At 45.0% G+C, this 72,089-nt stretch overlaps 1 protein-coding gene and 1 long non-coding RNA gene across 6 annotated transcripts; both read left to right on the plus strand.

Moving 5' to 3' along the window:
- Positions 1-4,496: 4,496 nt before the first annotated feature.
- Positions 4,497-10,233, plus strand: LOC148683830 (uncharacterized). Its single transcript, XR_015946580.1, has 3 exons — positions 4,497-5,312; positions 6,840-7,079; positions 10,046-10,233. It is a non-coding gene; the product is annotated as an uncharacterized LOC148683830 (long non-coding RNA).
- A 676-nt stretch (positions 10,234-10,909) lies between these two features.
- LOC118095726 (keratin, type I cytoskeletal 23) lies at positions 10,910-50,332 on the plus strand. 5 transcript variants are annotated; one of them, XM_088655338.1, is made up of 10 exons: positions 10,925-11,030; positions 22,948-23,166; positions 24,562-24,928; positions 33,288-33,370; positions 36,063-36,219; positions 42,732-42,893; positions 45,742-45,867; positions 46,633-46,853; positions 48,216-48,244; positions 49,970-50,332. In XM_088655338.1, exons 2-10 carry the CDS (start codon positions 23,078-23,080, stop codon positions 50,068-50,070), a joined length of 1,335 nt encoding a protein of 444 aa, XP_088511464.1. In that variant the 5' UTR covers positions 10,925-11,030; positions 22,948-23,077; the 3' UTR covers positions 50,071-50,332. The 5 variants fall into 5 exon arrangements, with proteins under 5 accessions (XP_060137464.2, XP_088511464.1, XP_088511463.1 ...); XM_060281481.2 differs by lacking the exon at positions 22,948-23,166 and having other exon boundaries at positions 10,910-11,030; XM_088655337.1 differs by lacking the exon at positions 10,925-11,030 and having other exon boundaries at positions 22,132-23,166.
- The last annotated feature ends 21,757 nt before the right edge of the window (positions 50,333-72,089 follow it).

Genomic DNA, 72,089 nt, shown 5'->3' on the forward strand with positions numbered 1-72,089 from the left:
CCAATGAAGGGTGTACCCTGTGGTGGGTGGGTGGCCTGGGGAGAGTTCTGAGGGCCAGATAAAAGGCCTAACAAGACCACTCTGAGGTAGGATGAGCTGGCTGCCTTGGGCCATTAATTTTAGGAGTCATGAAAGGCAGCACACTGATTGTGGAATAATTATTGCATTTTTTTATTTGCCAGGAGGAAAGGAGGTGCTTGTGGGATTTTCTGTCTCTGGGGAAGCACCATTTCCTGTTCTAGACAGCAAAATGTCTTGGCTGAACAAGGAATGCTTCCATAGTTCATTGTAGCCTCGGTGCTGTTCATGCAGGCACGTTTCACGCAGAATCCACACCAAGTAGTCCTTATCAAAATGCCATCCCATTTAATTTGGATCTTCCCATTTAATTTGGATTTATCATTTCTACAGAATATCCAATAAATAACATCACACACACACACACACACACACACACACACACACATGTGGACTTCTTAATTAAGATTAAATGAGGGGGTATATAATAGCATTTTGATGAGCATTGTGAACAAAGGTGTCTCCAGGACCTGGAACAGATGAATTGTCTCTCACTAGAAATAGCTATTGGAGGGTATTTCCAACCATAATGAAAATCCTAGTGGGTCTCTGGGTAGGTAGGAGATTGATCATGGCTTCTTTGGCTCATTCAAGGCAAAGTAGTTATTACACTCATCCGTTTTAACCTCTTGCATTGAAGAGTATGTAACCTTAGGTGTTGCTGCCACCTGGGGGTGTCAGAAGAGATTTTCCTGAAGCACACTGGGTTCTTCAACCGAAGCAATCAGGTGTGCTGCTCCAGTTACAAACTAGGAGAAAGAAAACCAGCAAGTGCTACAACATGAATGGCTTTTTATCCTTCCAAATTCCCAGCGTGGTAATTCATTTTTTTAATTTAAAAAAATATATCTAGAGTTAGGTTGTCTTTAATTTGGGCCCTTTTATTCCAGGATTTCTGCAGAATTCACATACTGAAGAAGATAACTGATCTCTTTCCCATCCACTCACAGAAACAACCCCTCTTTGAGAAGGAATTGGGAAGAGGAATAGCAGCCCCGGGGGGGGGGGTGACCAGGGCCACCTCAATTATATTATCGTTTGCAAAGTTGGTGGGGTAGCAGGCACTGCAGCTTTATCACATGCGTCATCATTCCTCCCCAGTGTTAAAACTGAAAAGTCAACAACACCTACAGTTTCTACAACAGAGAGCCTTGTTAAAGGCCAGGCAGCACAATCCTAACCTCATTAGTAGCAAGTTCTGCTGAATCCAGTGGGGCTCGCTCCTAGCATGTGCATTTGCGGACTAGAATACACAGAATCAGATCCATGAAACAACCGTTTCCATCACAATGCAGACACAGCAGCACTCATCTGTGTTGTGGTCTTACTAAACTTTAAAGCAGGCATCCCCAAACTTCGGCCCTCCAGATGTTTTGGACTACAATTCCCATCTTCCCCGACCACTGGTCCTGTTAGCTAGGGATCATGGGAGTTGTAGGCCAAAACATCTGGAGGGTCGCAGTTCGGGGGTGCCTGCTTTAAAGAAACATCTGTGGTCCCTGCTACATTAGTAAAAAAAACACCAGTGCTTTGAATGTGTTATAAACATGCAACACCAGATGGCGCTGGAGAGCAAAAAAATATTTGCGATTTTACATAGCATTAGTTCCCCCCCCTCGTTATAACAATTTAATTTCTGACATATTTATAGCAATTATTTCCCCTGTGTGTAGATCCACCCAGTGTCCTGAAGTCTCGTTAAAAGTCATTCTACTTTTGGCTACAGGATAATAGGTACACTTACAACTGCAGGAGGGTCTGATTCAGTGCTTGAACTTGAACCAAGACCTCTGTCTGGAACACGTGAAATAATAATAATAATAATAATAATAATAATAATAATAATAATAATAATATAACTGAGTGCCTTGGAAGAGATGGACCTTTGATGCAACCCAACAAGATCATTCTTAGAAATCTTAAATGTACCTCACCAGATTTCGTATGCCCTATAACCTAAAAACCTCAGTGGTGTTTACTTTAATTCATATCTCATCAGCGCACTGTGGTTTTCACAATGTCATGGCTAATCTATGACTTTAAATATACCGAGTAGGTTGGCATAAAACCAAAATGTTGAAACATACAACTAACCATGCAATCCAATTCCCATCTGCTCTGAAGTAGAATGGAACAATAATTTATTTAATATACAGTACTGTACTTGGAATTTTGTTTCGGCTACAATTGCAATGTAAAAGTACTTTATACAAAGTGTATTTCAAGATCACCAGCGGAGTGACTTCAGAACAGGTTGAGGTGGTTGTTGGTGCCCCTGGCACTAGTTGATAATGCTTGACTTTCGAACCTGCTATAAAACTGATTCAGGCCGTTTGCCTATTTTTGACTCTCTGGAGCAGAAGAAGATGTTCACTTATATTCAGTAATGTTCTGTAAATTCTTCCAAAGAGGTAGCCGATGAATTGATGAACTGATGTTTATAGGCGCTCAGTTTACCTTGGACATGAAGAAACCTAGAGGAATCCTTTGTGAATTCTTAGATGAATTCCCATCTGCTCTGAAGTAAGCCTATGCATGCCTTCAATGCACTTGCTCCAAGGGAAGTATGGAGTGAGCCTCGCTGAATACAGGCAGCTGGTTTCTGAGCAGGCATGCATAGGATTGTGTTGTAAAACATCTCCATCTATACTTGAAAATCAGGGATGTGGAACTTTGGCCTCTGTAGATATTGTAGGATTCTCAATGCCCAGCAGCCCTTGCTTGCATGACCAATGGTCGGGGATGAGGAGTGCTGCAGATCAGCAACATCTGAAGGACCACAGATTCCCCATCCCTGCTATACATCACTTCTCCTTTCTGTCTGTTTTGCTGGGATATAAATTTTATTATGAATAAATACGATATATAATCTTTCTTCCTAACCTGACTTTCCTCCCTCCCTCTCTCTCATTATTTCTCATGCTGTTTCAGAGAGAGAGAGAGTAGAACACAAGACTCAGGGTCATGGGTTCGAGTCCCATGTTGGGCAAAAAGATTCCTGCATTGCATGGGGTTGGTCTAGATGACCCTTGTGGTCCCTTCCAACTCTATAATTCTATGACTCTATGAATGCAGTTCCCATTTACTTTGCCTCCAAAAGGTCCCCAAACCAATGCTTTCCATGGGTGCATCAGTAAAATGACGGGCACGATTGCAGCCAAATCATCTCCCACCCACGTTTGACTTGTAGGTTGCTTTAAAATTCGATGCACGCAGCCACATAAAGAAAATATATCTTAGAATGAAAGGGTAGCAAAGGAAAATAAGGACTTGGCGAATAAATTCCCCGAGTCAGTGTCCAGTACTGACATGTAACCACAAGGGGGAGCAAATGTGCTATTAAGCTTGTGCAAAGTGGTAGGAGAACCATGTGCCGTACTTTGTTCCATCACCTGGAAGACATGGATATCAGGTCCATGAACGGGTAGCTGGGGGTGGGGCAGGATATCCCACTGCTGGTTGTGACAACTGAATGAGAAATTCAACCTAGGGATTCTCTTGCCCAAGGCTGGAATCCAGCTTTAATTTAGCAAGTGGTCATGGGTTCCTTGAGGAAACTGCCACAGGCGTTCCCCCTTTTCCATCTGGTCACTAGGGGGGGGGATTTGATTTGGTTCCTATTTATCGGCAAATCTTTCAAATCTGCTCTTTCCAGAACAATGTGAGAACCAGAAGATAGTCCTTCAAAATTTGCACTTCTCTGAATTTTGCGATGCAGTTTGCTAAGCAAACAGTATTTTTAAAAATGCATTTATTAGGGGGGGGGATGAAATAATAGTGAACACAGCATACAAGCTGTATTATGTTTGGGGAAATTGCATGCAAAAGGGTGTGCATGAGTAAAAACAACCACCTTCTATAAAAACACTACTTGAAAAAATAGGCTAAACAGTACAACCAAAAGAAAAGTCATCTTCTAAGAATTCACAAAGGATTCCTCTAGGTTTTTTTCATGTCCAAAGTAAACTGAGTGCCTCTAAACATGCAGCAGTCGCACTTGCAATGTGTCACATGATGAAAGCCAATCCACACCAAGAGTGCCTCTGGACTGTTATCCTTTTTGTGCAGGATTCTATCTGCTGCAGGCAAATTCAGCTTGCCATTGCTAGAGTCAATTTGGTGTTCTTGCATGACAAGAACCGCCCCAGAATTTACCCTTTTGCTGTTAGGAAAGTGGCAGGGAAATTCCTGGGAATAGACGGAGTAACATTGGATGGGCACAACATCATGCAATGTCTCCCCAACGAATCGGAACGGATGTTCTCAACACCCAGCCAACATCCTCTAACTTCAGTCCCAAGCTTTGTGCAAACGAAACAGAATGAATTATAAATAAACAGGAAGTCTGGACATGATCCAAGGGAGAGTGGCATCAGTTGCTCAGGACTGCTGTGCTCACGGCAGGATGGAGGAAAGTCGGCACAGAATAACTCGGAGATGGGCAGGGCCGGATTTAGGTTTGATTAGGCCCTAAGTTCCTGATAGTAATGGGGCCCTTTCTATGTCCAGCTGTCCTTTGTCAACAACACATCGTCACTATTTTTTTGTGTTTATGCTACACAGTGGTACCTCGGTTTACAAACACAATTGGTTCCGGAAGTCTGTACTTAACCTAAAGCGTACTTAACCTGAGGTGAACTTTCCCATGGAAAGTAATGGAAAGTGGATTAATCCGTTCCAGACAGGTCCGCGGAGTACTCAACCTGAAGCGTACTTAACCCGAGGTGAATTTTAATTATTTTCAGATGTTCCAACGGTTTTTAAATGTGTACTGATCATCTTAAAATTTCTTGTAAATTGTGTGAGGTTTTTTAATGCAATCCAGTGGGATATAAACGTTGTGAAATGTCCATTTGCTCTGAACTTCTCAACACTGCCTAAGGGGCGGAGGGATGGAGCTATTCTCTTGGGAGGAAAGTTGGTGTTGAAGTGTCTGAGGCAAGCTGGACAGAACAGCAGCAATTCTAGCAGATACCAGTGATAACTAGGGCCTAACAGAACAAGTAAAGGAAGCCTGAACAACTTAAATATCTCTCAAAAAGCAGTTCAGAGAACCCCTGGATGTTTCATGCACACAGTGGAAAGCTTTGCTGGACCAGCAACTACGAAGCGTCAGAACAGCTTCCAGCTGGTGTAGATAAACAGGATAGAGTAGGTGTCTGATTTGGACTCTGAGACATTCCAGGAAATTGAGAAACTGGACCACACCAGCAAGGACGACTGGTTCCACAAAGGTAAGTTGACAAGAATCTGGAAAGGAACAGGTCCCTAGCAGGAAGTAGAGCAAACCTGAAAGAGCCCACATCCTGACACAGAAGTCGAGGCCATGCCTAGTGATGAAAGAGACCCAATTGCATAGCTGCCAAGTTTTCCCTTTTCTCGCAAGGAAGCCTATTCAGCATAAGGGAAAATCCCTTTTAAAAAGGGATAACTTGGCAGCTATGCAATTGTTGCATTGCAGACAATGTTCCCTTAAGCATTTCCCCCTTAATTTCATTGCAGTTGGGGGGAAATGTGCCTCTTTTTTGGCAATGTGCAATTGGCAACCCAGGAAACTCACCAGACATTCTAATAAGCACACACAAACACACATGTTTATGTGTATTTTAATGAACTGATTGGAAGACTATGAATGGTTACTTTGCTTTTGGTTGTTAGCTTGTTAATGTTGTTAATATATTTGGGGGGATCAGGAGTGCTGTAATGCTTTGTGAATTTTTAGAATATGACTTTTCTTGTGGTTGTACTGTTTAGCCTGTTTTTCAAGTTGTTTTGTTAACAGTGTTTTATAGAGGTGGTTGTTTTTACGGATGACTTGTTAATTGTTTTATGTGGTTTGTGCTGTAATTGCAATGTTCTGCTACCGGTATGTTGTTATTCATTGGATGTGACTCATGCAAGTGAAAAGCAGCATAGAAATATAATAAATGAAAATGAAATGAAAATATATATCTCTAGCTAGAATTCCTGGATTTGCACCAGTGCAGACATGGTGAGAATTAGCCATGGGCTGCAATCAATCAATCAATCAATCACTTTATTACAGTCAATGACCAGCATAGCTTGCAATCTAATCCAGAGCTTGGCATAAATAGGATGCCCTTTTGCCTTCAATGCCCGGGGATGGGCCACACTTTGTGCAAGGAGGTCTCTCTTGTGTGGAACTGCTGCTGGATGAGAACATAACACAGAGCTCTGCTGGATCAGCCTAGTGGCCCATCTAGTCCAAAATCATTTTCTCATGTTGGCCAACCAGATGCCTGTGGGAAACCAACAAGTAATACCTAACAGCACCCTACCTACTTGTGATTCCAAACAACCAGCATTCAAATCATTCATACTCCTCTTCAGCTGAGAAGTGGGAACATAGCCTTTGTGGCTAATTCTTCTTTGGTGATCACTTGTAGCCAAGTAAGATTGTCTTCCATAAACATGGTTTTAAAAGTGAGTCCGTAAGTGACTGTGGAGGCCAATTCTGGATCCACATGTCCTTCCACAGTGGGGACATTGGTTTCCAGGCAGAAATTGATCATGGTGAGGGTTTGCCAAGTGTGCCTTCCTCTTAGCACATTTCGTCCTAAGTTTGAGTGTCTTCAAAGCCCATGACACCTTTGGTCAAGGCTATTCTCCAATTGGAGCGATCGCAGGCCAGTGTTTCCCAGTTGATGGTGTTTATACTACATTATTTTAGATTTGCCTTGAGAGAGTCTTTGAACCTCTTTTGCTGACCACCAGAATTTCCATTTTTAAATTCGGAACAGAGTAGTTGCTTTGGAAGACGATCATCAGGCATCCGCACAACATGACCAGTCCAACGAAGTTGAAGTTGAAGAATCATTGCTTCGACACTGGTGATCTTTGCTTCTTCCAGTACACTAACATTAGTTTGCCAGTCTTCCCAGGTGATGTGCAAAAATTTTCGGAGACACTGTTGATGGAATCTTTCGAGGAGTTGGAGATGGCGTTTACAAGTGGTCCATGTTTCACAAGCATTCATTAAGGTTGGTAGAAGTGAGAACATAGCCTTTATGACTAATAACCATTCATAGACACTGCCTCTTATGAGGTGCCTCTGCCTTTATCAGTAACATGCCTTTGTCTGATGGCCAAGGTGGACCTGAGATGTTGACAGCCACCCTTCAAACTGTTTGTGTTTAGCTGGCTTCTCCTTTTGCCAAAGGGTGGAGGTGGAGGAGAAGACATTAAGACAAAACAGTTCCACAGTTCGCTGGGCGCTTTTCAAACCCGTGGCAGGTAGGACAATGGAATCACTCATTGGCTCTCCAGTGCTCCTGAACAACTCTGTATACAGTTAAGCCCTTTACATATTTGGACGAGAGCTGGAAATGTTAGGAGCGATGCTTACCTTTAGCCGCATGAATAGAAATTGCACAACAGCACGGCCCACTTGTGTAACACCAGCAGCCAGGAGAAGCAACCAGCCTTCCTACACAATGGTGGTGGTGGTGGTTGGTTGTTTTGTGCAGGCAATTTTCAGGGTGGTTTGTTTTCATTTGGCACACAATGTGCGGTTTCACCTCTTTTCACCGGACGCCTTCAGCGACTGGAATGCAGGGGTGGGCCACATTCACTTAACATAAGAACGTACCGGTAAGTAGGGCCTGCTGGATCTGGCCAATGGCCAGCATCCTGTTCTCACGAAGGCCAATCAGATGCCCATGAGAAGCCCCAAAGCAGGTCTTGAGTGCTCTCCCCTCACTGTAGTTTCCAGCAGGTGGTATTCACAGGGCCGTCTTTACCCGGGGGGGGGGGTTGAAGGAGTGTGGGGCACCGGGGCGCCAAATTCTGGGGGGCACCAGTCACCCGCCATTGAAGCCGCCTAAGCTCTTAACTATCTAGGTAAAGGTAAAGGGACCCCTGACCATTAGGTGCAGTCGTGACCGACTATGGGGTTGCGCGCTCATCTCGCATTATTGGCCGAGGGAGCCGGCGTATAGCTTCCAGGTCATGTGGCCAGCATGACAAAGCCGCTTCTGGCAAACCAGAGCAGCACATGGAAACGCCGTTTACCTTCCCGCTGTAGCGGTTCCTATTTATCTACTTGCATTTTGACGTGCTTTCGAACTGCTAGGTTGGCAGGAGCTGGGACCGAGCAATGGGAGCTCACCCCGTCACAGGGATTCGAACCGCCGACCTTCTGATCAGCAAGCCCTAGGCTCAGTGGTTTAACCACAGCGCCACCTGGGTCCCAAAACTATCTACCTGTTATGAAATAATAAATAATTTTGATCAAGCTAGAAAAACAAAATACATATATACCTAGGCATTACCAAAATGTATAACTTCTGTTTCAACTTTGTGCGCTCATTTACCAAAGACACACCATGCCAGTGGTGGCCCTTGTCGTTCACTTCGGTGGCACTTGTCAGACTTGGGGGCACTGAGCGGATCTTTGCACCCCGGTGGCGCATATGCTAAAGACTCCCCTGGGTATTCAGAAGCTTTGTTGGCTCTGACCATGGGCCAACATGGCTAGCAGCTGTAGAGGAATGGTGGTCAGAGAGTGGAGGAAAGTAGTCATGAGAGAGAGGCGTCAGAGGCTGTGAAAATGTACACAAATGTTACACAAAAGGTCTTGAGCAATAAAATAAAAGTTTCTAAAAGTTCCAAAGAATACATTAAATAAAAAAAAAAGAAGGCAGAGGGTTGTATCTAACAAAGTCATTGTACAAGTAGGATGATTTCCACTCAGACAATAGAATTTCTCCTCCCCTGCATAATCCCAGCCATCCCCCCAAAAAAAACTTCTCTCAACCCTCTGGAGCAAATTTGGGAGGGCAGAGGCATAGGAAGGGGTGTGTGGTGGGGGCGGACCGCCCTGGATGTCATCGCTGAGGAGGGTGACATTTGGCGCGCTGCCCGCCCGTGACTTCCAAGCCTACCCCGAGCCGTCGGGGGAAGGGGGGAGCTGTGTTGCTTTGCCAGTGGCCTCCCCCCTTCCCCCTTTGTTTTGACAGCTCAGGGGAGGCTTGGGAGTTGGGGGTGTACGACGCGCCATTGCCCCACGCTCCTGGGCTGCTGGAGGAGGCAGGCAGGGAAAGGATGGGAAGGAGGCAGGTGAGCAAACAAGCGGAGGGGGGAGGGAAGGAGAGAAGCAAAAGCTCCCTCAGCTCAGGACCCAAACCTTGGAATGCACAGGAGGAGAGGTAGGGTGTGAGAACAAAGTTTGGGAGGGAGTTTAAGTGCTTATGCTCATAATGTTAAGTACAGTGGAACCTCGGTTTATGAACACCTCGGTTTACGAATTTTCGGTTTACGAACGCCGCGAACCCATCAGGAACGGATTAATTCACTTTCCATTACTTTCAATGGGAGAGTTCGTTTCAGTTCATGAACGCTTCAGTTTATGAACAGACTTCCAGAACCAATTACACCCATGCTTCGGGTTAAGTACGCTTCAGGTTGAGTCCTCCGCAGACCTGTCTGGAACAGATTAATCCACTTTCCATTACTTTCAATGGGAAAGTTCACTTCAGTTTATGAACGCTTCAGTTTAAGTACTCTGCGGACCGTCTGGAACAGATTAATCCACTTTCAATTACTTTCAATGGGAAAGTTCGCTTTGGTTTATGAACGCTTCAGTTTATGAACAGACTTCCGGTAGCTTCCTAAACCGAGGTACCACTGTAAATAAACAAGAAAATAACACTTGCAACTGTAAGTATCTAATTTCACCCTCTTTTAATAATTTCAATGTGGGGAGGAGGGTGACAAAAAAAAATCTGCCTCTGCCTCAGGGGACTAGCCTAGCCCCCCAAGTCCACTGACCGCATGCCAGTGGTGTGGGGTGCAGATGGAGCCAAAGTTCTGTTGCATGAGCGGAAGCCACTCTACTTGTGCACTGACTTTCTTGGATTCAATTCATAATGAATAGCAGGGTGCCAGGGTGACAATTTTTTTAGACTGGAGTTATTTACTGCTCTGACCACGGTGTCGTATTTGGTAGGGCGCCGCAGTGCAGAGTCCACTCTATTTTGGCTGAGAAGTGTATCGGGCTGTCAGATCTACAGTCCCAGAGGCAACTGATGGACCCTTTGATGGCAAGAACCAGAGCTTTGGCTCAGCGTTTGCGTGTCGAAATGGAAAGCCCTTGTGACAAAATAAAATGCTGTGGTGACGTGTGCTGAGCTGGAGGTTGGAGTTTACTTACTGGTTTGTTGGTTGGTTTAGTTATACAGCTTTTATATACCAGTGGATAAAATCTCCTAAAGACAAGATAAAAGCAGAACACAGCTGTGTATCACAGTTCAAAATTAGCAGTGTACAAACATGAGGTTCATGGTTCAGGAAGTCTTAGGTAAACACAAAAGTCAACACATTAGGTAAACACATTGGTGCTGCCACCTCATGAATTACCTGAGGGAGAGTATTCCAAATAAGTGGGTACTACTCTATTGCTGAGAGGGCCTGTTTCCACATGGTCACCAAAGGGCAATCTTCTGGTCATGAAACGACTACAAGGATCCCCTCAGAAAACCTCAAAAATTGGCTTAGTCTGTCCCAGGGGAGGAAGTTTTTAAGGCTAGCCTAGCAGTGCTATTTATCTAGAAAAAGAGGTGCCAGAACTCACCACGAACGCCTCCCTTGTTCTCTCATAATGGCAATGGCGCCCACCTGAGAGGTGCCAGAACTTGGTTCCGGTGAGTTCCGGCTGAAAAAAAGCGCCCTGTAACCTAGCATTTGCTGCAGAGTATTGTTTCTACTAATTAATCATTAAACCTGAAAGGAAAAGAAGTCTAAGGCTCCCTGTCATTTAATTGTTTCCAACAGGATTGTGCAAGCTAAATATCATAAACTCTCTCAAATTCCAAGGCAAAGGTACAAGCAAAGCAGTTACAGGAGCTATGCAAGGTGCGGTGTGTGGATAATATTGAGAGAGACCTTGAAATGCATCAAACTGTATTGGAGTCAAAGGCAGAGAATAATTCCTGGTAAGCCTTTTCCTTGATTGCAAATAAGTTTGAAACACCTGGTGTGTTGAAATGGAAGACTATTTGTGTTGATGATTTTCTATTTTTGATACAGAACATCCTTTTGTAGCTATCCTATTTATTATATGGTTGTTATTCTATTTATTGTGAGGATTTCTACAAGGGACAGGGAATCTGTACCCCCACCCCCACCCCAAAATGTTGCTGGACTCTACTTTTCACCATTCCAGGTTATGGGCCCTGCTGGCTGGAGTTTATGGGAGTTGGAGTCCCACAACATCTGGGGGGCCGGACACAGCAGACTTCTCAATCCCTGGTTTTTATACCTTCATCAAAAAATTCCCAGGGCAGGTTACAAAACATAAAACTCACAATAAACCGAAATAAATGTACACTAAAATATATTAAGAGCAGCAAAATCTAAATGAACAGCATAAAAAAAAACCACATTAAAAGGGCAAAACAGATCAAATTGAATTGAAAGACTGAAAGGGTCTTCATCCTATACAGTTCTCAGGATGTTCTGCAATCAAAGGCACCACCACAAAGAAGGCCATTTCCCACCTACTCTCAAGGTAAACAGAACTTTGAGTGCGTGCTGTGCTCAGCTGTTGCTTGTGAGATTCCCATGGGTCTCTGGTTGGTCACTATAAGGACAGGATGCTAGATTGAATGGATCTTTGGCTTGATCCAGTTAGCCTCTTCTCACTCCCTAAATAAGTCCCTGATCTAAGCCATGGATCTGTGTTAGTGCAAACCAGGCCCTTATAAGTCGATCTGTAGGGCTTTCCCTCCTTTGTTTTTTTTCATTTTACTAATTGCTTCACATCCGTGCCTACTGGCAAGCACATAGCAGCCTCTCCCCCCCCCTCCCTTCCTTGGCTGTCACCTGCCCATAAGACGTTCTCATGACTTCATTCTTTTTCTAGGGTAATTATGGAATTATCTCCATTCATATACTGTGCAGGTTGTTTGGACTTGCTGGGAAGGATTCAAAGCCTCCCTTGAGCTTATCTGTGTTTATCTTGTACAGAGACAACACCTCGCCATGAAACACATGCCATGCCCCCTTCAAGAGTTATCAAGCTGTTCTCTTGGGATACGTTAGAATCTGCTCTGAACCTTACAAATTCTTGCCAGATGTTACGAATCAGATATGAATTGTGGCCCCCGCCACCAACCCTAAACTGAAAAAGTTCCTGGGCTAATGATCTAAAAATATATGAACTTTTACAAGTAATATGCATTCCACAAGCACTGTACCTGCCTCTAGCTTTATAAAACTCATGGAAGTCTTCAAGGTCAGTAAATGATTGTGTATGACTGGAGATTTAAACAGCATTTCACACGTGGTCCAGAAATGTGTAGTTGTAGATCATCTTTCCCGAGCGAGCTCAGAGTGACAAATGCTTTATCTTCACAACAATCCTGTGAGGTTGGTTAGGATAAAAGTTAGTGGCATGAGCAAGGTCACCAAGAATTGCCTTGTGGCTAAACAAGGTTTGGAACCTGGGTCTGTCTGTTCTAAGCCCAGTACTCTAACCACTTCACCACACTGACTCACTTTGCTCTCAAGTTCATTAAAAGAAACTGGAAAAGCAACCCATTAAAATTCTTTTGTTTGTTCCTTCCTTTTTGATAACCACCCATGAAAGCAATTGCTACAACTGCCCAAGGGATAGTGTGAGACTATAAACAGGAAGGGAGGCTGCCCAAAGGCAAGTGCCTTATTAAGTGTCATTTGTCACAGTCATTGTGATTGGAAAGCTCGAGAAGGCCACTTAAGAAACATTTCCTACTCGGCTGTTCCAATGATAAGGGGGAGGGTGATGAGTAGGGATGTTGCAGAGCAGAAATTGCCACAATCTGTGTGTTTGCTGGAGGCCAAGAACAGAAACCACACAAGCATGATTGGTAGACTATGAGCAATATGTGCTATTGTTGTTTTAGTCTGCAAATGATATACTGTATAAATAATTACATCATTTTCTGCATTGTTTTTGGCATTTCCCTCCCACTGAAATTAATAACTTACAAGCAACGACCACTTTGTGCAGGGGGTGAGTTCCCAACATGTCAGCAGAGTGCACATGAGCCTTCTCCACCCTCATCCCACCCCAATTATGCCCCTTTCTTCGGCCACTTCTGGGGTTAACGCAGTGCGCATGTGTGCGGACACATGATAATTAGACATGCCTAAAACGGTCGTTGCTTGTAATTAATGACATTGGTTTCCGCTCTGAATGGAAACAGAGCTAATGTCACCATATAAACTCCTTCTGATGCAGTATAATAATTCCTTGGAAAAGGCTCTTAGTGCGCAAGCAAATTTTGCCCCATATAATCCTCCATCAGTTAGGGCAATTTACCTGTCTGATGGGAACATGGCTCCCACCGGTAGTTACGATGGCTTGGTTCTCCCTCCACCATTGGAAGCAGAATGCTTCTGCAGGCCAGTTGCTAGAAGCCACACAGTCGCACAATAAGTGTGGAACTGCATGTTATCACACATGGGCGTAGATAGGGGGCAGGAGGGGGCAGCTGCCCCCCCCCGAAGCAGGGCCGGCGAAGCGGTCGTCAGAGGCGTCACACTCTGGAGAGCGCCAAAGAGGCGGAGGCTGGACGCGGCGCTCTTGTCCACCTCTGCCATGCCATGCCACGGCTGGAGCCTCTTCCCTGCCAGAGCGCCGCCCTCCAGAGCCTCACTGGCAGCGCCGCCTCCACCTTGCCGCCCTGCGCTGCGGCCAGAGTCTCCGTCCTGCTGGAGCTGCCCTCCAGTTGCTCCCCACCCGGAGGGAGACGTCCCTTCTATCCGGCTGGCTGTGGGGCGGGCGGAGGGAAAGCAAGCCAAATGCTTTGCGTGGCTCTGGGGCTTTCCCTCCGCCCACCTCACAGCCAGCCGGCTAGAAGGAACGTCTCCCTTCTCCCTGGCTGGCTGTGGGGCGGGCAGAGGGAAAGCCCCAGAGCCGCGCAGAGCGTTTGGCTGGCTTTCCCTCCACCCGCCCCACAGCCAGCCAAGGGAGAAGGGAGACGTCCCTCCTAGCCGGCGATCGCGGAGGGGGAGGAGGGGATCGGAACAGCCCGATTTCGGGCTGATCCTGGTGCCCCCTCGCCCCTGCCGGTCGCGGAGGGGGAGGAGGCGGTGGGAGCAGCCAGATTTCGGGCTGATCCTGGCGCCCCTCGCCCCTGAACGACCATGGCTTTCCTTGCCCCACTGTGGCCCCTCCCCTCCCATGCCTTGGCCCTGCCCCTTGGCCCTTGCCCCCCCCTAATTTTGATCCTGGCTACGCCCCTGTTATCACAAACAGTCAATGACATGAGAGGTCATGATGTCAGGAAGACCAGGTACATTTTTTTACAAGTAATGAAGATACAGAACTTGACTCAAGGCTGCTTGTTTTTGGCATCTGTCCCGAAATTATCATAATGTGCTGTTCCACCCACAACCTGTTATCTCTCTCTGCATGCCTCAATCACTCCAGATCAGTAATATGTTAAGTGGCCCCAAGGCACCAAGAAAAACCTGTTTGTTTCCTGCAGTTGTTCTATCTGGCCACATTCATAAACACTGTACTAGCAGCCAACCCATTCTCTGAGGAGGGATTCTTATGTAGGCAAAATAGTATCGCCCAGCCACACAAAAGCGGGAGGTAGCAGCAGGCTTGGGGGAGCTCCAGGGTTTGAAGAAGAACAAAACAATATTTAGGGAGAATGAAAGCCCAAAGGGAGAGGGACCCAAAGTGGGAGGAGGGGGAATAGAAAAATAGGAGGAATGAAATTGTGTATCATGGAGATCAGCATGACGAACAGCACTCCACACAGCAATGTGTGTGTGTGTGTGTGTGTGTGTGTGTGTGTGTGTGTGTGTGAGAGAGAGAGAGAGAGAGAGAGAGAGAGAGAGAGAGAGAGAGAGAGAGAGAGAGAGAAACTATTTCTGAATTTTGCTAGTGTGGTTGTAGGTAGCCGTTGTTGTTTTGCCCATAAAACTATGTATAAAACACAAGCATTTTTTTATTCTCTCCCCATAGAAATTAAGTATTTGTAATCTGCCCAGAAAACAATGCATTGAAGACAAGGGTGTTGTTGGGGTTTTTGTCTTCCCATAGATTTTTTTTGTAATCTGTTTGCTTTGGGTAGAAATAGCCTCCCTATTTGCAAATGGAAAAATGGTGGAAGAGGTTGCCAAATATTCTTAGGGAACAAATTTCCCAGTAGTTTTTTTTGGGGGGGGGGGGGAATTAAGTATCACCAATTATTTCAGAAAATTCCCTTTTGAGAAATTTCAGATTTGTTTATACTGAATGAATCTACAGCAGGCATCCCCAAACTGCGGCCCTCCAGATGTTTTGGACTACAATTCCCATCTTCCCCAACCACTGGTCCTGTTAGTTAGGGATCATAGGAGCTGTAGGCCAAAACATGCTGCAGTTTGGGGGTGCCTGATCTACAGTGTTAGTTCATACTGGTGGCGGATGACGGATGCAATGAGCTAAGAGAAGACTGAAAAGCCTGTTGCTTCCTTCTGCAAGAAGAAAATCATACTAAAATAGTATTAAAATGGACCATTTCTGCAAAAATTCTGCCATGCATGGCCTGAAATTCTCAAGTAGTTCAGAGGATGCACGGAAAGAAAATTCTGTGAGCAGTACTGGAAATTCCTTTCCGCAGAAGTTCAGCCAAACTCATGATGGAGACGTCCTTTCCTCTTCCTTCCCCCACACCCCACTGACACCTTTTTGCAGCTAAAAGGAGATCTGCTGTTCCCCTGTCAAAGCACTTATTTTATGCTTGGATGGAGATAAGCCTAGGGCCCCAATCATCAACTCTTCTTTTCTCTTCCACAGTTTAGAAGCAATACTCACTGTTCTGACAAGCCTGGCTTTGCATCTGAATGAGAAGGATTGCATCCCAGGCTGCTGGTTGCCGCTCTATACTCAAAACATTTCACATTATCTGGCAGGGTCAGGTGAATCTGCTCTCTGAAGTCATTGCTCTGCTCAACACTGTTGCCTCTTGAACTTAAACCTGTACTGCTCTGCATGCACAGCTTATTTGTGGCACACAAGTCTTTTCAGTGGTGTCCCTGGCGTCTGCTCTGCTTACCCCACAGTTCTAGAACTAGAGTGATGCTGTGTGGATCACAACACCACTGCTTTGCAGTTCGATGTGCAATGCCTCTGCAGCAACCTCAGTCTATGGATTCCAGCGCCAGATTCCTGGACCAACACAAGAGACCAAAGAGGAGGGGGGGGGGATTCAGAAGAGCTCTCACTCCAGTCAATCGAAAGCTTTTTCCACCCAAGGTTTGCATTCCCTTCTGGACAACATTCCAAGGACAGCATACGGGTGGGAGGCAGAGCCAGATGCAAAAGTGGGTGGAGTTTCTACACGTATTCTCACTTTTCTACCCTCCATCCAGGCAAGGAAGAGACATTACCCAAGCTCAAGAACACTTTCCAACCTGACAAAAACACTCATGGAGGTACAAAGCAGGATAAGTTGAGGGGATGACTAGGGAATAGTCCTGAGGGCCAGATAGGGAGAGTTGATAGGAGGCATTTGGCTTTGTGGCCAAAGGACCCCCACCCCAGATCCATACACACCTATTCCTCTTCATGTTTCAGCTCCAGAAAAACCACTTTCCCAAGGCTGTAGCAGCCACAGCTTCTGTGCACAGAGCTGATTGGCTGTCTCTGTAATGCCACCAAGAAACCCCTCCTTCCCCACAGCGCTGGGACAGTTTCATAGCTGCCAAGTCTCCCATATTCCCCGGGAAACCCCCGTTTTTCCAGCCATTTCCCGCTGGCAGCCCAGATTTTTAAAAACCCCGTAAATCCCCCGGATTCTTATGGGCCCAGGGAGGCTCCTTCTGCGCATGTCTGGAGTCTCTGGACATGTGCAGAAGCAATTTCTGGCGCTACGGCCATTTTGGAAATGGGTAGAGCATGCGCAGAAGCAACTTCCGGTGCTGCTCTGCCCAGTTCCAAAATGGCCGCAGCACGACTTCCAATCCTGGATTTTTCAATCTGGGAGTTGGCACCTATGGACAGTTTTGAACTTTTCTTTTTTCAAAAAAGCCATAAAACACACAAATGTATGCAACTGATACATTTATAAACACATGTAACTTCACGTGGCACTTTTAAAAAATGAAAAGGGCAAACAGGTTGCGTAGAGAAAGAACGAAGAAGAAGGACTGGTGGCTGAGCCTGTGTTCAGACAGCTGGCTTGTATGTTTTATCATTCAGCTGTCAAACTGGACTCAACCTGTGGTAGGAGAAAGTGCAGTGAGCAACCCCTTTCTGCCTTGACCACTAAAACTCAAACCACGGTGCCCTTTGTCTGAACTAACCTCTGGCAAATGCCTGCATAAGCTGGTTTGCCCTGTGTCTGTGACTGGATTCACTACCCCCAGCCCCTCTTCCTATTTTGAGTTGGCATTAAATGCATCGTGCTTGGAAAACAGAAGACGGTTGGGTTCCTTCTGAGCTGCCAGCATTATCAAACAAAGGGTCTGTTCATGGAACCAAGGACACATCAGCATCCCACAATCCTGCTTACCCGGTTTAAATCCTCTGCCTTATCACTAGCTGGTAACAAACAGCTATTATTTTGGTGCTGTGGGAATTGCAGTTCTGCTGGTCTCTGCCATTCTAGCATGTGAGAGGTTTTACTGCAGGCAAACCAGCCCTTGGAGACCTTGGAAGAAACACCTAGAAAACGGTGCCAAAGAATGAAGCTGAGGGTGGCTGAGCCCTTGCTCTGTAATATCCTTACAGGCAACCTCACTCTGACCTTCCTATCTCAGTGGGGTAAAGCAATTCTTCCAGTTGCTAGGCAGATGGAGTTTCTATGCACTTAATACAGTAGCAGGGGAAAAACAGAAAAGCCACCCATAGAGGTGCCTGCAGATGATAGAGAAGGGCAACGATAGAGATAAGTCAACTACCGGTAGCTAACATGTCTCTGTTATCAAATCCTTTATGAAATCCCTGGTAGTGGATGGGGAGGCACTCTCTGAGTTTCAAAAGCAGGGTATATTGTTGACTTATGGAATGTATAGCCTGCCCTTCTTCACAAAAGGTTCCTGGGTGGTTTACTTAACCATTTGAATAAAAAGCAAGAAACACAATAGCAGAACAACAAGCTGAACAAAACGTGAATTAAGACAGCAGACAGAGAACTCCCTAAAAAGGCTTGGAAGGATAAGAAGGAGGATGCCTGATACCTGAAGGCTAATCAGGTAGGTCTGGGGTGGGGAACCTCATAACTCAGGGGTCAAATGCCACGCCACCTGGCACCAGGACCAGCTTCCATAGCACAGTTGCCAAGACTGACGGTTCCTGTTTCCCACTTCCCCATAAGACCTCTCCTCCTCCGGAGACTGGCTACGTAGATGTAAACTATGGTGGGAGGGAACTGTTGCTCATTGTAGCCACATGCATAGCTCTTCGTGTCCTTGGAGCTAAGGCGGTGGCGGTGGCGAGCCTAACATAATAGGACAGGTGAGCTCCTGGGAAGCCTCATGTGCTGAGTCTGAACTGCTTTCTGCCCTTGGCTCTTCCCTCTCACTCATGCCTGTTGCTTTTTCAGTGGCCAACCATTGCTCCTCTGCTTTGTCCTCTGACCTGTCCTCAATGTCCCACCCCCATCCCCTGTGCTCTGAACATTCCTCCTATGAGGCTTCTCACCACTCCTCTTCGTCCAGCCAGTTCCTGACATCTAGGCAACAAAAGGAGGCAACCAGCACTGTGATGCCTTGCATCAGCAGCAGGCGAATGCTTTATGTCAGTCTTCGCACTCTCTCCTGTAGGTCCTGCCCACATCCGCACTGCCAGAACACAGGTGTTAAAGGCAAGTTGCACAGCTCTGCTGAAGCCAACAACAGATTTGTGCTGTAATTCATCCATTGAAAATCACTCAGCGCCTAGGAAATACTACCGCAGTAAGAAGACACTGTGCAGGAGACAGATTTCTTAAACGCAACAGGCCTGCCTGCTTAGAGGGAGCATGAGAAAAACATGGGATCCGCTGACACTGAAAGGAAGGTGTCACTTGGCAGCTTTTGCAATCTTTTAACCATAACAGAATACGGTTGTAGGCAGAGGACAAGTCAGAATTTGTTTGGACAAGGCTTTGCAGAGCTTTGCCATTCTCCCTACCGCTTTATAATTAGAAACCGCACTGGGATTTTCTTCCTAACTGTTCTTAGCAACTCCATCATGTCAATAACACCTTCAGCTGTGTAGGAACTGGGGACGAGGGAAGGTGAAATTACAGGGGTCTTGTGTCTGAAAGAACAGGAGGAAGAGCCACCACAGAACAAACTCTGGAAATGGAGGGTTAGATAATTCGGCATCAAAGAAAAATATCTGCAGGTGCTACAGCTGCCCTTTCCACTCCCACTGGTTGAGCTCATATCAGAGCATTTGCTGTCGTGATTCCTAATACTATCCATGTGAAAATACAGTCCTTGTTTTTAAAAAAGTAATAATGGGCTAATACAGTATGTCGATTTTAGTTTCTCTTGGTTTCCAATTTTTCTAGTTCTCCACATTTCAACATCAGTTTGCGATTCCCTTTCCATTTTCCTCATGGAAATTCTTCAGCATTTTTGTGTGAATTTCTTCTAATATACACATTGGAATGTGCAAGTGGGTCTGCTTTTGCCAAGTGATTTCCTCTAATACAATGCATTGTTGCACATTGTTTTCATGAATATATGCATTTTTTCTGCGCATCATTTGACTGGATAACTCAAAATTCAAGAAAGTGTCAATTTTGAAGGACGGCTGCATTTCATTTGGGGTCTTGTTTCAGAAAATGTGCAGAGGCGCTTTTAGGGTAGCATGACCAGTTCAGCTGCACTGGCCCAAATCTGCCATGGAAGTGTGAATTAGATAGGTTCACAACCGAAGCCCCTGCCCCAATCCCTGTGCTAGACAAACTCCCCCAAACTTGTCTTAGAATGAATTCCGTATATATGAGCTTTCTCCCCAAAGGTGCAGGGGCCAGGGAGCTCATCTGGTTTTATAATTCTATCCCAGCTCATAAGGTAGGTTCCACCTTATGACACTGCCATTTAAGAATCAAATACTCAAAATGTAATCGATATTTCATCCTAGCCATGGTAACTAATCATGACTCAGACAAAGCTCTGCAAAATCAGGGGCTAGTGCAATTCCTGTATGAGAAAAAAAGAGTTACCTTTGGGGGGTTTTTAGTTTAGAAAAAAATGTGTGACATGATATAAAATTGTGTATGGTGTGAGCAAAGTAGGATGAGATAATTTTTCTCAAAATGCTATAGCCAAATTAGGTGAATGTTGGAAAATTCAGGACAGACAGACACTGCGCATAAACTCTGGAATCCAGTATCACATGTAGGGTTGCCACACATCCAGAATTTCATGGACATATCTGAAATACTATATCTGAAAGCAGTCTCCGGCCAGAAATTGGCTAAATCCGGACGTATGGCAACTGATGCTGGCAGTGTTATTTTAGCCGATTATCCTAAACAAAATCTAAAAATGCCCAAATTATTTGTGATTTCGCACAGAAAACAACAACTCAGTAACTTTTCTGTCCAGATTTTCACTTATTGAAATATGGCAACCCTAACCACATGAGACTTATTTATTTATACAATTTACAAAACCACTTAACTACAATAGTCTCTACGTGGCTTCCAAAGATACAATACTCTAGAATCAAACATCAATTAAATCAATGTTGATGGCCAGCAAGCTGGGTGGCTTTACGAAGAGGATTCGACGTATTCGTAAAACTATTAGTGATTACTTATCATGATAGCTATATGTAATGGGCAGTATCTAGCTAAATATTTACATTAGCACGACGAGTTGTAACTGCACAGTGTAGCTGCCCTGCCCTCTTTTTTTTCCTGCTATCTGCCTAAATCTGCTCCAGAGGGTTGGGGGGGGGCGTCGAGCACATTTGCAGGGAGAGAAGAGGATGCACAACTATAAGTCATTGCACTAGTGCAACTATTTAGGGTCTCCCCGTTGCTGGGGAACATGGGTGGAAGAGTGCTGCTCCCCCCCCCCCAATTGTCCTGCTCGTGGAACTTCCCAATAGGCCTCTGATTAGATCCTGCATAACTCTTCTTATGTTGTTTTGTGTTTCAAAGGATGCTTTTTAAAGGTTCCAGGAAAAGGATAAGCCTGAGTTTCAGGAATAAATGAGCTGTCCGGTGAATTGATCTGACAAAGCAGGGATGTCAAAAGAGAATTTCTTTGCTAGTAATTTGACTTTTGATTTTTTTAAATTTTTTAAATCACATATCAAAGTAGTCCTCATGGGGGGGGGGGGCGGAGGGAGGACCAGAACTTTGCTAGACTTCCTGACACTCCACTGAACACTCTTAACTCCAATTTTCTGTTCTTTTCATTACTCATACATTTTGAATTACCAGTACATATGTGGGACACCATAATCTTTTCAACCTTTACAGTAGGTCCTCTAAAGGTCTTAATTTGGCCCTGGGTGCTCTGTTGTGAGTATGCAAAACTACACTGACTTTCAACAACAGGTTGGCTCGCTAGCCATCCATCATTTGTGGTCTTCGCTTCCCTTCCAATAACAAGGGGTGGCAGAGAAACTCAATTAAGTTTACATTTAAAAGTGAATCGATCAAATTTGCACTTTCCAGAACAATGAGAACCAAAACACAACCATCCTTCGGAAGTTGCATTTTTCTGAATGCTATGATGCAGTTCTCCGATTAAATAATGTTTACAAAACGTGTGGAAGGGGAAGCGTGCCATATTAGTGAATATGACATTGCAAATGCCTATGTTAGCAAGAATGGCTTGCAAAAATGTGTACATTACTTGAAATCGCATACAAAGATGCATTTATTCGGAGAAATTCACACCGAAATGCTGATGAATTTTCATGATTATTATTTTTTTGGAAAAAATCAAACAGCAGGAGAAATGTAGGGAACTGAATGGAAGAAGACACAAACAATGAGAAACAGAAAGATCCTGCCACCGCTACCAGTGACCTCAGGCATGCACAGAGGGCATGTGAGAGGGGGGGGAAGTGGGAGACGGGGGCTGCTCTCATTTCTGTAGGATATATATACAGTGGTACCTCGGTTTACAAACACAATTGCTTCTGGAAGTCTGTGCTTAACCTGAAGCGTACTTAACCTGAAGCGAACTTTCCCACTGAAAGTAAAGGGAAGTGGATTAATCCGTTCCAGACGGGTCCGCGGAGTACTCAACCTGAAGCGTACTTAACCCGAGGTATGACTGTACAGTGGTGCCTCGACTTATGAATTTAATCCGTTCCGAAGGCACCTTTGTAGGTCGAAAAATTCGTAAGTCGAAAAGCGCCATTGGAAAGGCGATTTCCCATAGGAATGCATTGGAAGCGGAAAAAATCGTAAGTCGAAGCAACCCCATCTAAAAATTCGTAAGTCGAAAAAACCCTATCTAAAACCACCACGGTTTCCATTCGGATGTCAAGAAATTCGTAAGCGTGCGGCCATTTGCCCCATTCGTAAGTCGAAAAATTCAGTTGTCAAGTTGTTCGTAAGTCGAGGTACCACTGTAATTGCTTCCGGAAGTCCGTACTTAACCTGAAGCGTACTTAACCTGAAGCGAACTTTCCCATTGAAAGTAATGGAAAGTGAATTAATCCGTTCCAGACAGGTCCGCGGAGTACTTAAACTGAAAATACTCAAACTGAGGCGTACTTAAACTGAGGTATGACTGTATAGGCAAAGGGAACTATCTGTGTCCAAAGCAAGATGGCGCAGACTTTTTCCTCTGCTCCTCACATGAGCCAGTTGGTGGAAACTGCAAGGAAACAGATACTGGCTAGCAGCGGCTGATGTGGTGTGGTGGATCTGTGGAACGGCTCTTCTGACACCCATCTCTCTGCAGCTCACCTGGATGCGGCAGGGATGCGGCAGGGGGGCAATGAGGTCAGGACCGCATGGGGGCACCAGCCGAGCCAATCTAGCACTCCTGATGATGTGCCCCCACAGCCACACCATTGAGGTAAGCAGCAGCAATGCTAGTGCTGAGGCCAGCTCCACTGTGCAGTGAATGCTCCAGATTTCGGCAAAACGTTTGGAGAACAGACTCAGCAGCGGAATTGAGGTAATCTATTTTTAAAAATGCATATTAGGGGAAATGCATACAAAAAGCGGGAAATAGCATAAGATTGGGTATATTAAGGAAATGTGCGCCTACAGAGCAACAATTTATTTAAAATGAATAAATTCTGATAGGGAAATGCAGAAGACTGGCCTTAAGATTGGAAAATAAGAAACATCAAGAGATGCCAAAATGGGTGGATCTGTCCATCCCTAGAGAGGCTATGGTTGACCTAGAGTCCCTGAACGGCTCTCAATAACTTTTTCTTAATAATAATAATAATAATAATAATAATAATAATAATAATAATTACTCTGGGCGGCTTCCAACAGAAGAATAAAACACAATAATCTATTAAACAATTAAAGCCTCCCTGAACAGGGCTGCCTTCAGATGTCTTCTAAAAGTCTGGTAGTCGTTTTCCTTTTTGACATCTGATGGGAGGACGTTCCACAGGGCAGGCGCCACCACCAAGAAGGCCCTCTGCCTAGTTCCCTGCAACTTGGCTTTTCGCAACGAGGGAACCGCCAGAAGGCCCTCGGCACTGGACCTCAGTGTCCGGGCAGAATGATGGAGGTGGAGATGCTCCTTCAGGTATACTGGACCGAGGCCATTTAGGGCTTTAAAGGTCAGCACCAACACTTTGAATTGTGCTCGGAAACGTACTGGGAGTACGTTTTTCTTAAGTTCCTAAGAGATTTGTTGAACCTTCTATTTTTTAAGAGGGTTTATAAAACAGTCCATATGCCCAGGGGAGTCACAAGTTGATTTAAAAAAAAGCCCCCCAACCTACACATGATAAAAGACGGTTCAGAAATGGCACGCAAAGAGCCCAGGAGCCTACCTAACCCCTTTTCTGGCCTTCAGTGTTTTTGCATGTGTAATTCAGGCCGTTTTTCTTGCTGCTGCAAACAGCTGAACATAACACACCAAGCCATGTGATTGAAAGAAACCTGAAGCAGAGGCTGGGGCTCTCTCAGTTCGGCTCCACCCCTCCCTTGGGTGGCCACACCTCACTGATATGACATGCAAAAAGCAAAATAAAAGGAAAGAGAGGAGGAGGAGGAGGGAAGGGACGGGGAAAGGAAAGAGAAGCACCTTTGGTATGTCACCGGCGTTCCAGAGAATGACAATCATATTTGCCGGTTAATCAGGGTTTTGGAATTGACCGAGAGGAAAGGCATGTTTTGTGATGATGACACAATCCTTGTTGGCATAGTTGTTTAACATGAGGGAACTCCCACAAGGAAAGGCTTAAAAGCACTTAGCGAGGGTTGAGGCACTTCTCAGACGCTGCCAGGAAAGAGAGGGAGTGTTTGCATGTTGATTTCGGTTCCTAATAGATGTCAGAATGAACACCGGCCAAGGCTTCTACCACTTCTCTTCCGGATCTCTCAGGGGTGCTGCAGGATGCAACTTCTCACACGTCGGAGATCCCTACAGAGCTGGCACTCTGCACGGAGGTAGTTGCTGCCTACCTGTCCCCATGCCCTTTGGAGCACCCACCTGGCTGGCCTCTGATGCCGGGGCAGGCTGGGGGGGCTTCGGCGGGAGCCACGGGGACATCTTCATGGGAAGGAACGAGAAGCAGATGATGCAGGACCTGAACGACCGCTTGGCCTCCTACCTGGAGAAGGTGCGTTCTTTGGAAGAGGCCAACACTCAGCTGGAGGGCTGCATCCGGGAATGGCACAAGAAGAAGTCTCAGGGCACCAAGCACGACTTCAAGGATTACGAACAAAACATCTCAGACATGCACGAGAAGGTAAGGCGCAGATTGGCCGACATTCCTCCATGGGGGAATTCAAGTACTCATTCTGCTCAGCAATATAAATGCCTGAAATGGTTGCTTCTGCTGGGTGCTTGCCTAAGAGCCATAGCTGCCAAGTTATCCCTTTTTTTAAGGGATTTTCCCTTATGCTGAATAGGCTTCCTCGCGAGAAAAGGGAAAACTTGGCAGCTATGCTAAGAGCTGGACTCCTCAAGGAAAGGTGTGGACTCCAAGGGTGGGAAAGGGTGAAGAGGGAGGGGAGGCAACCTTGAATTTTATTTCATTTCTAAGCACACACATTCTCAAGCAAATTCTCCTAACTACCATTTCGCGCAGGGGTGAAATGTTCACATTTCTATATTTTTTATCACATTGCAGTTGTGGGTGATGTGGAATTTATGGGCTTGGCAGCACAATATGTTGAATTTGGCGTGTTAATGCTTAATACTAATCTTTGGATTTTTAATTACGAATTGTATTACCCTATAAGTTTTTTATACAAGGTAAATTTGACGGGGGGGGGGGTTTAAGGTTAGGGTTAACATTCTAGACTTGAACTACTCACCGCGTTTCCAATGTGCACAGAACACGATTTGAATTCTAGACAGAATGTTGCACTTCGCTCTTGCTTCTCAGATGCACCGCGACTGAAATGATGCCAGCTATTTCTATATACATGCATCTCATGTATATATTATAAAGCATAATTTTTAGGTAACCTTCTTCTCCTGCAAGAGCACAGTGTCCCTATCAGAATATGCTGGGATGCTAGTTTTACGAGTGAATCCTAGACACCCTTCTAAATAGTGGGTTCGCCCTTGAACAAGCTGAAAAGGATGACATGCTCCATCCAAGAAGATATGGATGGGAATCCAGGGGACGAGCCACCCAGTGAGTGCAAGGCATCGGATAATATTCCACTGACATCACAAGTAGACCCATTCGGATGAAGGTGCCTGCTCTGAGTATTACTTAGTGCGATATCTTGAGCAGCGAGCAGCTGAGATTGGGAAGCATTTTTTTACGGGTACATAGCAATCTGTGTTATACCAGGTTGGAACATTGGTCCCTAAGGCTCAGTATTGTCTACACTGACTGGCAGCAACCATCCAGTCTTTCAGACAAGGGGTCTTTTCTAGCTGTACCTGAAGATGCCAGAGATCAAACTTGGGATCTTTTGCGTACAAAGCAGATGCTCTGCTGCAGAGCTACAGCCTATTTCTCACTGTTAGCAAGCAACGTTGTTGTTGTGGTGGTGGTTGTTGTTTATTAGTTAATCATTCTTCGCCCTATGGTCCCAGGGCAGGTTACAACATTAAAACACAATATTAAAAAACAGCTTAAAACAACTTAGAATTGCATAAATGAGGTGGGCCCTAGAAATAAACCCCTCAAGTGTCAAATGCCAAAGTGAAGAGCACTCCTGAAGAAAATTAATTCACTAGTTATTCCCGTTTGTAAAGATGTTTGCTGCTTTACACTTCTCTACTCATTCATCCCCTTGCAGTAACCTTGGCCTAACTCTCAGAAACAGTAGCTAGAGATAGCCCTTAGTCTGGACTATACCACTTCAAACCGGAGGCGGGGGGTGGGGGTCTCATAACTGAATTTCATTTATAAAAAGAAAAGTACCAAATGAGGTGGTGTCCAAGTGAGAACTTCCAATTCTCCTTGACATGCAGGCTTTCTATGCATAGGCATCTTGGGCGACCCCATACTGTACATTTAAAGCATCACTTTAAACCAGGCATCCCCAAACTGCGGCCCTCCAGATGTTTTGGCCTACAACTCCCATGATTCCTAGCTAACAGGACCAGTGGTCAGGGATGATGGGAATTGTAGTCCAAAACATCTGGAGGGCCGAAGTCTGGGGGTGCCTGCTTTAAACAGTCTTGGCTTCCCCCAAAGAATTCTGGGAGCTGTTGATTGTTAAGGGCCCTCAGAGTTGTGCGGAGACCCCCTATTCACCTCACAGAGTAACAATTCCCAGACTTCCCTGGGAAAAGGGGTAGATTGTTAAAACCATTCTTGCTGTTGTAGCTCATTGAGGAGAATAGGGGCTTCGTAGCAACCCTCAGCACCATAAATGAACTACAGCTCCCAGAATTCTTTGGGGGGAAGCCATGGCTATTTAAAGTGGTATCAGAGTGTTTTAAATATATGGTGTGGATGTGGCCTGGGGGTGACATTCTCTCAGTAGAGCTCCCATCTGCAGCCTGAAGGTCATTACACAAAGGAAATGCAGCTGGGATATAGTAACTCTGCACCCCCTTTCCCAGCCTTAATTTTAGTGAAAGATGCTGGCCCATCACCTGCACAGAAGCATAGCTGCCAAGTTATCCCTTTTTTTAAGGGATTTTCCCTTATGCTGAATAGGCTTCCTCGCGAGAAAAGGGAAAACTTGGCAGCTATGCACAGAAGCAAGATTCAACAGCCAGTCTGGTCCAGTTCCATACATGGAATAGGCGAGCCCACCATTTTGCCTCTTACCTAAGGCAGCAAATTGTTTTGGATCAATCTTAAGAGGATAGAGCTGCTATAGTGTCTCTGAATACACATGAGGCCAGCTGTGCAGGAAAATACACACTTCCACTCTAATCTTACAAACAGCCCACCCTCTCAGCAAATATGCAATTTCCCGATAATTAAAGAGAATTTCTGGTTCTCACCAAGATTTCCACATTAAGCTTCAACTGAAGCTGCCTTTCGCACTCACATGTCTTCGTGCCTAAGTGGGATGTTAATTGGGGCTCATAATAATGCCCATTTAACTAGGCAATAATCCCTGTGACTAATCCTATTAATGACTTTTAACTCCATGTTGCTATATAAGGCAAGAAGGCAGGCTTTTCACAACGGTGTGCTTTAGCTCTTGAAGAGCGTTCCGGTTCTAAATGAGGGTAATTTGTGCCTCCCATAATCTTTGGGAGAGGCTGCCACAGAGATCTCTGCAAAATGGCATCCAGCAGGGCCCCTCTCCGCAGAATGAGCAGCAGGAAGGCCTATCTTGCCACATTTTGAAGTAAAACACATGAGCACCTGAAAGACAGACCCTCAAAGGATCACAGTCCAGGTGCTTCATGGGGAGTGATTCATAAAACAAAAATAACAATAAAACATAACAATTAAAAATGAAACTGCCTAACTGTACCGCTGTATGCTAAGTAATGCCTTCTGCATGGTGACAGCCTCTGTGCTGGCTCTTGTGGGATTAGAGCTGGCATGATTTATAGCTAGAGGTAGCCAATGTGGTCTCCTTCAGAGGTTGTTGAACTACAATTCCCATCATCCTTGACTGTTATTGGCCATGCTGGCTGAGGCTGATGGGAGTTGTGGTCCAGCATCATCTGGAGGGCTATGATGTTGACTCCCCCATCTAAAGCAAGAAGCCTGAACTTGGCCAATCTGAACTTGCCCAACCACTCTTCGTCCACCAATCTTCTCAGCCCCTGAATGGCTTTCCTCAGACTTGGCTTAGAGGGTTACCGAAGCATGCTGAGGGCAGGACAAAGACTCCAGCCAACAAATGAGGACCTTCCTAATGCAATCGTCCTTCCTTATTTTTCCTCACCTCAGGTCCAAACTGCCTTGCTCTGCCAGTGAACTCTCCCCTAGCTTCTATTGGCTTGAACTGGGATTGCTACCCAGTGGAGAAATAATTTTCTTGGCACAAGATAAATATTCATATTAGATCTTGGCACCCACACATATAAATGTGGATTTTTCTAGTGTGTTGGGGTCTGCTACCATAGTCAAGAGAACTGTGAGCCAGCTAGAAGGTTGGCATTAGTCTGCCTCCCTCCCAGACTTTGCTCCATATCCTTCTTGTGTTAGGATTAATGGGCAAGCAGAGGGCAAACAGTACATTCTGAAAACATAGACACATGGGGGAGCAAGGAACCTCACTGGTTCAGGATACAGTTCTAGGAATCATGGTTTCCATGTTGTCAATACGTTTTGCCCTGCTGTTAAGGACTTCACCTCCCAATATGCTCTTAGGGATGCCCTCTGCTCTCTCTGAAGCACCATGAATAAGTTCAGCTAAAGCCAGGATGTTTTGCAAGATGTAGTCTCAACAGCACCTTATCACACCACCATCTAAGTTTTCTTTTTGTGCGACTCTGCATGAGTTTTGTTTACACTCAAGGTACAAACTGATTGGCTAAAATCCCTGTGTGTATGTGTGTGTTCTCCTGTAATATATGGCTTTGCCCTCTTGCTGAAATCATCTGGAGGTGTTTGCTGTGTAGGCTCTGTGCTTACGGCATCCTTTCTTGCATGCACTTGGGGAAGGAGAGTAAGAACAAGGAATGCTGAAAATATAGGTCATTGATTCCAAGATCTCAGCAACCGCCTTTTCCCTGTTCTACAGTTCAACAACAAGAAGTGTCAGAGTGGAAAAGTGTTAATTGCATTTGTGAAGTAACTTTGTGGCCTTCTGCATTGCTTCTTCTGGCAACCCCAGAGGAGTAGTCTATTTGCCCAGGAATGTTCCCTGTCATTGCTTAACAAACACATTCATGGCATGGATCCCCCTGGCTCTGTGATGCGACTCGGGTCTTTCAAGAAAAGCCTAGAGAGGATGTCTTAGTGATACTTTAGAGATAGATTCAGGGTATCTCAAGTTCCAACGGCAAAACTACATACCCCCAAAAGGTGTGTTTTGCAGAGAATGACACAGCAGCTAGGGACAGGGAAGAAATCTGATGTGATTTGCACTTCCCAAAACAATACATGAACTGGGAGCAAGGATATTCCTTATGTACAGGAATATTAAGTGGTTTCCAAACTTCCTGACACACTTTGAGCACTGGTGCCTGTTGCGTCATATCTGTTACAGCAGTCGACAATTCATGGCTTGCCTTGGTGGCTGAAGGGATGGAGGTCTTTTCTCTGACTTTATGCTACAACTCTGAAACGCAGAGCATGATGTAATGGGGAAATATCTTGCTCCTCGCTCCAGCTCTGAGCTTGAAGCTATGAAGTGCAGGGGCCAAAAACAATTGCTGACACTCAACAGTTCAAAAATGAAGAGGAGACAGAGGCCTTCTGGCTTACGAGCACAGCTGAAACTTGGCGCACCAGTTTGGTTCCAAGGCAAAGAGACGGGGCCTCCCCCTTCCGGGTCTGAGCTGGGAGATCCAGAAGCACAACGGCTTGTTCTGTCTCTGTGCCTGAAGGACACTCCTAGTTCAAAGAGTTGGACAGGAGAAGAAAAGCAAGCCTCTGCTTCTCGGTGCCAATGCAGTGGTGTAGGGGTTTTATGTGTCCTGCAAGCACAGAGCCCAAATGGACCCAAGGCTTCCACTGGAATGGGGGTTCATCTCCTCTGCTCTTCAACTCTAGGCTTCAGGGGAGGCTCAGGCTCATGTTGCTAAAGCATAACTCCTCGCTCTCAATGGAGAGGGGGGCAAGTCAGGTTATTGAACCTTGATCCATAAGAGCGTTACCTTACAAAGGGGGTGGGGGTGGTCCTAGAAATATGCTGGTCCCTTTTAGCCATATAGCAGCAGCATTGTGGAAAGAGTTCAGATTTTCTTGCAGACTGCAGTAAGAATAAACCTATCCAGAGGAATTCTCCAAATTCTGGGCCCAGGACACAAAATTCAAGACACTTTTATAACATTCTCTTTGCATGATTAGCTCATGAACGGTCCCTTTCAGCAATATGATTGGATACCAGAATGTGTGGACAGCTTGTGGACACCCCATGCTCACTTCTAATTGGTTTACAAAAAGCATGCTCCTATCCACTAGCGATACCATGGCAACCGTGAGCAAAGTTTGCTATTTTTTTAAAGTTTGCAAAATTTGCTATTCTTTTGTCTCATACAAAATGCTGCTTTCCTGCTATCTGCTTACATGAAGTTGTCCAAATTAGTGTGAGTTACTGTTCTGGGGCTTTGAAGTTCCTAGTCTGCAAAGGTCAGTGAGCTCTTGGCGTGTCTTGCTGAGCTGATAAGAGAATGAGAGGCCCTGCTTGCTAGCAAAAAGACAGAAATGCACCTTCTATTCACAGGTGAGGGTGGGGGCTGCAGGTAGAAAAGAAAAAAATAGTTTTTAAACTACTTTACATCATTTCCCCTTTGGAGGTGACAAAACGGAAAGTTATTTCTGAAATCTTACAATCGGGGATTAAATGAACAAATGCAATGACATTAAGTGTATAAAACAACTGCATTAAAAAGAGAGAGATGCCTATATTTCCAATACATTTCCAGTACAGCACAATGGCACAGATGCGTTGTGGCTGGGACTGTCTGAGAATGTGTTTGTGCAGACCCAGCACTTATCAGGCTGAAGTCAGTTGTGCATCAGAAACATGTTCTGTGGCAGACGGGATGAGCATAGGTTTGTGTGCTGTGGGTTCTGACATGCTTCCTGGTCCATGACAACCACCTGGGTTATAGGTCATGACACCCAGGTATCAAGAGTCTATCTATCAGGGACCAGGCAGAGGAGGAATGGTGGAGACCGCCTCCCCAGCCTGACCCTTCCAGAGAAGAAGCAGACAGTTCAGAATTACAACAGGAGTTTGTGGGAGATCACAGCTCAGAGGACGATGATGGGAAAAGTTGGGAAATTATGGGAGAGGAGGAGGAGGCAGAGCTGGAGCAGCTGACTGACACGTTATCACTAGAAAGCATTCCAGACCCACCATCTCCCAGAACCTGGCAAGCCTTAAAAGTAGGAGAGCAAAAGGCTCAGAAGCAAAGGACCCTCAGCGCCACCCATAGAAGGGATGATGAATGAGGAAGTGGGAGAGAAGGGGAGGGGAGATTTACTCGGGGCAACACCATTATTCCAAGAAACTACCTTTCTAAGCCTCTCTCTGTGAATATTGAATAAAAAGCTGTAGGTAATAACTTTCCTTTCCTGTCAACCTACCGTGGGGGTTGGGTCCTCTGACTCTTGACACTATCATAGAATCCCTCAACTGTGCAGAAGCCTGTTGCAGGGCACACACGCAGTTCACAGAAGGCACTGTTGGCGCTCCTCCTCATCTCCTGTGAACAGGTGGTGTGTGTCCTTTAACATATCTAAAGCATTCATCAGTGGTTGAGCATCACAGAGGAAGATCAGTTGTGGTTTGCAAACTGCCTTTCAGCTGTTGTTGTTGTTGAACATCTGATAAGTTACCAAAGACTTCTGGGATCCTTTGGAAACTCTTTGAAAATAGCTTGTACCTGATAATTTGATGGCATTTAATGGTCGGCAAACAATCGTCATTAACATCAGGTTGCGTTGAGTAACTCGCATTCATTAGATATAGTGTCCGATAGCATCTTGTAGATAAGTAACAACCATTAGTATTTGGTAGCTGGGAATTCAGAACTGAAGATGGCCAAAATCAAAATGATCAAGAGATACTGGCAAGTGTAAACGTTTCCCATTTTGACATTTGATTTAAATATTTCTGAATAACAATGTGAATGTGAATTTGCTTTGGAAAAGTTGCATTAAAAATATGAAGCTTAACAAAGTTAGAACATTTCAGATGTTTCCAAGTGATAGGTTCCGCTCATTAAAAGGCATTACATCAGAGAACATTGCTTGCAAAAAAATTATTTGCACATCATATACTAAATAAATACAGTGGTACCTCGCTAGACGAACGCCTCGCGGCATAAAAAAAATCACAAGACGACAACGTTTTGCGATTTTTTGGCAGACTCGGAAGACGAAGTTTTCTATGGCCGTGCCATAGAAAACTTCAAAAGACCGAAGTCCCGGCCGCCTCACGCTTCCGCCACCGCCACCGCCAGGAGCCCAGCCGCCTTGCGCTTCCGTCGCCCGCCATCGCCCGGCTTCCGCAGCAGCTGGATCCCCCCTCACTCACCTTAAGCCTGCCTGCCTGCGAACGGGCTGTCTGTCTGCTTGGGCGCGAGGGTCCGGCTGCTGGGGAAGGAGGAAGGGAGCCTCTCCCTGGCCCTTCTCCTGCTTCCCCCTCCCCAGAGCCTAAAGAACTTCCAGAGTGGCCATGACGGGTGAGTCGGCGCCTTTTTTTTTGCACTCCCCCCCATAGGAATGCATTGATTAAATTTCAATGCATTCCTATGGGAATCCGCACTTTGCAAGATGAAATTATTGCAACACGAAACAACTTGTGGAATGAATTAATTTCGTCTTGTGAGGTACCACTGTATACTGAAAAACTGACCAGTTTTTGTGAGGACATTTTTTTAAAAAAGGAAATAAATGCATAAATATGATGAACTGCACTTTAGGTTGGAAAAATGAGACACAGAGAGAAACCCAAAATGAGATATCCATCCATCTGTTGCCAACCCCCCCCCCCAAGCTTTTCATTCCACATTTGCAATGAGATGAATTCTATCTTTCTCATTTACAGATTGAGACTAAACGGGTTGCCAATGCGAGCATCGTCCTACAGATTGACAATGCTAAAATGGCCACTGAGGACTTCAGGCTCAAGTAAGTTATTCCTTGAACTCGTCTATTCATGGAAACAGAAATGGGCAAAGACATAGAATTTGGCCTTAATTCTTCACAACCTGGTCGTTTGGGTACAATAAAGCTGGCCTATTCCCAAAGTAATTTAATAAAGGTAATAAATAACAACAGGAATGTTAGATGCACTACAGGTTAAGCCTAGTTGAAATCATCGCCATTGGAGTCATGCCATTTATGGCGCTCTACTTACTAGGTCCGTGGCCAGCAATGAGGCTGGCTAGCAGGCCAATCTCGGATGGAGCGTAGGGTTGAAAGGGGTCTTACCTCCCCTCCCCCCCACTGCTTCTTACTCATTTGTGGCTGCCACCACATAACATACCTGGCTGAGGCTGAAAGCTCAAGGCTGGTGTGTTGCCTTTTCTGGATAGAAGAGGAAACCTCAGGAATTATGTAGGCACCACTGCTTGTTTCCTTTCCATTTCCCCTGCCTCCTGAAATGAGATCGGTGCTATTAATGGCTGCTAGCCGCAATGGCTATCTTCAGCCTCCACTATCGGAGGCAGTCACTAGGAATCACAGGTGGGGAGATGCTGCTGCTGCTGCTGCTCCTCTCAGGTCCTTCCCGTGGGCTTCCTATGGGCATCTGGTTGGCCACTGTGAAAACAGGCCTGATCCAGTAGGATCATCTTATCATAGAAACGTAGAGTTGTAAAGGACCGTGAGAATCATCTAGTCCAACTCCCTGCAGTGCAGCAGTATTTTACCCAATGTGGGGCTCGAACCAGCAACCCTGAGATCAAAAGCCTCACACTCTACCAACTGAGCTATCCCTCAGGGGATCCTATGACTATATGGACCCTTGGCCTGATCCAGCAGGCTCATCTTATGTTCTTAAGAGGGTACATTCAGGATCAAACCTGACATGTGTTACTCAAGATGTATTTGCTGATTTAAATAAAGGATAAGGCTAGTGAGTGTGCATGGAAGGGAAGGGGAAACTGCCTATTTTGACTTTCTCTGCTCCTTTCAGCTGTTTCCCCCACCCTTCCAGAATCACTCACTGCCAGTATCTGAGTGGGACTGGGGGGGGGAAACAAATTTGAGAAACTGAAGGGGAACAGCAACTCTTTCTCTTGCAGAAATAGCCAGTGCCAGGAAGTGTGTCCACTCAGTTTGGAATGGGACACAGGAAGCTTGTAGACTTCGCCTTTTGTTGCAGTTCTGGTCTAGATGGCCTCCGCCGCAGTCTGCAATTTGTATGGCAGAGGGAGCTCCCATTTGCTCCAGTGGAAGCTTTCTCCCCACCTCCCGTGTGACCTAGTGAGGTGTGTGTGTCTAGATCAGGCATCCCCAAACTGTGGCCCTCCAGATGTTTTGGCCTACAACTCCCATGATCCCTAGCTAACAGGACCAGTGGTTGGGGAAGATGGGAATTGTAGTCCAAAACATCTGGAGGGCCGAAGTTTGGGGATGCCTGATCTAGATCATGACTGTAATGGGCAGCAAAGGGCTGAATCACAGAACTGCAGAGTTGGAAGGGGCCCAAATAGCCACCTAGTTCAACTCTCATGTGTTCCAGGCCAAATTGGAGCTCCTGCGCAGGCTGTTTCTGCATAACAAATTCTGCCCCAGGGGCACATGGCTTGATTAACATCATGTCTAACTTCGCCCGTAGCGAAAATTGGTTTTAGGAAACAAGTCTTTCAACCCATCTTTGTCGAATACCAACAGAAAACCCAAGAGCTGGTCAGTTATCTATGTAATGCATGCATCCAGCTTCACTGGACTTCGTGAATCTACAGTGGTGCCTCGCTAGACGAATGCCCTGTAAGACGAATTTTTCGCTTAACGAAGAGATTTTTCGAGCGGAGGTTGCCTCGCAAGACAAGTTTGTTTTGTGAAAAATTCGTCTAGCGAATCGCTGTTTCCCATAGGAATGCATTGAAATTCAATTAATGTGTTCCTATGGGCAAAAAAAATATTAAAAAATTCAATGCATTCCTATAGGATTCGCTAGATGAATTTTTCGCAAAACGAATTGACTCACAGAACAAATTAAATTCGTCTAGTGAGGCACCACTGTGCTAGAGTGGAAGACTAGACTGAAAGGTCCATTGTGCCTTTTATTTTATTTTTTATTTATAAATGTATTTATTAAACATTTTTAAGAGAAAACTATATGCATATAAACGGAAAAGACAAAAATGACATACAGCAAAAAGAAAAAGAAAAAAGAATACAAAAACACAAAAAGATTACAAAAACAAAAATTCATATTTGATATCCTTATTACTAATCTAATCTGCTGACTTCCTCTCCCTCCTCCCGCTACGCTTCTTTACATATCTAGCTTAGTAAATTCTTAATCTTACATAATTCTAAATTTGCTTAAATATTATCATAATATCCTATCTATTGATTCTTAACCATTAAACTCTTAATCTATAACTTTCATCTTTATATTAATATCTCTATCTTCTAAGGTTGGTTAATCTGAAACCTTTTTATAATCTGCAACCTCCTTGTATCTCCCTCACTATCATTAAGTCAATCTCCATTGTGCCTTTTCAAATCAATATTTTTTATTGTATGAGCATGGATGTCGGAAAAGGGCATCACATAGGTAGGCTAGCTGAAGTCCTCAAAGCTGTATGCTCAGTCTTCATGTGCCTCCAGTCCCCTCAACTGCTTTCCTTTGGTCTCCTTGGCTAAGATATGAGGCAGAAAAGGCCATTCGGCAAAGTGTGCAGGATGACGTCGAGAACATTCGCAAGGAACTCGACAACATGACAATCATCATAACAGACCTGGAAATGGAGATCGAAGCTCTCCGTGAAGATCACATCCTCAAGAAGAAGGAACACGAGGAGGTAGGGGAAATTTCCAGATCTGCTAAAATAAGGCTCGTAAGATGACTTTCATGGATTTCATTGCACTCTTATTGCTTTTGAAGAAAACTAATCCCCAAATCAAATCCTCTTTGACTCATTCTCCACTTGAAAGCTGAGCTTTGGATAAGCCATATCATAATTATATTGAATTCAAGTAGGAGATTGTGGGCTACATTAGCACTATCTGTTGGGTAGTGTGAGTGGAGCTTGTTTTGCACAAAGTTCACACACTTTATTTCCATTTTAACTTTCGGGCATGCATTTCTCTCTTTATAATATTGATACCCCGCCCAAAATACAGTAAAAATACAGGCAAGATATACGTAAACAGTAAAGGGCCATCCCACCATAAAACTGCAAGAACAACAGAAAAAAATACCTGTCCACCCAAATTCACTAATATCGCTAACAACTGAATTCCTTTCCAAAAATATAATTAGGGAAGAAGTGAGGTGGCCTTCTCTGGGCAGGGAATCCAATCTTTGACTGCAGCCATTAGAAATACCTTCTCTCAGTCAACTGTCCCAAAGAGTCAAAACAAAATTTAAAAAACCCTTCCAGTCGCACCTTAGAGACCAACTAAGTTTGTCATAGGTATGAGCTTTCGTGTACATGTATCTGAAGAAGTGTGCATGCACATGAAAGCTCATACCTATGTCAAACTTAGCTGGTCTCTAAGGTGCGACTGGAAGGGGGGTTTTTTATTTTGTTTTGACTACGTCAGACCAACATGGCTACCTACCTGTAACTTGTCCCAAAGACTATACAGTATAGGTTTAAAGGTGATAACCAATACTTTCAATTGGGCCTGGAAGCCCAGTAATAGTGCAACGTGCTTCCAATATCCAGTTCCAGTTTATAGCCTAGCTGCTGTACTTTGAGGAAGTTGAAGTTGAGGAAGTTGAGGAAGTTGAAGTTTCCGAACACTTGTTCAAAGGCAGCCCCACATAAAGCGCATTTCAGTAGTGCAGGCATTATGTGACAGCGGTACATTTTACCACAGCCAGATCTGGCCTTTCCAGGAATGGGTATCAAGGGCACAACAGCCTACACTGGGCAAAAGCATCTCTGGCCAAGTCCAGAAGCACTCTCAAACTACCTTAACCTACCTTATCCCACTTCAGTAGAACACACACATATATAGATTGGCATAGCTATCCCATGGTCCATTGCTGAGATCATGACAGCACAAAGGATGTTGCATATTTCAGAAAGATTCCCTTAACCAGTACAGTTCAGAGAGAAATTCACTTCAGTTTACATTTAAAGCTGAATTTGTTATAGTCACACTTTCTGGAACTGAAATGCAGCCTTCGTGAATTTTGCAATGTAGTTCTCCACCCAAAAGAGCATTTGCAAAAATGAATAATGAAAGAAAGCAGGAGCGTACCCAGGATCAAAACTAAGGGGGGGCAAGAGTGGGGAAGAGAGAGGGAAGGAGGGAGGGAGGGAAGAGAGAGAAGGAAGGAAGGAAGGAAGGAAGGAAGGAAGGAAGGAAGGAAGGAAGGAAGGAAGGAAGGAAGGAAGGAAGGATGAAGCTCCCGTCTCCCCCCCCAGCTCAGACTGCTCCTCCCCCCTCCCACGTTCCTGTCGCTGGCTGCAGCCGCAAGGGGGCGAAAACAGCCCAATTTCGGGCTGCTCCTCCCTCCCCCACCACTGGGAACCATGGCTCTTTTTTCTTTCTTTTTTTGCTTCTAGGGGGGGGCATCTGCCCCCCGCCCCTTGCTGGGTATGCCCATGAAAGAAAACATAGAAAAATGCATTAAGATAAGTTGCTTGACCCACCACCACCAAGAAAAGGTCAAAGCTGCAGACAAAAAACATTTTTGTTTGGAGAAATTTGCAATAAAATACTGATGAATTTTCATTAGCATTTTTTAAATAAATAAATAAATCTCAAATTGCTGCAGAAACATGGAGAACTGAATTTAAGGTTGAAAAAAATGAGGAAAACAAGAGACAGATCGTTCCATCCCTGCCAGCCAGCTTCAATGTCCCTTTAATGCTGGAGTATTGCTTGGGGAAAAGGTGTTAAGAGAACAGAATACAGAAATGCATACATATTTTCATGTGGATTTTTGAAATAAAAATGGGACAAACTGAACTAAAGATTGGTGGGGTAGGGAGTGAGAAACTGAAATAGATTTGTCTTTCCTTGTAGGTAGTAAAAACTAATTTTTGCTACCACAGGTAAAACACAGCTATTGCAAACCTTAAAGCGTTTCTAGTGATAGAGTTCTGTAGAGCTAACTATCAAAGGGGACACAGAACATGATTAACCAATATGCATTAGTGTTCCATTGGCTGGTGTCATTTAATGCTCAGAAAACCCTTTTCAAAAATGTATTGCAATTGTCCCTTGCAACCAAGCAATCAGCACAAAGCATCACAATTTTCATGTGCTCTCAACACCGGCTGGTTTTAGCATCCTCCCCTTGGCTTCCCAAGGGCACTGTCACTATGTAAACCACAGAATGGTATTGCAACGAAGGGAACTTTACCATACCAGTTTGGCTTGTTTAATAATTAGGTTGTTTACAGAGTAATTATGTGTTTTCATTCAGCTGCTCCTGTGGTAATTACACAGAACCTTTATAGCTTTTGCAGCAAGACTTGGCAAAGTACAGATACATTGTGTGTGTGTAAAACTACTGATATTAGATGAAAAGAACAGTTTCAGGTGTTGAAGAAGAATTCTATCCCCCTCCCTCCCCCCCCCAAAAAATCAAGTTACCGTATTTTTCCTTGTATAACACACACACACACACACACACACACACACACCGTTAATAAGACGGGGACTCAAATGAAAGAAAATGGGAAGGGATTGCCCTGCTTGTGGCAGCAACCAATCCCACGTCCCACCTATGCATAATGCTGTATAAGACGACACCCCCCCCATATTTGATATTATTTTATCAGAAAAAAACCCTCTTCTTATACACAGAAAAGTACGGTATATTTAAGTAAAGATCCAAGATTTTTAAAGGATAATTTAACTGTTCTTCAGGACTCAGATTTTCTACAGTACGTCCCATCCCTGGATTTCTTTTAAAAAACAGAAGTCCACCTATCAGAAGATCATATACTTGCTATCTATATTCTGTCTCCTGTTTAAAAGAAGCCCTGCAGATTTTCTTGCACAAACACAGGGCCGTCTTAAGCAGTTCGGGTGCCCTGGCGCCGTGGTGCGCAGATCGCTCCGGCACCCCCGCCCTGCCCCGTTTCTTCCCGCAGCTGGTGGGCGGGCGCAGTGCGCAGCGTGGTTTCCGCGTGGCTCCGCCGCGCAGCAGCCCCCTGCCAACCCGGCGCCCTGGCGCCCCGCGCCACCCAGCCTACCCCTAGAGCCGGCCCTGCACAAACACTTTCCCAGTGGCAGAGCACATGATTGATACAAGACCCTTGGACCATCTCCAGTTACTAGGCAAATTCGATTGTCATATATCTTATATCAGTGTAAATTAATAAGGCAAGATGGGAGCAACCAGTAGCTTTGGGTATTAAGCCAGAGTTTAAAGATGTCCATAGCTGTCAACTTTCCCCCTTTTTAAAGGGAAATTCCCTTATTCCGAATAGGATTCCTCGCGAGAAAAGTGAAAAGTTGACAGCTATGAAGATGTCTTATTATCTTGGCTTGTTCTGAAGTTGTTAATCACAGTTTCCAGTTTTGGTTGAAACAGGAAACTATACTTAACGAAAGACTTCGCTGTAGTTGATTCACTTATGCACACAAACGGGCTTTGTGCTTGACCATAAACTTACATAGGATCTCCTGGACTTGCCCAGTCCGGACATCGGCTGAGCCCCAAACCTCCATGCCATCCCCTCCCTTCAATACTTAGCCAAAAATATTTAAATTCTCTCTCTTGGGGACCAAGTCCTGCAGTCTGTCCTCCACATTGCTTAATTTGTTCTTATGCACACAAAAAAGTGGGCTGCCAAGGGACATGGATTTTGATCTGTGGGGCAACCTCTGTGCCTTACTTCTGCATTTCTTTCCTGGTTAAAGATTAAAACCGACAGGGAAACAATTGTCTGTGATGAGCTAGCTTTAAGAGGAGGAAACAGTCAACACAGAGGCATGTGTTTCCGTTGTTTTGCTATTTTGATCTGAAGTTGCCAGGAGACCTCTGTTAAAGGGCGGGATGTAAGTTCTGAAAATAAACAATAACCAACAAGCAGACACCTAAAATCACCAATTGTACAGATCCCCCAGGAACAAGCACATGCATGCACCTATAACAAATTAAATTACGTCAGTGTAAATTTTCTGCGGAAGAAATAAAGCAAGCCTAGGGAAGCTGTGACTCTCCAGATGTTTCAGAACTACAATTCCCAGCTCTCCTGAGCACAGGCCATGCTCTCTGGGACTGATGGGAATTGGAGTTCGGGAACCTCTGATGATCCACTGGTTCCTCGTCCCTGGAATAAGTGGGAATGAGACACAGGTGGAGTATTTTTTTATGACAGCTAGGAGGGGAAAATCAAGATAACAGGGGAGCTTTCTCACACTCAGGACCTGACCCAATTTTCTCTTCCCTTGGAGCACAGCTAAGTCAGCTCCTGTTGAAAATACAAATATGGGGAGATCTCATCTGCTTCTAATGAGGTTTAGGGATCCTGTTCTACCACCACTGGTCTCCCAGGGCTAGAGACTGTTGCTGGGATCTCTCTCCGGGCTAAGATTCTGGGTTTTCTTAATTACTTTTTAATGGATGGGTGGGCATTGCAGCCAAAGATACAGGTGTAAGCTGTGCTGAACCACCTGAGCTCCACCGCACCTGCTTGTCCTTTGTCATCTCAGATGTTTATTTGCCAACCAACAATGGCAACTCCTCTAAACTTTGTCTCAATTAACTGTACGTGGTCATCCGCCCTGGAAGCTGCTGCGCCTCTCTTAGGCCACGTACAGGGGACAGTGCATTGTTGTCAATGGGACCACCGGGAAGGGTACACAGGCCCACCACTCCAATTTTGAGAGCTCGCCTTCGTTACTATTTCCTCCTTCCCTTGAACTGCACCCCAACACGTTCAGTGTGGATACAAGTAGGAGATTGTGCAAATTCATGGAGAGCAGAGGGGTTGGAGCAGCAACTCTGCTCAGTGGACCACTGGAATATCTTTTAGAGTTTACAAAGTCCTTCCTCATAATGTTGGTTTGGATGCACATGGAAAAATCTACAAATGCCTGATAGATCCATAAAGACCCATCCCTGAGATGAGTCTCATGCTCATTGGGGCCTCCCTGGGTGTCTTAGAGGGTTTTAGAGGGAGAGAGAGGGATAGAATCATAGAATTCTATTCTATTCTATGATTCTATCCCAGGCATCCCCAAACTGCGGCCCTCCAGATGTTTTGGCCTACAACTCCCATGATCCCTAGCTAACAGGACCAGTGGTTGGGGAAGATGGGAATTGTAGTCCAAAACATCTGGAGGGCCAAAGTTTGGGGATGCCTGTTCTATCCCTCTCTCTTCCTCTAAAACCCTCCAAGAGACCCAGGGAGGCCCCAATGAGCATGAGACTCATCTCAGGATTGTGGGTTCCATTGGCCAGAGGATTCCTGTAATGCAGGGGGTTGGACAAGATGGTACTAGCGGTCCCATCCAACTCTACAATTTTATGATTCTCTGTGTTTGGGTGCGATAACGCCAGACTCTTTGAAAGGCATGCTTGGGCCAATTCCATTTCTGTTGGCCTTATATTCTGTCCATGTCGCCTTGTTTTGCTCTTTCCAACTCCAGCAGACCACATATAGTGTTTTCTCCTTGCCAGTTGTTTTGACAACTTCTGCTAATCCAAGGGGCTTCCCTTTCTTGTTTTGCATTTTTGTCACAAGAACCTGATTTGCAACTGGCAGCATCTCATTTCATCACCTTGTAATTTCCCAAGTTTGCAGCAGGTAGGCCTGCTCAGGGCTGACATGTATTCATTTCAATGAACTGGAGGCACGTCTGTAGCAGTTGCTGTCTCCAAAGGGAGAGCAACAAGAAAGGGCTGTTGCCTTCATGCACTGCTGGTGGGCTTCCTCAAGGCATCAGGTTAGCCACTGTAAGAAATGGGATCTGATTAGGCTTTGGTCTCATGCAGCAGGAGAGTGCCCTATTTTATTCAGCAATCACATTCTTTAGAGCAGGCATAGGCAACCTTGGCTCTCCAGATGTTTTGGAACTACAGCTCCCATGATCCCTGACCACTGGTCCTGTTAGCTAGGGATCATGGGAGTTGTAGTTCCAAAACATCTGGAGAGCCAAGGTTGCCTATGCCTGCTTTAGAGACTTTCAGAGAAGGTGGAACTGCTTGGAAGAGAGACAAAGTTCAGATATGAGATTTGCAAACAGCAAGCGGGGAGGACATCATCCTTAAAATAAGGCTCGCCTCTCACCCAAAGAGAAGAGGGAGGACAGATTGGAATGTAGCCATCCAATTGGCTCCTCTTGCTTCTGATGATGTCCTTTACGTTGACTTCCATCTTTAACCCTTCATTTGCAGGACATGCAAGCACACGGCGCTTCCAAGGACTTCAAAGTGAATGTGAAGGTGAATTCTGCTCCACAAGAAGATCTGGCCAGGATTCTGGCAGGGATAAGAGCGGATTATGAAGCCATTATTGAAAAGAACCGCCAAAGCCTTGATGCCTGGTTCCAGCAGCAGGTAATCTTTGACATGAGGGAGATGGAGAAAGCCCTGTTGAACTACACAGGCCCCTGGACCAATATGTGTGTTTTTAAGTGTTGTGAGCTAGGCGTGACCACAAAATGGTGGAGATGTGGGGGGGCATTCAATGCCCTTTTCTGTACACATATGTATCTTTTGTGCGTCTATGTTTTCTTGACATCAAGGGAAAATGTACAGAGAGAACAAGAAAACAACACACACAGAGAGAGACAAAAAAGCACAAAGAGAGACCACACACACACACACACACACACACACACACACATCCCCAAAATTCACTGCAGGAGGCTGGACCAGATGACCAGTTTTATGATTCTGTAACTCAGCAGTGGAACAATTTCTGCACTGACTTGAATGGGAGGGGTGAACAACAGAGCCCTAGGAAAGGGTGAAATTCCCGCCACCAGCCGTTCTTGGAGTGGGACAACTTCCTTCCGCATATTATCGTCTGGCAATTCTAATTCCAACCCCCACCCCACCCCGAAAAAGTAGTATTTATACACCTTAATACTTTCCTCCCAGAATTTGTCAGCGTCGGACAATGAAACATACATGTTCTGTGCAAGAGTAGTGGAATCTCCAACAGCACAAATACTCGGTTTGAGTATTTTCAGTTTAAGTACTCCGCGGACTTGTCTGGAACAGATTAATCCACTTTCCATTACTTTCAGTGCGAAAGTTCGCTTCAGGTTAAGTACGCTTCACGTTAAGTACAGACTTCCAGAATCAATTGTGTTTGTAAACTGAGGTACCACTATAGAGGCATCGCACCACAGAGTTACATAAGTGGCAATAGCCCGGCTGGTGCCATGGCATGGCCTGATGGGGTGGCACACCTGTGGGGATACTAGGGCTACAGTTTGATACATTTGTCACCCACAAATCAGGAACTGGCTTCAGGATGCTACGAAGGCATGCTGGCTTAATCCTATTCCAGGAATCGACAGTGCCCCAGGGAGTTATTCCATACCCATTGTCCCTGGGATTATGAATAAGCTAACTTCCAGGCAGGCAAAGTGCCTGCTTAGGTGTGAATAGTTAAGAAACGCCACCTCCCGATATGAAGTAACGCCGTTCACTGCTGCATGAACGGTTTTGCTTGCACCCAAGACTCAAAGGACCAGCCACACAGCTGATTTCCTCCCTACCTGGGCACATGTTGGCAAGTGAGCACATGCCAGCCTCTGTGCCTAATTGATGCCATCTCCAGAAGAGTTATTCTGGGGAAAAACAGAGCGTTTCCTGGGATGGGGGAGGTCACACAGCAATCTTCCAGGGGAAAGGTGGTGAAACCCTGGGGCAGGATCTGATCACTTCAGTATTGGCCCCGACTTGGTGGAACGCTCTCTCACAGGAGACCAGGGCCCTGTGGGATTTGACATCTTTCCGCAGGGCCTGCAAGATGGAGCTGTTCCGCCTGGCCTTTGGGCTGGACTCAGTCTGACCCCTATGTTTTTCCTCCCTTATGGTTTTGATTTGGGCCCTTTTAAAATGAGGCTGCATTTTTTTTAAAAAAAATAAATCTATTTTAATCTGCATTTTAATCAATTGTTTTTCTTTTTATTGTAATTTTATTGATGTCAGCCGCCCTGAGCCCGGCTTTCACTGGGGAGGGTGGGGTATAAATATTATTATTATTATTATTATTATTATTATTATTATTATTATTATTATTATTGGTAGTTCCAGATGTGAAAGTGGGTGGAGCAACAAATCTCCATTTTACTTTTGTTCAGCAGGTGAGTTTCTACACCCACTCACAAACCCTTCCATCCCAGCAAGCAAGAACCATTATTAGAGTTGAAGGACACATGTCAGCCAGGGCGAAACACTTTGCCCTGCAAAGTAGGCTGCAAAGCTGGGACAGTGAGAGCTGACCCCTTGAGGGAGGGTCCCGAGGGCCAGAAACAGGGCTGCATTCGGCCCCCAGGGCCGAGGTTCCCCACCCCTAATGCAGGCAGGTCAAAGGAAGGATTCTCAGTGAGAGATCACAGGATCCTGTAAGAAGGGTGTGCTGCTCCAAGAGCACAAACAAAAGACTTTAAAAAATATTCATATTTTATTGAACATTTTCAGTAGAGAAATGAAGTGGAGAAAAGTGGAGAAAACTGAACACAAAACAAAACAAAAATAGTGAAAAGTACTTGAAACTGTGGTACAATACAATATATAGGTATATAAACAGTGCGGTTATTCTAACAAGTGTAAACTTATTAACAAGTCATTATGCTTTTTCTAAATGCATTCCAAATATTATATTTTTCCACGCACAATCTACCTATAAAAGCAATCAGTTTGTATGTTAAAAGAGTAGTCATATCTTCCTTCTATCCCTCATTCAAAGGGGGCCATGGTAGGCAACCCTGTTTAGGGAGGCGTTTATTGTTTAATAGATTATTGTATTTTATTTTTCTGTTGGAAGCTGCCCACAGTGGCTGGGGAAACCCAGCCAGATGGGCGGGGTATAAAAAAATAAATTGTTGTTGTTGTTGTTGTTGTTGTTGTTGCTATCTTTCCAATGTATCAGTATCAGACTTTTAGCAGAAGCAAGGACGCAAAGAATCCATTTGCACTGATCCGCTGCCAAACCACATAATGTTGATATGTGGTTTAGGATAATATTATCGTCTGGCAATTCTAATTCCAACCCCCACCCCACCCCAAAAAAGTAGTATTTATACACCTTAATACTTTCCTCCCAGAATTTGTCAGCGTCGGACAATGAAACATACATGTTCTTGTAGGTTGGCCCTTTCTGTGCAAGAGTAGTGGAATCTCCAACAGCACAAACAATATATGTGTTTCTACTGTTTTTGTTCCACAGGTCGCCAGTGAGTCTATGGAAGATGCGCCCAGCCAGGAAGAACTACAGAGCAACCGGAAGGAGATCGCCGACCTGAACCGCACTCTGCAGAACCTGGAAATTGACCTGCAGACGCAGCTGAACAAGGTAACTTAGCCAAAGATAGAGGAGGATGTAACAGACATGGCTCACGAGGACGTGCAACCTCCTCCAGTGAGCGGTCCATAGCTCAGTGGCAGAGTGACCACTTTGCTGGCGGAAGGTCCCAGGTTCGGTTCCTGACATATCCATGTTGGGCTAGGAGAGACCCTTGTCTGGAATGCTGGAGAGCTGCTGCCTGTCAGTGTAGGAAATACTGAGGCAGGTAGGTCAGTATAAGGCAGCTTCCTGGGTTCCACATTCCAGCAACCCTCAAGAACAAAGTTCTAGTTAGAGGGCCAACGTTGTTGTGAAAATTAAATGAGGAGGGAAACCATGTATGCCACAGTTGAGTTCCTGGGATGGGGAAAGGTGGGCTATAAATGCAACAAACATACACACACACACACACACACACACACACACACACACACACACACACATATATATATATATATATATATATATATATATATATATATATATATTCCCCACACAAGGAACAACATTTGGTACAAACAGAGAGTAATTAAGCCATGGCACTACTGACATACATGATAATATGTAAAGGACAGGCTCCCGTCATAAACAAATTACATTCTTAATTTAGTTGCAGGTAGGTAGCTGTGTACCACAGAGCTTAGGGCTTGCTGATCAGAAGGTCGGCGGTTCGAATCCCTGCTCCTGCCAACCTAGCAGTTCAAATTACCACAAATATTTTGCAGAAGATGATATCATTGGATCCCCCACCCGCCACCCTTTTCTCTTTTTCAGAAATTCGCCGTCGAAAACACCTTGGATGAAACCAAGTCTCGCTACGCCTTCCAGCTTCAGAGCATCCAACACGTCATCTCCAGATGTGAAGAGGAGCTCAGCCAGATTCGCAACGACCTCAGGTCTCAAAATAACCAATACAAGGTCCTCCTTGGAATCAAAACCCGCCTGGAGAAGGAGATTGCGACTTACCGCGAGCTTCTGGATGGAAAGACTGATGGGTGAGGGAAAGTTAATATTGAGACAGGCAAGGGAAAGGAGAAATCTATGGCTGGTATCTACATAGAATTGGTATGTTTTTATGCAGACAAAGGGCACGGCATGGAAACTGAGGTACATGCCTGGGGGAAAAAATACATTCACGTGGCACTTAGGGCTGCTTTTAGATGGCAGGTATTCCCAAGGCACTGGACATTATGTCTTAAGATGTGCAACTCTCTCTATGCATGATAGAAGGTAGCATATTTGCAACTCCCTACTCAAAAGTTACAGATACACTAGGCCAGAGGTGTTCAACCTTTTTGAGTCCACAGCCCCCTTGACCAACTACATTCTTTTTGTGACACCCCTGTGGAGTTCAGGAGCCCAGTTATGTCATTCCTTGCCTGCAAAGCTGGTAGCTTCTCACCCCTTTTCGAATCCTCCCTTGTGGAATGTTCCTCAGCCTCCTCTCTCCATGGGAGTCCTCTGGGCAGCCACCGCAGCCATCCCTGGTCTCCGAGCTGCCTCTGCTCCCGGCAACCAGCACCCCATGGCTAGCCCCAGGGGCACCATTCGCCTGCGGAGCTTGTAGCAGGGCTGCTGCAACATACAGCTGTGCAAGCCTTTGGGAAGCAGAGGTGCGAGGGGGCATCAGAGGAAGAGAGGGAAGGAAAGAGGGACAGAGGCCAGTGTTATCCGTGGCATCCCTATGATGGGAGATTTAAGCTAAAATGTGCAAGGGGAACTTTCCCCCCGGCCCTATTCTGCTGGAAGACAGGCTGGTGTCTGTATGGTAGAGCTGGCTCAGAGACTAGCATATTTTCCAAAGGCAAATAAGCACAGCATGAGTCACTTTGAATCTCTTGTTCCAGGTAGCGGAGTGCCCTTGTAAGGAACTTGGGGAAACAACAGAGACACAATCAGAACTTTTCCAGAAACTGGATTTTATTGTGAAAGTCTAACAAAACGATAGCTTAAGAGTCCCAGACACAGGAAGGAGAGGGGGACACCTGGCTTTGTACAGTGCCCACCCCCTAACACTAATTAAGAAACAGAAATAGAGTAAAATAAAAAAATTCCTTCAGTAGCACCTTAAAGACCAACTAAGTTTTTATTTTGGTATGAGCTTTCGTGTGCATGCACACTTCTTCAGATACCTGAAGAATCTGAAGATATCTGAAGTATCTGAAGAAGTGTGCATGCACACGAAAGCTCATACCAAAATAAAAACTTAGTTGGTCTTTAAGGTGCTACTGAAGGAATTTTTTTATTTTACTTCGACCCAGACCAACACGGCTACCTACCTGTAACCAGAAATAGAGTAGTATGAGAATTTGCATTGTGCATATTAATTTATGCTGCCTTTTTTTGTCATTTCGCAGAATGACGGGCTCCACTTCAAGCTCTAAAGGTAAAAGTCTTGATATTTGTTGGAAAGCTCCCAATATTCTTTATGTGTTTTGTTTATGTTTGCATCTGGGTGGGTTTCTGCGGAGAATTTCTATCTCAAAAACATGGGTGTTGTGCTTGTCCTCTAAATGAAGGGTGGGGGGGGGGGGTTAGGGGTGCGCATGGCTGGGAAGTTGTGTCCTGTACAAAGTTAAGGGTCACATCCATTGCTCCACCTACACCTGGCATGCAGCCACTGAATGATTCCTTATGAGGGTCAAAAGGGTTCCAAATCCTTGCTGGATCCAGAGGTGAGCAACATCTGGCTGTGAATATGAACTAGGTGTGTGGATGCTCCAGCTCACAGGAGCTGCATTCACAAAAGGCTTCTTGTTAAGCACCATACCCTACTTGAAGTAAGATTCAAAATGGCGCCAGCCCTGTGGACCATCAGATGTCAAACAGATAAACAACTCTATGACTTTTAGAAGACATCTGAAGACAGCCCTGTATAGGAAAGTTTTTTTAATGGTTGGTGTTTTTATATTTTGTTGGTGGCCAACCCAGTCAGACGGACAGATTAAATAATGATGATGATGATGATGATGATGATGATGATGTCCCTTGTGAACAGACATTTCTGCTGTGGGGATGTAAAACGGGTGAAGTGGAGGGAGATATATTCCCACCCCACCCCACCCCCAGCCATCTCTTACATTTAATATGATAAGCAGAACCCCACGCCCCACAAGAGGTTTACAAAGTTCGCCCACACTCCACGAAAGAGGCAGAAACAGAAACACCACCTTCATGAGGAGCAAAGATTTTGACAAAACTAGAGAGTGGGATCACAACAGCAACAGTGTGAAGGAAGAATAATTTCCTCAGAATTCAGCCTTCTGTTCTGCATATGTCTTGGCTTGGTCACTGCCAAAATGTTTATGAGGCAAATGTCATGGTTACCTCAAGTTAAGGGAAATTTTCCATCCCAAGGGCCACATTCCCTGCTGGACAGCCTTCCAGGGGCCACATGCCAGAGGCAAAAGTGGGCAAACCAAATGTTGCCTTCATATGGTAGGCTAGTTTCTATGCACATTGATTGGCCCTTCTCTGGCCTCTACTGAGGCATTACCACAGTTCAAGGACACCTTCCCAGTCAGGCCAAAACACTGGGGGGGTGAAAAGCAGAGCCATTGAAAGGCATGGCCTGGGGAGACTTCTGAGGACCAGATAAAATGGCACAGAGGGCCGCATTCTGTCCCTCGGCTTGAGGTTCCTCGGCCCTACGTTCAATATCAGAAGGGCTGCCGCATGGAAGATAGAGCAAGCTGGGACCTGAATCAGTGGATTCAAATAGCAAGAAATGAGATTCTGACTAAACATTAGAAGGCAGCTTCTGATGGTAAGAGCTGTTTGAGAATGGAATGGACTCCCTCAGAAGGTGTGGGGCTGTCCTTCATTTGAGGGTGGGTGGCCATCTGTCAGGGATTCTTGAGCTGTGATTCCTGTATCGCAGGAGGTTGAATTAGATGACCCTAGGTATATCTCCAGTTCTACAATTCTATGACTCTACATCCTGTTCTCATATTTTTCTAGTAAGCCTGTGCACCAATGTCATATTTATAGGACAGTACTATAGCAATTCTGATAGTTCAGTTGGGTAGTCCCTCAGTCCCAAACATCTTTATCTATATAATAGAGCATGTGTTGCTTCTTGCATAATATTGTATCCCCACATTTGTTTCAGGATATGGATCTCCCAGCCAACATCTAACAAAAATCATTCAGGATAGTGTGGATGGACAAGTGGTTGCCACACATACTGGTGAAATCAAACGGCAAGCTTGAGGTCAGCACTTTGAAGAAAAGAAGCACTTGCACACAGGAAAGAAACCCCACAGGGGTCCAGCTTTCTACGAAAAAGAACCCTGTTCTTCATTCACTGATATACTTTGGGAGCCTTGAATCTATTTTCCTCCTTTTGCCATCTACATGTTGTCACCCAAACCAATTCTAACTTTATTTAATATGAATGGAAATAGTTTGTCCTCTTCTCTCGGCTCCTACTTCTTTAAAGAGCACAATACCAATAAATTAAAAATGTCATGGAGTTATTTTGTTCATAGCAGTTGAAGTTTAACCAATCGGAGAACAGGCTTTCAAATCCCAAAGGCTCTTAAATGCTGCACAATTCTGTATTTTAAACAGGTTGGTCTAGAGAAATACCACAATGCAAGCTATTCAACAGTATAGGGTTTGCATTAAAAGCCATGAGGGGATGGATGCAAAGAACCACAAGCAGGAAAATAGTTTTGTCCCACAAAACACTAGCACAGGGCTGGTTAACCCAGTGATTTTTTTTCTGGGAAGACTCAGGGGTACACATCATAGCTGCCAAGTCTCCCGTTTTTCGTGGGAAACCCCTGGATTTTAATCCGTTTCCCGCTGTTATCCCGAATAGAAAAAAATCCCGGAAATCCCCCAGATTTCCTACCTGCCAGGGAGGCTCCATTTTGGGTGCCGCTCTGCCCATGCCTGGGCACCGGAAATCAGGCAGCGCCGGCACCGGAAGTTGCTTCTACGCATGTCCAGACATGCGTAGAAGTGACTTCCGGTGCCGCGCCGCTGCTGATCCCGCATTTTTCAGTGGGAGACTTGGCAGCTATGGTACACATACCCCTAAACATTTTGTGAATCTAAGTTTGGCCTCATTAAGGGGCAGTATTTCAATATGAGTAGGAAAATGAGAGTACCCCTAAATGTTTTTTTAGGGGGGAAGCACTGGGTTAACCTATAGCCCTCAAGCTGTTGTTGGACTACAACTCCCATCATCCCTGACCATTGGGCAATGCTAGGGCTGATGAGACATGGAGTCCAGAAACATCTGGAGGATCATAGGCATGTCATTCCTGCAAGGCTCTTCTATGTAAATTTCGTAGCAGATTTATTGGTCCCACATTGTGGGACTTGCACGGAGTTCTTGTGCAAGTAGAGGAACATCTTTGGATTTCCCCATGGAACATTCCAGTGCAAAGTGTGTCTCAGCTTTTCCATGCACAAAAGATGCCCTCCAGCAGCTATTAGGAATTGTCTAAGAAAGCGCCTTGTCAAGAGTTATGTTTTCAAACAAACTCAATGGCCGATAAAAGGGGGGGGATGCAGCTCCGGAGAGTTTATTCATCCCCCTGACTGTATATGAAGTAGCTGCTGAAAACTAGAAGATTGTCCTAGATCAGGTGTGTGCAGTGGCTTAGCGTGGGTTGCCAGCACCCATGGCCACGCAGAGGCAATGGATGGGAGGGAGGCAAATGGATGAAGTACGCATGCACATTCAACTGCCTAATGGTGTCTGCGTCACCCAGGAGATCGCAGCCACAGAGGTAAGAAAAGAAGAGTTGTTCCATTGTCTGGAGAGGTCACTTCCTGGTTTGCATGGAGACACCGTTTTCAACAGAGCCCAGCAATGGAAGCGTGCCGCTGTGTTGAGGCAGCACTGAATGTTGAACGTTTGCAATTTTGCACCTGGGTGGGGCAACCACCCCTGTGGCCCCTCCCATGATACACCACTGGGTGTGTGGGAGGCCTTTGGCCCTCCAGACATTGCAGGGCTCCAACTCCCATCAGCTCCAGTCAGAATGGCGAATGGCACTCAGGGATGATGGGAGCTGGAGTCGATCAGCAGCATATAGAAAGCACCATGTTGTGTAGGATAGCCTTCGATACAAGTGAAAATAATTTTCAGCCCTACTTGAAATCTGCTGAAATTAGCAGATTGGAGAATTCAAGAGAGAACTTCCTCCTGTAAAATCTCACTCAGCACTATTGAAAACCCATTAAAAATGGCTTTTCTCATACAAGATATTTTTTAAGGGACTTTTGAGTATTTACAGGCGGCATCCGAAAAGCCAAATGCTACCCATCGCAAAGGAAGGATGTATTCAAGTGCCTTACAATGGACTGGATTAGTTGAGAACCAGCCCGGGCAAGACTTTAATTATAGCCCCCGTGCCCTGAGTGTGGGTGAGGACAGATAAATTAAAACTCTTGGGCCCCTCAGCCTGATGAACAGGAAATGGTGCTTTCAACCTTTTGAATAGGTTCCGTCCTTTGAAAAAATCACCCTTCCTTGCTTGTCCTTGCTTAATTACATGTCACTCAGCCGCTTAATTAGTGGGCTCCGGGCCTGGAAGGAAACGAAAGGCAAGCAATGAAGTAATGAACCGTAAGGGTCCTTTGTTCATGCACTGCATAAATATACACACCGCCTACCCAAGCCAATGGCCTTTCGCCTTGCAGAAATATAAAAATGTGGGACGTTCCCAAATGAAAACGACAATAAGTTGAAAATGCAAGCCAAGGAAAAGCCAATCTGTTTAAACTAGCACAGGGAACACCATAGATAAACATGAGAACTGACCTCGTCCCTGCCAGGCCGATCAAAAAATTTTTAAAAAAATTAAAGGCTTTTTGGCATCCTTCCAGGTGAAGCACCTGGCCCAGCATGTTTTATGGGAGAGAGCTTTCCACGGGCGAGGTGCCCTGCCCCTGGCAGAGAGGCTGATCTAACTTCAGACCAGGGTTCCTTCTGCCTGACATTCTGAATGCTCAGGGAGACTCGTTGGGGAGGATACTGGACCTGGGACCGTGGCTCAGTGGTAGAGCATCTGCTTTGAATGTGGAAGTTCGCAGGTTCAATCCCCGGCATCTGCAGGCAGGGCTGGGGAAAGACTCGCTTCCGAAAACTTTGCTGAGCCAGCGCCATCACTACAGATAGCACTGTGCTATTTGGGCCGACAGTCTGACTCATTATAAGGTTGCCTCCTATGGGATCTGCAACAAAAAATTGTGGCGTGGAATGCTGCTGTTCAGGATTCCGGACACTCCATTCCATTCCCTCTCCTTCCTCCCCTTGCTTTTAGTCCATTCCTCCCACAATCAGTCAGCTGGGCAGATTCAATCCTTGTTGGGCTGTTTTAGCAGCCCCCTGACCTTTAAGGTGGTTGGTACTTCTGCAAACCTTGGCATTCTCCCTGTCCTGCTAATACCTGTGCTCAAGGTGGCACCGTTTTGGTTACATGAGCAACAGAACATACAGAGGAAACAATCAGTCTCTTAAGAAATAAAATCACCCAGAGTGCCTCCTGCACCCACCCTCCCTGGCTGAGCAAAACCTACACCACCTTGAAAGGGAGTTCACATCCACAGATCCACAGATCCCAGAACCCATCTCTCCTCTTCTATCCCTGCCCACTGCCCAGCTCCAGCCCTAAGCTCACGTCTGCACCATACATTTAAAGTACATGGGTTCGCCGCAAAGAATCCTGGGAACTGTAGTTTGCCTCTCACAGAGCTACAACCCCCAGCAGCCTTAACAAACTACAGTTCCCAGGATTCTTCTGGGGAAGTTAGGTGCTTTAAATGTATGGCGTGGGTGTGGCCTAAGCCTTTTTACAACAGGAGTTGTGGGAAGATGGGCATGATCTGTGGGGAGATGGGCAGGAAGATAGCTCGGTTTCACTAGGCAGGCTTGCATGAAAATGTCATTTTACTTCCTTCTGTGACGTGAAGTCATGCAAATGCTCCCTGGTAGTGCCAGAGAGGGAGTGCCAGCGTTCAATGGATTCCTGTTCTGTGTTTCGGTTGCCCATAAAGGGCTGTATACAAAATCTACTTCCATGAGCCACATCTTTCTCTGGGCAAGTCAAGACCAGTTCATGACCACAACCCAAGAGATTCCAAAAGACCTTGAGTGGATTACCTAATGCATTCTGAGTAGAACGGGTAATACTAGGTAGACAACTCTAGACTAACTGACGTATTCTTTCAGCCTTATAGCCCAACCAGCTAGAACATGGGCATGGCTGTCTAATACTCTAACATTATTTACAAACTTGGACCATTCTGTTCAATCATCTCAAAATATGTAGGAGTGGTGGAGAAGATGTGCAGAAAGAGCAAGCCAAGTTGAGCTTGTGGCCCTTCAGATGTTGTTGGACTCCAGCTCCCATCACCCTCAACCACTGTCCATCAGCTTCTGAAGAGCACCAGGTTCCACATGCCTGACCTACTGTACAAAGAAAGCCTTAAGCCAGGTGTGACAAACCAGGTGAACTAGTTGCAAGCTAGTTCTAAGCAGATGCTCTCCCACTGAGCTACTGAGTCCCACCTTTGGGGACCAAGAAAAGATGTTGCTTGCTCCATTCCCTGGGAGACCCATATGTGTTGCTAGGAAACCAGCAGGTGTTCCTTCTGCCTAGGCAGCCAAACAGGCCCCACAAGGGCTCTCACACCGCTTCTCGGTTGGCTCTGGGAATAAAGCGTGAGAGAGATTTATGAGAGGGTATATAGGCTCAAATTAACAATTTCTCAACATGCTACAGACTTGGCGTCGTCCTGGGTTGGCAACAGGTTCAGGGTGAAGAAAAGGCAGGAATCCTGCACAGGAACCAACCCATGGAATTCATCGCCCACAGGGCCTGCTGGGATGACTGGGGGCAAAGATGGCTTTGAAAAAAGACTTTTAAAAATATAGGGAGGGTTGTTCTAATATTAGAGAGGATAGCTAGAAAACAGGCTGTCTATATTCAGAGGCAGTATAACTCGAATTGACAGAACAGGTGGTAGTGTCATATTTGTTTAAGCCTGAATTTTTTTGAAGGGGAGAGATAAAGACGAATACTTTCTACCATTAGGTTTTAATGAGAACCTTATTTTCTTTTATGAAGTCATAGAATCTTCTCTCTGCACATAAGCAATCTCCACTGACAGATGCCAAACTTTCACAGGCTACCCAGAGCGCTTTCATTATGCCAATTGAGAAAGAAGATCAAAGGTGTCCATAATTAATTTTCACATGTGATGTTTTGCCTACACAAAGCTCATCACATCCTTAGAATACCCAGCTGTCAGATCATGGATTTTAAAACCCTCGGTCTCTTAACCAACAGCTTCAGGAAATATGGAAACGAAAACACTTTCCGTCCTCCTTTTCCAAGAAGAGGGATATTCAGCGAAGCTTGGTTGATGTTGTGTTTGTTTGCTTTTTAAGGAAAGCATTCCCAGAGCTAGGATGCCTCTAGAAGAAGGCAAACAACAGCCATCTCAAATGTGGATCCAGCGCTGTATCAGACTTCCAGGATTCAACAAGTTCAATGAATAGCAGGCTGCTTTGGTCAAATCCACCATTCAATATGGTGTGTAAAAACTCTTTCTCAGGCCCCATCCACACTTTTCATTTAAACCAGTATTATGCCACTGCATGCGGTCTTCAATAATAATAATAATAATAATAATAATAATAATAATAATAATAATAATATTTTTTTAAAAAAACAAATTGCACCCTAAATAATCTAGAGTTCCCAGGATTCTTTGGGGGAAGCCATGGCTGTTTAAATTGGCACGATGCTACTTTAAGTACTGTATATAGTACAGATGGGTCCACATCTGTTCCGTACCTTAGGACTCATCTGTATTCATAGCAAACCATTGGATGCAGGCTGTCTTGCCTCAAAACAGGCAGCTGAGATGAAAACTCAGAGTTCAATGGTACAAGTTACAGGTAGGTAACCATGTTGGTCTGACGCAGTCAAAAAAAAATTAAAAAAAATCCTTCCAGTAGCACCTTAGAGACCAACTAAGTTTGTCATATGACAAACTTAGTTGGTCTCTAAGGTGCTACTGGAAGGATTCCCCCCCCAATGGTACAGCACATCTTCTGTATGCATTGCAGATGATTTCAAGTTTGATCCCTGCCATCTCCAGTTAAAAGGTGCTGAGGAACAGTGCTGACCAAAATCTCTCTTCCAGAGATGGGGAAAAGATAAAGTACCTACCAGAGAAGAATGGCAGATCAAGTTGATGGATTTTACCGAGATGGCTAAAATGTCTGGAATAATCAGAAATCAAGAAGACCAAAATTTTAATAAGGAATGGAGAAAATTTATCATTTATCTTAAAATCCATTGTAAAGCATTAAAATCGTTAGTAGGATTGGAATAACACTTGTAGTTTAATGGTGAATTTTGGACACAATGGAGAGGTGAAAGATTTGGGTTATTATAAAAGATGCAGGAGCAAATGATTAACAATAGGACCCACAAAGGAGAGGGTGGAAGTCCAGGAGATTCTTTGGAATCTTGTTTCTATGTTGTAAAATTTTAAGCTGAAAAAAACAAATAAATAAATTTAATTTAAAAAGAGAAAGACCTCTCTGCCCCTGACTGCCTAAATCCACTGTTTGAGGAGGCATCAATAGACCAATGGCCTGATTCAGTATAAGGTATTTCAGATTTTCCTTCCAAGGCTGTGATTCAGTTCTATTACGTCATCATTCTTAGGCAGTCCCTGTTACAGAACTGATACTCAAAACATATGATATTAACTTTCTCAAAGCCACCCAGAGTGCCTATGGCTTCGCCGGGATTTGAGGTGCAATTCTAACGCTTTATCTAAGTACTTATCTAGCACTAAGTATCTAATGGCTGCAAGGAGCGCATGGGTGGCTGCCAATTAAAACCGTCATCGGTTTTATGTAATTCCCCAAAGAATCTTCCCATAAATCTTTGCAGCAATTATTCCGCCTCCTCTGAATTCCCTTCCCTCCTTCTCAGGCCACATAAGTACACCCTTGTGAGGCCAATGGACGTTCAACTCTTCCGCCAACACAGTTGAGGCGTGCACCCAACACGGTGCCAGCTGTTGTTGGACTACAGCTTCCTTCAGCCTCAGCCAACATGGCTGACTGTCAGGGAAGAGGGGAGTTGTCATCACTCATACGCTGAGATGCTTGAAAGACCAGTTCAGAAATATTTTATACTTGGTTCAGGGATTGGCAACTTCTAGGCCATATCTGGACATTGAATGGTATCCTCAAGTCCTGCCCTTGCCAATCCAGTGGCAGAAAGGATATCTGGAGGAAGTGGCAGCTGTAACTGTGGAACTGACTGAATGAAATGAGTCACCAAGAGGGCACCTGGCAAGTGGCCACCCACTAAAATTAGGCCCTCTTTTCCCCTCAAAGAGTGAGAGTTCTCAGGGTGGTCTAAGAATCAGTTCCTTTTCCCAAACAAATCTGGAAATTCTAGTTCTATGAAGGGAATAGGTGTTTCCTAACATCTCTCTCTCTCTCTCTCTCTCTCTCTCTCTCTCTCCTCCCTCTCCCTCTCTCAATTTTCATTATTACCATTTCCAAAATCACATTCACATTCAAATATACATTTCCACCATTAATATTTTACTTTATAATAAAAAAAGATTCAACGACTTCCATTCTTCTTCTTCTTCCCTGGTTCCTTTAATTTTCCCGCCCTTCCTGCATATTCTTATATATCCATTTAGATATGTATTATACTGTTGAATTTACCTTAATGCTGCTAGCATTTTCACTTGCTTACAATTATTTTCTAGATACTCCACAAAGTTTTTCCACTCCTCTTTATATAATTGATCTTCTTGCTCTCTTATTTTACATGTTAGGCCTGCTAACTCTATCATGTTCTATCATTTTTAATGCCAATCCTCCTTTTTAGGGACATCACTCACCTGCTACTTTGGGATAACAAGATCCAAGCTGCTATAGTAGCATACATAAAAAAAAAATTCTGACTTTTGGGTACTTCCGTCTGTACCATTCCCAGAAGGAATGCCTCTGGTTTTGCGGGAGGGGGGGGGGATTTTTTTTAAAAAAACTTTTTTCATCTCATTGTATTTCATTTCCCAGTACTCTTTAACTACTTTGCATGCCTACCACATATGCAAAAATGTTCCTTCTGCTTTTTTACATTTCCAACATACCTCAGATTCTGATTTATATATCTTAGCTCATCTACTTGGAGTTAGATATCTGTGTATCATTTTCATACAATTTTCTTTCAATGTATATAGCAGGCATCCCCAAACTTTGGCCCTCCAGATGTTTTGGACTACAATTCCCATCTTTCCTGACCACTGGTCTGGTTAGCTAGGGATCATGGGAGATGTAGGCCAAAACATCTGGAGGGCCGCCGTTTGGGGATGCCTGCTCTATGTCTTCTGATCATTGGAAAGCGACTGTATGTGATGTGGGAGTTCTGTGGCTGGAACTCTTGAAATCTTTTCATTCTGCAAAAAAAGTAGCTGTAACACCCCCACCACCTCCAATTTGGACCAGTATTCCAGTAGAAGGGGAGGGGTGATCTAAATCTCTGTCCTTGCACCATGATCCCTATCCAAATTCCCTTAACTACGGAGGGAGAAACTCACGGGCTCATTTCCCTCTCTGTGCCTAACAGCACCTGGAATGGGTGGGTGCAGTTTGGACCAAGCCTATGGTGTGAGGGCAAAGGGTTAAATCTCCCTTCCCCAATCCAAATCGGCACACACACTTGCACACCACCCTTGGTAGTTGCTACTTGCAAAACGGAAAAATGAACAGGCATTCAGAATCACGGAACTGAAACAAATCATTTGGCCAGAAGCAAACCTCAAAGCAGTAGCTTCTTCCTATGACAACAGTCTTAAGTGTTAAGGGCCTGATGTTGTTTCACTCTTTGCCTGGGCTAGTTTATCATTAAAGTCCGTTGCTAGGATGTCTTCCTGTGTCAACAAGGTTGCGTGGAAAGGAAGCAGTGCAGGGGTGGGCATCTTGCCTCAGTCTCAAATGACAATGCCAAGCAACTTTGGAAGTGCAGCTGTCTCCACCCACAGAAAACAATGCCACAATTAATCGCTCAGGGACCATTAACCGCATCATCACATGGGAAATGTCTCCCAATTTAAAGAATAGCCGGTTTAAGTACACAATTGGTTCCGGAAGTCTGTACTTAACCTGAAGTGTTCTAAGCAAAAATCTGCTCTTATTCCCTTATGGGGTACACAAGAGCCTTATTGGGTTCTCCATCGGTCGGAGAATATATAACAGAGGCCAACCAGAGAAGTTTGAGAAGCAAAGCCTTTATTTGCTGTTGCAACAGGGTCCTTCCCCTCACGCTGGAGAACAAGGAAGGAACCCAGAACAAAAGAGAACCTCCACTTTTATCAGTTCCCCCATCACCAAGAAACGCCCCCAATACATCATTCCTACATCACAGCTATGTAATCAATACCTCACAAAAAAGGAGGGTTCAAGGTAGAAATCTGAGCACTTTTGACACCTCTCCTAGTCCTCCTATCACCCCTCCCAGGTGTGAATTCCTAAACACAAAGAGAAATTAACATTTTTATAAGAGTTGATCACTGTCTTTTGTTCAGAGGAGTCTTCCATTGTGAATGAGATACCACTGACAGCGAATTATGGCTCCCAAGTTGCTAGTCATGTGGAAATGTGCGCATGTGCTGATCCTTAAGCCTTCCTTAAGGCAGGGTTGAGTCCAAGCGGGAGGGGTGCGGGTCTCTGGAGTGGAGCAGAGGTGAAGAAGGTGGTGTTGCGAGGGATTCTGGGTAACTGCAGCTGTCAGGTTCGGTCACCCCTCTCTGTTCATTAGTAATGGTGCCCTGCAACCCCCCCAATATTATTTTATAACAGAAGCGTACTTAACCTGAAGTGAACTTTCCCAATGAAAGTAATGGAAAGTGGATTAATCCATTCCAGACAGGTCCACGGAGTACTTAAACTGAAAATACTCAAACCGAAGCGTACTTAAACCGAGGTATGACTGTAATGTGTCCCAAAATGACACAAGTAAAAGAAAACCATCATTTTCATTTCGAGCCAGTCCTGGTTGCTGATGAATAATCACAACCCATGCCTGTAAATCTGGGGGTGCATGTCTACTCAGAAGCAAGTCCCACTGTGTACCTCAGGCTTACTCCCAAACAGAGGATAGGGGTGTCTATTTCTTGTCTATGTCAATTGTGTATCTGTTCATTCAGAGTTCTGTTCCACTCTGTTTCCACATTCACCTGTGTTTATGTCCAATTGCACTGACTCTTAGCTCCTCCTGCACAGATTGTTTTTCTCTCTAATGTGATCGACTCCATATTAGAATAAGTTCTGGTAAGAGTAAATGGAATAATAACATCAGAGAAGCCTTTTCGTGTACTTACGCTCCAACCTTAGAGGAAAATTGCGAAGACCTTTTGGATGGAGGAGTTATAGCTCCTTGCAGGATATGGAGACGGCGTCAAAGAGGGAGGCGTGCTGGCGCTTTGATTAAGCTATGAAGGCGCAGAATGAGATCGGCTCTACCATCTATTCACCTCTCAAATCTTCGCTCACTTGCCAATAAAATGGATGAACTGCACCTTATTAATCAAGAAAACTCAAGAAACTCCAATATGCTAAAGAGGAGGCTTACAGGAAAAGAGACAGATTTTTGTACAGCCAAGCTAGGAATGCACTGATGGAAGGAGATTAAAGTGGCAAAACGAACCTATGATTCAGAGTCAATTCTCAACAGAGACTCGACTACTCTTTGGAAGAATTTACAGAACATTACTGAATATAAGAGAACATCTTCTTCTGCTCCAGAGAGTCAAAAAATTGGCATACGACCTGAATCAGTTTTATAGCAGGTTCGAAAGTCAAGCATTATGAACTAGTGCCATTCAGTTGGCGCCAGAGGCACCAACAACCACCTCAACCTGTTCTGAAGTCAGTCCGCTGGTGATCTTGAAATAGTGTTCTGCACACTTTGTATAAAGTACTTTTACATTGCAATTGTAGCCAAAACAAAATTCCAAGTACTGTATATTAGTACTTGGCCAATAAATTATTATTATTATTATTATTATTATTATTATTATTATTATTATTTGTATGTATTCACTGAGCCAGAAGAAGCAACATGGGAAATAATTGTCTGACTTGTTGTTGTTGTTGTTGTTGCTGCTGCTGCTGCTGCTGCTGCTGCTGCTGCTGTTATTGTTGTCGTTCTTCTTCTTGTTGTTGTTATATTTAGCCATTGAAATTTACAGTGTATATATAGCCCTTCATCCACAGATCTCAGCATAGCTGCCAAGTTTTCGCTTTTCTCACAAGGAAGCCTATTCAGCATAAGGGAAAATCCCTGTAAAAAAGGGATAACTTGGCAGCTATGGATCTCAGGGCGGTTCACAAAATAAAATCACAAAATAAAAACCATAAAATAAATAGCAAAAATAAGAACAACAACAAACCAATAATCCCCCTCCCATATCTTTGAGGTGCTGCATTGTAAGCAGCAGTATTCATGAAGGCATTTCCAGCAATAGCAGGCCAGTCCCCTGGAAAACGTATGACCTGCAGTGACCTCATGTAGATGTTTACACAAATTCAATTGCATTTAATGAGGACAGAGCCTGGTGTGCTGGAGCTCGTATCAGAAGCTCACATCAGATGGGCATAGTGCAGCCCTGAGGTACAATGGCATGTATTGTGCAAGAGAACACAGCGACGTGGTTATGAATGAAGACATTGCATAGGCCTCTGTGCCTATTTCTGTCACAGGTCTGCTACATTAAAAATGTGCTCAGACAAATTTGACAGTGGAATGTGAATTGTTTATTGTATTTTCCGCAACAGCTGTGAAATTTAGCTCAAAGACCCGAAGAGCCTAAAGAGTGAAAAACACACATAAGAAAGTGAGCTGGAAGATGAATGGGAAATAGTGCAAAGTTCTTAACTGCCCCCCAACAACAACAAAAAACTTAATTCACAATCAGTTCACTCTCCAATTACAGGAACAACTTTCAGCTATAGCTCGGAGATTTTTGACATATTCGGTGAATCTCATTAAACAGAACTAGTTTGTTCCAAGCACTGAACTTTTACCAGTTTTATAGTTGCACGGATGCTAAAAATCCAATGCCATGGAGGGAGACAGGTGTGCAGGTGTCAGGCAGCAGAAGAGCATGAGCAAAAAGGATGCAGGGGTGTGCCTACTAATGCTGGGGTGGAGGGAGACTGCAGGTACAAGACAGTTGTTGAGTTCTTTAATGAGAAGTAAATATATGCTATAGGAAGCTGTCAGGCTAGAATTATAGAAACAAAAATAATAATCCAGCAATATGGGTTCTTCCACCTTGGTTTCAGGTGCAGCTAATGAGTCACATGAAAGTATTCCTTTAAAAATAAAAAGTTCACAGGATGGAACATATTTAAGCAACTTCCATAGAAACTTGTATTCACTGCATAATCTTTTCCTGACTCTTAATTACACATGGGTTTTAGGTTTCCAGCCTCTCGTCAGGTGGTCTGTTACCTGATCTGCTACAAACGTCTCTTAATCTGCGTAGGTGACGCAAAGTTCTATGGATGAGTCATCTGGAAGGCGTTGGGATTCATAAACCGGAAAACATGGAGAAGATCCAGATTTGAGGCACACACATAATGCAAAACAAACAAAGAACCCCACATTATCTACAATATATTTTAGAAAGTGGTTGGTCCATCTGTTTGTCTGTTCCCTATAGGGTTCAGAGACCTCATGAGAGATCATCAAAAACCTGGCACGAGGACTCCCAAGTTGGAGGTGGTATTCTTCACCAACATTTGGACCCCAGGAGCAATTTGGAATCAATATGGCAGACCATGTTTTCTGGCTCTCAGACGGACAACACAATTAGTTAAATCCTTGCATTGTGTGGGGCAGGCTTCCCAAACCCAGTGAGCTCCAGAAGTTTTGAACCTCAAGTCCCATCATCTTTGACCATTGACTTTGCTGGCTGGAGCTGGCAGGCGTTGCAATCCAGAACTGGAGAGCATCAAGTTGAGGCAGGCTGCTTATGTGTTTCAGAAACAGGACCTCCCTGTTGGTCACCGATTATACTTTGTCAGGAGACAAACATTAGTTTTCTCAAGACAGGAATGTGACATGATAAGGCTATTGTTTTCCTGGGTGTACACATGCATTTCTTTTGTCCTGCTGTTGCATCTGGTTAAGCAGGTTTTGCAAAATATTTTTTAAAGCCGGTAGAACCTGAGAGCAGAGACTATAGATGGATGTGTTCACACCCCAATGCTTACGTCAAACCACTGCCAGTCCTCTGCGAAGACACCTGACTACCCTCAGCCAATTTTTCTCTATAAGGAATTGTTGCTGTTGTTTTAAAAGCAGCAGCACTCGGTTCCACTTGGCATTCCATCTCCACAAGACATTGTTTGTTTCCCACAGTTTGCAGGCAACCGCCAAGGTTATCCTAAAGTGCAAATATTGATTTAGGCTTCTTTTAGTGAAAGACTCTTCATCAGGGAACCGGCTCCCTGGGCTCAAAACCGAAACTGATGACTCAGAAGCAAAGCCCACTGGGAAAGTGCTCTTAGTTTCAAGGGAGGGATAAGCCTCTGTTTGGAGGGATAAGCCCTTATTTGGGCACTCGCTTCATATGATTAACAATTTCAGGGTCCTAAATTCCAAAGAGGGGAGCAGGCTCTCAAATACAAACAGGCCACCCACCTGAGGATAGTTGGTGGTGGGGACTGGGGTTAGGGTTTCCAGACTCAATAGAGGACAGGACTTCTGTGCCTTTAATTGCCCTGCTCTCTTTTGAGTCTGGAAACCTTAAAGAGAAACCAGCAGACCCTTTGCTTGGAAATTAAACAAAGGGTCTGCTGGTTTCTCTTTAAGGTTTCCAGACTCAAACGAGAGCAGGGCAATTAAAGGCACAGAAGTCCTGTCCTCTATTGAGTCTGGCAACCCTACACCCCACTCTCTCCTTCCACCTGATTGTTAGTCAGTCCCCACCACCAACTGGGGTTTTGTGAGGATAAAATGGAGAGGGGAAGAAGCGTGTACACCACTGGGAACCTGTTTTCAGCCTGAGGGCTGCTGTCACAGTCAGTAATCGCACAGTTCAAAGACGGTGTTAGCTCTTCATTAGCAAAAACATAATCTCTACAGACTTGGTTGAGTGCCAGGCCTAATGAACAGAGCAGCTTATTCCCAGTGGTCTTCCTCCATGAAACTCAGTTGCTGAGAATGACAGTCCCCACCTTCTCACAGCAGTCTAAATCCCCTCCTCTCCAGGGCTTTTCTCAAGCAATCGGAGATTACACCTGCATGCAGCTAACCTCTTCTCTGCCCTTTTCATGCCTCTTCTAGTTCTACAAGACAACCAGGAAGGGGAGCTTGTCTCAGCAGGAGGGGGATATAGCAGTCACTCCTTACCAACCTGACTTATCTCTGTCTCTTGGCCTCCCTCCTCCCCTGCTTCAGCCTCTGCCTCTAATTCTGGATTTCTCTCTGTCACAGACTCTCCCAGCTCACTAAGCCTTGTTACCTCTTCAGCTTCCAACGCCTCCTCTTCCCATTCTCCTCCCTCCTCTCCCTTTGTTGTCCCACCACTACTCCCCAGGCTCTGAGCCTTCTTCCCTTGGTGGTTCCCCAGCTGGTTCCTCCCATCATTCCCATGTGCCCAACCAGTCCATGCCATCTGCCCTCCCTTCTGCAGAGGGTGTATGGCCTTGGGAGAGACCCAAGCAACCAAACACAGAGGCCTACCAGACTGCATTTGGCCCACAGGCCTAAGGAGCCCCATTCCCAGGAGTAAACCATGTGTAACCATTAACTTGCATTTGGCTCCAAGAGTCGGAATTTGCAAATGAGTCTTTAACACTGGCAAGGTACAGTTCCTAACACAGAGAGGTTATTTTGTAATTTCCAAGGAGCAAGGTGCCAGGATTTTGAGCCTGCTTGGAATCCGCTCTGCCTGGCCTGCAGTCGGCAGCAGGGACTCAAGTGAAAGTAGAAATGTACATGTCACACATTACATGGTACAATCTGTGCAAGAAGAAATGAGGAAGACACACACTTTGACACTTCCTTAACCACCTGCACTTTCCTCTTCTCAAGAACTGAGGAAGAGTGAAAAGATCAAGATCAGCGCCAGGGACTGGCAGGACGCTGATGTCTGTGAACTGGGGGAAGTGGGGCGGAGTCTGACTTGGGAGAAAGGGGTCCGTGATTTGTGGGGCACTGTACTGGCCAGGAGGCAAGAGACAGAAGCAGGGCAAGCTCCAGAGCTGAAAGGTAGCACACAAGGTGGGTCAAAAGAAGAGGAGGGTGAGGCAGGTGAGGCAAGTGAAGGGCCGGGTGCTTCCCGATCCTCTCCTGTCCCACTGTATCCCAGAACCAAGAGGGCCCTGGGCTTCATTAACTATGAACCCCAAAATCTGGGATCCCCTCGAAACTGGTGCCAAAGGTTTGCAGTTGTTTTGTGGCGAAAACCCCGTGTTTTGCAGTGCCCCACAAATGGAGTAATTCATACAGCAAATCCAGATTCGTGGTTAATGCCCCCAAAATGCAACATTGTCTGATTCACTCCAAACCGGCACCAAACTTTGGCAAAAGTTTTTGTCTGAAAACCCCAACAGCAAATGGGTAAAGAACTTAAGAAGGTTTTCAATAGAAAGGAAAGGTGGCAACACCAGAACTCTGGGAAAGCCAATGACTTAAACAATGGTTTGAAAGAAAAGAGGAGGAAAATACTTTCGGGGGGGGGGGGATAAAGAAGAACAGAATGGGGTGGGGAGGGGAGGCGGAAAAGCACACTGAATTTAAGATTGGGGAAAATGGCAAGTGTGTCCTCTTTTTTGCTCTTCAAAATACTGCAGCCATGTGGCATGATCACAGCATGTGGCTGGCAGCTGGCATAGGAGATGGGAAAGTTGAAATCCCCCCATCAAATCACCTTACAGCATGGAGCTCATTGGTTTTGGTCATTTTGGTTGAATTATTCCAATTGCAGGAGGTACGCTCTAGGACAGTGTTTCTCAACCTTGTGCCTCCAGATGTTTTGTGACTACAATTCCCATCATTCCTGACCACTGGTCTTGCTAGCTAGGGATGATGGGAGTTGTAGTCCAAAAACAGCTGGAGGCACAAGTTTGGGGAACACTGCTCTAGGAGGCTAAGGCAGACAAGGACCCACAGCCCAGGTGGGGCTCACTAGCTCAGGGAGGAAGTATGTGATTCCTCAGCTGGAGTAGGCTCAAGGCAGGTCACATGCCTTGTCAAGCCCAGATGCTGCAGGGATATTGCATCCTGGCCTGGCCAGCTTAACATGTGTAAGAGCTACCTGCTTTTTTGCAGATTCCTTTGTTTTTGTAATAAAACCAGGCCTCTTTATTAATCAATAAGATATTGTGGTGTCTTCATTCGGGGGTGGGTGGCGGGGTTATGTACATTCGTATTTCCAATGCTTCTCCTCCACTTCCGCTTTGATTGGAGATCAGCTTAATCAGGGAGCATTTAAGCCATGCGCTAGCGACTTGTAGGCAGATGGCGACCTCTAGTGAGGAAGGAACACATATATTATGTTGGGTGAAAAGGAAGGCAGTGTCACTTCAAGGGATTTTCAGTAGGAAGAGCACATCTATGATAGGCATGGAGAGGTAGATAGATGATAACCATAAGACAGAGAAACCAGTAGGAGAACACTTCAATCTCCCAGGACATTCTATACAAGATCTCAAAGTAGCTGTCTTACTACAAAAGAATTTCAGAAATAGACTGGAAAGAGAAGTTGCTGAATTACAACTTATCACCAAGCTCAAAAGCATGGAGGGACCTGGTTTGAACAGAGACATAGGATTCTTATCTCATTATACATGATAAAGGGATCTTCAGCCATCTCAACCCTTGCTTTTTCATGCAAAACCATTTGCAGTCGTTTTCAGTCATCAACAGCTATCAGTCAGTCAGTCACCCACTTCCACCACCCTTCTGAGTGATACCCCCTCCCCACCCCACCCCCTCCCCACCCCTTCTCCACATAAGTGCCTGGGGACTCCTATTTCAGTGTATCTGAAGAAGTGTCCATGCACACGAAAGCTCATACCAAAATAAAAAACTTAGTTGGTTTTTAAGGTGCTACTGAAGGAATTTTTTTATTTTACTTCGACCCAGACCAACACGGCTACCTACCTGTAACCAAATGATAGATAGATAGATAGATAGATGATAGATAGATAGATAGATGATAGATAGATAGATAGATAGATAGATAGATAGATAGATAGATAGATAGATAGATAGATGATAGATAGATAGATGATAGATGCATTTCAACAGCACACATTTTCCATAATTCACACTTAGAAGAAGAAAATAAGAAGAGCCTGATGGATCACGCCAATGGCAGCATCCTGTTCTCACAGTGGCCTATGGGAAACCCGCAAGCAGGACCTGAGCACAACAGCATTTCCCCCTCCTGTGGCTTCCAGAAACTGGTATTCAGAAGTATTGTTGCCCCCATCCATGAAGGAAGAGCCTAGCTATCCTGGCTAGCAGCCATTGACAGCCTCATCCCGCACAAATCTGTCTAATCCTCTTTTAAAGATATCCAACTTTATGGCCATCACTGCCTCCTATGCCTCTTCTCTTGTATCTATTCAGCTTCACAGGACCTAGTGTTATGAGAAAGACACTTCCCCCTAAAATACGTGTTTTGTACACATTCAAACCCACCCACCCTAATATACTTTTCTATGCTTTTCTGTTCATTTCCCCCTGAAATATGTATTTTATACGCATCCTCCTCTCTCTAAAAAAAAACAAGCAATTATTACAACTACATCACGAAACCCAGAAGTGTGCAGTCTGGTTGATATCTGCATTCTGATCTGCATGTAAGTCATGGAACAGATTGCACCCGTTTGCTCTGAAATGCAGGCTGAACTAAATGATATTTGATCCCTCTGTGGCTTGAGTTTAGGCCCTGAGAGGTGCGTTTTCAGCGCATGGGATTCAGGCAGGACACGCCATATGAGCTTACTATTTCACTGCAATTTCACAGGTCCCCTGATTGAACACCTTGGCTTCAAAGTCTACATCCTGCCAGGAATGGAACAAGCAAAGTAGGACAAAGTGCACTTGAAAAGGCCACCTGAAGAACACAGCAGCTGAGAACACAGCAGCATCCACACCCTTTTGCTAGGGGCGGAAAATCTGGGGCTCCTGGTCATGCTTACTGGGGTTGATGATACGTAGATCTGGCTCCATCTGCACTATACATTTAAAGCAGTATCATACCACTTTTAAAAAGTGGTCTGCTTTCTGCAGCAGATTAGCCCCACCCAACACTCCCAACCATGCTTGCAGAGCAACACAACTCCCAGACGGATTACGTACAGTGGGACCTCGACTTACGAGCTCCTCGACATCCGACGTTTTCGACTTACGAGCGGAAAATGTGGCCGTGCGCTTACGATTTTTTCGACATCCGAACGGAAAACCTGTTCGCGGCTAGATGCAGTTTCCTCGACTTACGAGTTTTTAGATGCGGTTTCCTCGACTTGCGAATTTTTCCGTTTCCAATGCATTCCTATGGGTAACCGCTTTTCCTATGGGAAACTCGACTTACGAAGTTTTCGACCTACAAGTGTGCATTCGGAACTGATTAAATTCGTAAGTTGAGGTCCCACTATACTTCTCTGTATTTAGGCACAAAATCCAGTGTGGTTTAGCGGTTACAGTGTTGGGCTAAGACCTCAGAGACCAAGGTTCGAATCCCTGCTCGGCCATGAAACTCACTGGGAAACCTTGTGCCCAGTCACAATCTCTCCACCTGACCTACGTCACAGGGCTGTTGAGAGGGTTAAACGAAAAGCCGGGCGATGGAGGACGGAGAGGGACTGCATGCACCACTGTTAAAAACTGGGGATGGGGAGGCAGTTAAACAACTCCTCAAAAATCCCAAGTCCCCACCACAGCCTTGAAAGTTCAGGACAGGGTCCCAAAACTAAGGCCCGGGGGCCGGATGCGGCCCAATCGCCTTCTAAATCTGGCCCGCGGACGGTCCGGGAATCAGCATGTTTTTACATGAGTAGAATGTGTCCTTTTATTTAAAATGCATCTCTGGGTTATTTGTGGGGCATAGGAATTCGTTCATATTTTTTTCCAAAATATAGTCCGGCCCCCCACAAGGTCTGGGGGACAGTGGACCGGCCCCCTGCTGAAAAAGTTTGCTGATCCCTGCATTCAGGACAATGATCGTTTACACAAGCACCATACATACCCTGTTTCTCATATTTTAAGACATACCCATAAAATAAGCCATAGCAGGATTTTTAAGCATTCAATGAATATAAGCCATACCCCGAAAATAAGACATAGTGATAGGCACAGCAGCAATACCGGCCATGGCAGGAGGAGGAGGAGGAAAAATATAAGACATCCCCTGAAAATAAGCCATAGTGTGTTTTTTTGAGGAAAAAATAAATATAAGACATGTCTTATAATATGAGAAACACGGTACACAACAGCAAAGAGGCTTAGAAAAGCAGTCTATAAAATTTTGGTAATAAGCGGACACCATGTATTGTACCATTTCCCCCGACTATCCAATACAGAAAACTGTAGAAACTTCACCAAGTAATCGCCAAAATTCAGCGGTTTGACCGATTTCCTTGGTTCCAACGGCTAATGACTCCTCTGGAAGAGGGGAATCCAGGGCTCACCCTGCTTTCATAATCCCTTAAACTTAAAGTCACATACTCCTTGCCCCTCCCTAAGGCGTGAACTCACAATCGGAGGCAGGAGGCGATCAAAGGGAGCACAAACCCCAGACAGAAATCCATCAGGATGGTGCATTGAATCCTGATACTTTCAAAGGAGAATTGCAGGAAAGCCTTGCAGCTAGGGGTGTGTGCAAATACTTTTCTTTTTCTTTGGGGAAGAGGGTGGTTAAAAGGTGTTGGGAAGTGGGGTTATCAGCAGGGGTGGGCTCATGTTTCTACCTACCAATCACTCCTACTTTCTGACATATTCGTGATGTACCGATGATGCAGTTGAAAAATGTATTATGGGAAATGTGGAGAGGTCTTAAAGGTTCACGCAACCCCATGCTCGGGGTTCCTACTCTTTGTGTGTTTGAACCTTGTTGCAACAAATAAATATCAGGTCTACTGACTGCTGTTTTGCTTCTTTAACTTGGCTGGAGACTCCTTCTTTTGCTGACTGGAGACACCTGCGGGGTGTGGCACCCCGACAAGCTGGGCAGCGCAGTGAATCTGCACCCTAAGGGTTTTTTCCTTATCAAGGATATGAATGGTGTCATCCTCAGTATGTTTTGTTCTTCGCCTACCATATTTCGGTGATGTTGCCTCCAGCCCTACTTACACTGCTGCTGTGTAGCTTCTCTTCATTTCAGTGGAACACTCCACACAAATGTGCGGACATCGTTCAGCCCAATGGGTCCTTGTGAATATTATGTAGTGGGGGGGGGGGACACGCTGAAACATTTGTTGTTGCTTTAAAAGTGATTTCTGTTTGTTTGGAAATAATAATCTCACTAAACATACAGTGGTTCCTCAGGTTACGAACTTAATTCGTTCCAGAGGTCCATTCTTAACCCGAAACTGTTCTTAACCTGAGGTGTGCTTTCGGTAATGGGGCCTCCTGCTGCTGCCACGCCACCAATGCGCAACTTCCGTTCTCAACCTGGGGCAAAGTTCTCAACCTGAGATACTACCAGTACTTCCGGGTTAGTGGGGTTTGTAACCTGAAGTGTTTGTAACCTGAGGTACCACTGTAATACAGTGGTACCTCGACTTACGAATGCCTCGACTTCCAAAGGTTTCGACTTCCGAAGAGCACCATGGAATGGATCGCCTTCGTAAGTCGAGGTACCACTGTATGTTAACTTGTATCAATGTAACTAGTGGGCATTTGGGGGGTTTGTCCCCCCCCCCCAACAGGGATTAAAGCCTTTCATTTCAACATATTCATGATACAAATCACCTTGCATAATAAAGGAAGAAAATTTGCAGTTTGCTCAACTAAAAATAAAATTTAAAAAAAACACCACTTTGAGCTCCTTGGAGAAAAACTGTGATCTAAATGCAATACACAAGTAAATACACATTTTGCATAAAAGATGTACATAAGCTGTGTCTCTTACTGGGGAACGCATTAAAAAACCACACACAGGAAAGTGTGCACTTCACATTAAAAGTGCCTATGTTTATAAGGAATCCATGTACATAATGTGTGCAGGGTGCAAGGGGGAGGGATGGGTCGAACAGCATGCAAGGGAATGGAACGGTCCCATGGCTTTGACTGAGACCAAAATGGGATGGAAAGAGTTACAGGTAGGTAGCCGTGTTGGTCTGAGTCGAAGCAAAATAAAAAAATTCCTTCAGTAGCATCTTAAAGACCAACTAAGTTTTTATTTTGGTATGAGCTTTCGTGTGCATGCACACTTCTTCAGATGAGTTACTTAGCCCATCTCTGCTCCACAACAACTGTGATCTAATTGTGACTATAGTTAAGAGGATTGCTGAACCTTGTTCAAGGCAGGATTTTGGTTTTTCCCTCTGCCACCGCCACTTCCTCCTTCTTCCATGTACTGTAAAATGGAAGCAGCACGGAGAGTCCATGCCCAGAAAGAGGTGTCTCCGTTCCCTTGCGCCTTAATGGTTTTTAAAAGTGAATCCTTGAGTAAACCCCAATGGCACGCACGACGCCTGGGTGTGTCACTAGCATTATCTCTATAAATATGCATTCACCTTTGCCGTGCTGCTGGAAGCTCTGTGGAAAAAGGAGGGGGGGGGATATCAAATGTTTCCCTGTGCCGCTTTACCAGATAACAAACAGCTCTGTAGCTTGCCTTCCTCTGAAAGGTCTAGCTATGTTGGAAAAAATCTCCTTCCTCGGGGAGAAGGATGGGTTGAAGCACTTATATCATTCTTGAGGAATTGGGTTTCTGCAGATTTCCGTGGGAACTGAGCAGCTCGGAACATAGGCTGCATTCACACTGTACATTTAAGCAGTCATTGCTTCCCCCAAAGGATTATGGGTGCTGCAACATGTTAAGGGCGCTGGGAGTGGTTAGGAGACCCCTGTCCACAACTCGGTTTAATAACCTGTTAAACTGAAGCTGGGGAAGTGATGAAAATGAAAAGACCTCGCCTAATTCCCCTTCCCCTCCTGCCCATCCACGTATCAAACTTTATTTCGGCCACAGACCAG

Source organism: Zootoca vivipara, chromosome 12, assembly GCF_965207765.1.
Source record: "Zootoca vivipara chromosome 12, rZooViv2.hap1.1, whole genome shotgun sequence".
Classification (NCBI taxonomy): domain Eukaryota; kingdom Metazoa; phylum Chordata; class Lepidosauria; order Squamata; family Lacertidae; genus Zootoca; species Zootoca vivipara.

Excerpts from the sequence above, each read along its gene's own strand:
- LOC118095726 (XM_088655338.1), top strand. The coding sequence starts at position 23,078 with ATGCTAGTGCTGAGGCCAGCTCCACTGTGCAGTGAATGCTCCAGATTT. Across the intron at positions 33,371-36,062 it reads ACTGAGGACTTCAGGCTCAA|ATATGAGGCAGAAAAGGCCA; the intron begins GTAAGTTATTCC and ends TCCTTGGCTAAG. Across the intron at positions 45,868-46,632 it reads TGCAGACGCAGCTGAACAAG|AAATTCGCCGTCGAAAACAC; the intron begins GTAACTTAGCCA and ends TCTCTTTTTCAG.